The sequence below is a fragment of the Aegilops tauschii genome, chromosome 3 (genome assembly GCF_002575655.3).
Source record: "Aegilops tauschii subsp. strangulata cultivar AL8/78 chromosome 3, Aet v6.0, whole genome shotgun sequence".
In the NCBI taxonomy this organism is placed as follows: Eukaryota; Viridiplantae; Streptophyta; class Magnoliopsida; order Poales; family Poaceae; genus Aegilops; species Aegilops tauschii.
In genome coordinates, this window is record NC_053037.3 from 417,701,580 (window position 1) to 417,773,668 (window position 72,089).

Sequence of the window (72,089 nt, forward strand, 5' to 3'; positions counted from 1 at the left end):
GCAGCATTAATTTCACAAGATTCAGCTTTGGTAAGTGGAGCAATCGGAGTGCTAAGAAAATCATTATTGTTGGTATTGGCAAAGTCACACAATTTAGTATTATCTTGAGCCATCGTGACAAGCAAACAATCCAACATACAAGCAAACAAGAAACAAGCGAAAAAGAGGGCGAACTGAAAAGAGAGGGCGAATAAATGGCAAGGGTGAAGTGGGGGAGAGGGAAATGAGAGGCAAATGGCAAATAATGTAATGCGAGGGATAAGAGTTTGTCATGGGTACTTGGTATGTCTTGACTTGTGTAGACTCGGCAACGACACCAAAAATGGCTTGTTGTTGGGAGTCAAATCTTGACTTGACTTGGCGCACACCTCCCCGGCAACGGTGCCAGAAATCCTTCTTGCTACCTCTTGAGCACTGCGTTGGTTTTCCCTTGAAGAGGAAAGGGTGATGCAGTAAAGTAGCGTAAGTATTTCCCTTAGTTTTTGAGAACCAAGGTATCAATCCAGTAGGAGGTCACGCTCAAGTCCCTTGTACCTACACAAACAAATAAGAACCTCGCAACCAACGCGATAAAGGGGTTGTCAATCCCTTCACGGTCACTTACGAGAGTGAGATCTGATAGAGATGATAAGATAATATTTTTGGTATTTTTTATAATAAAGAGTAAAAGTAAAGAAAGCAAAGTAAATAGTAATGGAAATAACGGGAGATTAATATGATGAAAAATAGACCCGGGGGCCATAGGTTTCACTAGTGGCTTCTCTCAAGAGCATAAGTATTACGGTGGGTGAGCGAATTATTGTCGAGCAATTGATAGAATTGAGCATAGTTATGAGAATATCTAGGTATGATCATGTATATAGGCATAACGTCGGTGACAAGTAGACCGAGTCCTGCCTGCATCTACTACTGTTACTCCACACATCGACCGCTATCCAGCATGCATCTAGAGTATTAAGTTCATAAGAACGGAGTAACGCTTTAAGCAAGATGACATGATGTAGAGGGATAAACTCATGCAATATGATATAAAACCCATCTTTTTATCCTCGATGGCAACAATACAATACGTGTCGTTTCCCCTACTGTCACTGGGATCGAGCACCGCAAGATTGAACCCAAAGCTAAGCACTTCTCCCATTGCAAGAAAGATCAATCTAGTAGGCCAAACCAAACTGATAATTCGAAGAGACTTGCAAAGATAACCAATCATACATAAAAGAATTCAGAGAAGATTCAAATATTGTTCATAGATAATCTGGATCATAAATCCACAATTCATCAGATCTCGACAAACACACCGCAAAAAGAAGAGTTACATCAAATAGATCTCCAAGAGAATCGAGGAGAACTTTGTATTGAGATCCAGAGAGAGAGAAGAAGCCATCTAGCTAATAACTTTGGACCCGAAGGTCTGAGGTAAACTACTCACACATCATCGGAGAGGCTATGGTGTTGGAGACCTTCTCGCCCTGCTGGAAACAGAGCTGCACGGCATAGTAGAGCTTGTCCTGGGTGGGCGGGATGAGCACGGCTCCAGCCCCCGCGTCCTGACACTCGAACGCGCCGTCGAAGTACATGACCCAGCCATCAGGCGCTTCACTTCCTGGCGAGAGGGGTCGGTTCTTGCCTGCTTCTGGTTCCGGTGCATCGGTCCATTCCGCCACGAAGTCGGCGAGGGCGGCGCCCTTGATGACCCTGGTTGTGCTGAACTCCAGCTGAAACGCCTGCAGTTCGATGTTCCAGTCGGCGACTCTTCCCGCAGCGTTGGGGCTCCGGAGCACACTCTCAAGTGGGTAGGCTGAGACGACCTTAATGGGGTGGCCTTGGAAGTAGTGACACAGCTTGCGTGAGGCCACTAGGAGCGTGAGCAGAAGCTTCTGTAGCATGGGATGTCGTGCCCTTGCGTCCCGTGACACTGTGCTGACGAAGTACACCGGGTGCTCGACGAGGGTGGGAGCGTCGATGGAGCCCGTGGCCTCCGGAGGTTGGGACGACTCCTGAGGTCGGGGGACCTCAGGAGCTTGGTCACCCATCGGGGCCACCGCAGTCCCAGGAGCGTCGTCTTGTAGGGCCTGGTCATCTGCTGGCGTCGTTGTGGCTTTAGTGGCGCCGTCTTGGTGTCCACCGTCCCTGCTGGAGGTGCGGCATTACGCGGCGGGCCCTCAGCCTGGCGCCCCTCCCGGACAGCCACCAGTGCCGCGGTGGCGGAGCGAGGCATGGCGGCCAGGTAGAGCACCAGAGGCTCGTGGGGACAAGGCGCTACTATCACCGGCGGGCTGGTCAGGTATCTCTTCAGGTCTTGGAACGCCAGGTCGGCCTCCGGGGTCCACTCGAACGGGCCCTTCTTCTTCATCAGCTTGAAGAACGGCAGGGCACGCTGCCCCAGCTTGGAGATAAAGAGCCCCAGCGAGGTCACGCATCCCGCGAGCTTTTGCATTTCCTTGAGAGTTTGCGGCGGGCTCATGTCTTCTATCGCCTTGACCTTCTCCGGATTCGCCTCGATCCCCCTGTGCAACACGAGGAAACCCAACAACTTGCCGGAGGGGACACCGAACACGCACTTCTCTGGATTGAGCCATAGGTCCACCAGGCGCAGGCTGGCGAAAGTCTCCTCCAGGTCCTGAATGAGTGTCCTTGCCTCCCGAGACTTTACCACGATGTCGTCGATGTAGGCCTCGGCGTTCCTCCTGAGCCATTGGCCCAGGGCGATGTGCATCAGCCGCTGAAAAGTCGCCCAAGCATTTGATACGTCTCCAACGTATCTATAATTTTTTATTGTTCCATGCTATTATATTATCTGTTTTGGATGTTTAATGGGCTTTAATATGCTCTTTTATATTATTTTTGGGACTAACCTATTAACCGGAGGCCCAGTGCCAGTTGCTGTTTTTTTGCCTATTTCAGTGTTTCGCAGAAAAGGAATATCAAACGGAACGAAACCTTCGCGAGGATCTTTTTCGGAACAAACACAATCTAGGAGACTTGGAGTGGACGTCAAGGAAGCAACGAGGCAGCCACGAGGTAGGACGGCGCGCCCAGGAGGGTAGGCGCGCGCCCCACCCTCGTGAGCCCCTCGTAGCTCCACCGACCTACTTCTTTCGCCTATATATACTCTTATACCCTGAAAACATCCAGGGAGCCACGAAACAATTTTTCCACCGCCGCAACCTTTTGTACCCGTGAGATCCCATCTTGGGGCCTTTTTCGCGCTCCGTCGGAGGGGGATTCCATCACAGAGGGCTTCTACATCAACACCATAGCCTCTCCGATGATGTGTGAGTAGTTTACCACAGACCTTCGGGTCCATAGTTATTAGCTAGATGGCTTCTTCTCTCTCTTTGGTTCTCAATACAAAGTTCTCCTCGATGTTCTTGGAGATCTATTCCATGTAATACTTTTTGCGGTGTGTTTGTCGAGATCCGATGAATTGTGGGTTTATGATCAAGATTATCTATGAACAATATTTGATTCTTCTTTGAATTCTTATATGCATGATTTGATATCTTAGCAAGTCTCTTCGAATTATCGGTTTAGTTTGGCCTACTAGATTGATCTTTCTTGCAATGGGAGAAGTGCTTACCTTTGGGTTCAATCTTGCGATGTCCTTTCCAAGTGACAGCAGGGCCAGCAAGGCACGTATTGTATTGTTTCCATCGAGGATAAAAAGATGGGGTTTATATCATAATGCTTGAGTTTATCCCTCTACATCATGTCATCTTGCCTAATGCGTTACTCTGTTATTATGAACTTAATACTCTAGATGCATGCTGGATAGCGGTCGATGTGTGGAGTAATAGTAGTAGATGAAGAATCGTTTCAGTCTACTTGACACGGACGTGATGCCTATGTTCATGATCATGCCTAGATATTCTCATAACTATGCGCTTTTCTATCAATTGCTCGGCAGTAATTTGTTCACCCACCGTAATATATGCTATCATGAGAGAAGCCACTAGTGAAACCTATGGCCCCCGGGTCTATTTTACATCATATAAGTTTCCGATCTATAATTCTAGTTTACTATTTATTTTATTTTGCAATCTTTACTTACCAATCTATACAACAAAAATAACAAAAATATTTATCTTACTATCTTTATCAGATCTCACTTTTGCAAGTGGCCGTGAAGGGATTGACAACCCCTTTATCGCGTTGGTTGCAAGGTTGTTGATTGTTTGTGCAGGTACTAGGCGACTTGCGTTTAATTTCCCACTGGATTGATACCTTGGTTCTCAAAAACTGAGGGAAATACTTACGCTACTTTGCTGCATCAGCCTTTCCTCTTCAAGGGAAAACCAAAGCGTGCTCAAGAGGTAGCAAGAAGGATTTATGGCGCCGTTGCCGGGGAGGTTTACGCCAAGTCAAGTCATGATTTGATCTCCCGCCAACGTGCGGATTTCTGGCGCCGTTGCCGGGGAGATTGATACGTCTCCAACGTATCTACAATTTTTGATTGTTCCATGCTATTATATTATCTGTTTTGGATGTTTAATGGGCTTTATGATGCACTTTTATATTATTTTTGGGACTAACCTACTAACCGGAGGCCCAGTGCAAATTGCTATTTTTTTGGCTATTCCAGTGTTCCCAGAAAAGGAATGAAACCTTCGCGAGGATCGTTTTTGGAACAAACGCAATCCAGGAGACTTGGAGTAGACGTCAAGGAAGCAACAAGGCGGCCACGAGGTAGGGAGGCGCGCCCCCCACCCTCGTGGGCCCCTCGTGGCTCCACCGACCTACTTCCTTCGCCTATATATACTCTTATACCCTGAAACATCCAAGAGCACCACGAAACACTTTTTCCACCGCCGCAACCTTCTGTACTCGTGAGATCCCATCTCGGGGCCTTTTCCGGCGCTCCGTCGGAGGGGGAATCGATCATGGAGGGCTTCTACATCAACACCATAGCCTCTCCGATGACGTGTGAGTAGTTTACCACAGACCTTCGGGTCCATAGTTATTAGCTAGATGGCTTCTTCTCTCTCTTTGGATCTCAATACAAAGTTCTCCTCGATTCTCTTGGAGATCTATTCGATGTAATACTTTTTGCGGTGTGTTTGTCGAGATCCGATGAATTGTGGGTTTATGATCAAGATTATCCATGAACAATATTTGATTCTTCTCTGAATTCTTATATGTATGATTTGATATCTTTGCAAGTCTCTTCGAATTATCAATTTGGTTTGGCCTACTAGATTGATCTTTCTTGCAATGGGAGAAGTGCTTAGCTTTGGGTTCAATCTTGCAGTGTCCTTTCCCAGTGACAGCAGGGGCAGCAAGGCACGTATTGTATTGTTGCCATCGAGGATAAAAAGATGGGGTTTATATCATATTGCTTGAGTTTATCCCTCTACATCATGTCATCTTGCTTAATGTGTTACTCTATTCTTATGAACTTAATACTCTAGATGCATGTTGGATAGCGGTCGATGTGTGGAGTAATAGTAGTAGATGCAGAATCTTTTCGGTCTACTTGTCACGGACGTGATGCCTATATACATGATCATGCCTAGATATTCTCATAACTATGCGCTTTTCTATCAATTGCTCGACAGTAATTTGTTCACCCACCGTAGAATATGCTATCTTGAGAGAAGCCACTAGTGAAACCTATGGCCCCCGGGTCTATTTTCCATCATATTAATCTCCCGCCAACGTGCTATTTCTGTCGTTGTTTATTTTGCAATCTTTACTTTTCAATCTATACAACAAAAATACCAAAAATATTTATCTTATTATCTTTATCAGATCTCACTTTTGCAAGTGGCCGTGAAGGGATTGACAACCCTTTATCGCATCGGTTGCAAGGTTCTTAATTGTTTGTGCAGGTACTAGGGATTTGTGTGTAGTCTCCTACTGGATTGATACCTTGGTTCTAAAAAACTGAGGGAAATACTTACACTACTTTGCTGCATCACCCTTTCCTCTTCAAGGGAAAACCAACGCATGCTCAAGAGGTAGCACAGATCTACGCACAAGTCAAGGCATACCAAGTACCCATCACAAACTCTTATCCCTCGCATTACATTATTTGCCATTTGCCTCTCGTTTTCCTCTCCCCCACTTCACCCTTGCCCCCTTGCCGTTTTATTCGCCCTCCTTCCGTTCGATCTTGTGTTACCATGTGCCTTCTTTTTGCTTGCATCTTCGCTTGCTAAAAGTTTATGGATCCTCATCCCCTTACTAATCTTTTTAAGAGATCCAATTATGATGAACCAATTTCTAGTGATTTGAGTGCACTAGATTATCTTTATGAGGTTTTGCTTGAAATTCTTGAATCTGAAAATTGTGATGAAGAAATTTATGAAGAGATTCACGATAGCTCCTGGAATAAAAAGCATGATTGCAATGATTTTACTATAAATTCTCTTGATGTCAATTGTGCTAATAATATGCAAAACCCTAAGCTTGGTGATGCTAGTTTTGCTATGTCTACTACTTGTTACAATGATCATGATTGGGGTGATTCTTCTTTTGATCTTGGAAATTTATTTAAGCCCCATGATGAATATGAGATTGATAATAGTGTTTGCAATAATATTGAAAGTGGGTTTGGAAGAGTGTCAACTTTAGATCCCACATATTTGGAGAATGTTCAATCTTATGGTATTTTGATAAAAGTGGGTTTGGAGAGGTCATGACTTTAGTTAATGATAATCCCACTATTTTGGAAGAGTGTCAACTTCGCATGCATGTGGATCGTGTTGAGAATATGTTATGTGATAGCTATTTTGTTGAATTTTCCTATGATCCTACATGTAATTATTATGAGAGAGGAAAATATGGTTGTAGAAATTTTTATCTTACTAAATTACCTCTCGTCCTGTTGAGATTGCTATCATCTCTTTCTTCTTCCTTGCATATGCTAATTTTTGCTTGCTATGATAAATTGTTTGTTTATAAAATGCCTATGCATAGGAAGTATCTTAGACTTAGATGTGTTTATCACATGTTCTATGATGCTCTCTTTGTGCTTTAATTCTTGTCTTTGATGTGAGCATCATTAAAATTATCAATGCCTAGCTAAAAAGGCTCTAAAGAAAAGCGCTTGTTGGGAGGAAACCCAATTTTATTTTAATTAGTGTTTGTGCCAAGTAGAACCTTTGGGAAGACTTGGGTGAAGTCTTTGTGATCTTGCTGTAAAAACAGAAACTTTAGCGCTCACGAGATTAGATGCCATTTTTTACTGGAGAGTGATTTTAGGTTGATTCTTTTTGCATATGATTATAGATAAATTCCTCACGTCCACCAATTTATTTCAGAATTTTTGGTATTCCAGAAGTATACGTTTGATACAGATTACTACAGACTGTTCTGTTTTTGACAGATTCTGTTTTTCGTGTGTTGTTTGCTTATTTTGATGAATCTATGGCTAGTATCGGGGGGTATGAACCATAGAGAAGTTGGAATACAGTAGGTTTAACACCAATATAAATAAAGAATGAGTTCATTACAGTACCTTAAAGTGGAGGTTTGTTTTCTTACACTAACAGAGCTCATGAGATTTTTTGTTTAAGTTTTGTGTTGTGAAGTTTTCAAGTTTTTGGGTAAAGATTTGATGGATTTCGGAATAAGGAGTGGCAAGAGCCTAAGCTTGGGGATGCCCAAGGCACCCCAAGGTAAAATTCAAGGACACCCAAAAGCCTAAGCTTGGGGATGCGCCGGAAGGCATCCCCTCTTTCGTCTTCGTCTATCGGTAACTTTACTTGAGGCTATATTTTTATTCACCACATGATATGTGTTTTGCATGGAGCGTCTTGTATGATTTGAGTCTTTTCTTTTTAGTTTACCACAATCATCCTTGCTGTACACACCTTTTGGAGAGACACACATGAATCGGAATTTATTAGAATACTCTATGTGCTTCATTTATATCTTTTGAGCTAGATAATTTTGCTCTAGTGCTTCACTTATATCTTTTAGAGCACGGTGGTGGTTTTATTTTATAGAAATTATTGATCTCTCATGCCTCACTTATATTATTTTGAGAGTCTTTTAGAACAGCATGGTAATTTTCTTTGGCTATAAAATTATTCCTAATATGATAGGCATCCAAGATGGTATAATAAAAACTTCCATATAGAGTGCATTGAATTCTATGAGAAGTTTGATACTTGATGATTGTTTTGAGATATGAAGATGGTAATATTAGAGTCGTGCTAGTTGAGTAATTGTGAATTTTAGAAATACTTGTCTTGGAGTTTGCAAGTCCCATAGCATGCACGTATGGTAACCGTTGTGTAACAAATTTGAAGCATGAGGTGTTTCTTTGATTGTCCTCCTTATGAGTGGCGGTCGGGGACAAGCGATGGTCTTTTCCTACCAATCTATCCCCCTAGGAGCATGCGCGTAGTGCTTGGTTTTTGATGAGTTGTAGATTTTTGCAATAAGTATGTGAGTTCTTTATGACTAATGTTGAGTCCATGGATTATACGCACTCTCACCTTCCATCATTGCTAGCCTCTTCGGTACCGTGCATTGCCCTTTCTCACCTTGAGAGTTGGTGCAAACTTCGCTGGTGCATCCAAACCCCGTGATATGATACGCTCTATCACACATAAACCTCCCTATATCTTCCTCAAAACAGCCACCATACCTACCTATTATGGCATTTCCATAGCCATTCCGAGATATATTGCCATGCAACTTTCCACCGTTCTGTTTATTATGACACGCTTCATCATTGTCATATTGCCTTGCATGATCATTTAGTTGACATCGTATTTCTGGCAAGGCCGCCATGCATAATTTTTCATACATGTCACTCTTGATTCATTATCCCGGTACACTGCCGGAGGCACTCATATAGAGTCATATTTTGTTCTAGTATCGAGTTGTAATCCTTGAGTTGTAAATAAATAGAAGTGTGATGATCATCATTATTAGAGCATTGTCCCGTGTGAGGGAAAAAAGAGAAAGGCCAAATAAAAAAAGAGAAAGGCCAAATAAAAAAAAGGAAGGCCCAAAAAATATGAGAGAAAAAGAGAGAAGGGACAATGCTACTATCCTTTTTCCACACTTGTGCTTCAAAGTAGCACCATGTTCTTCATGATAGAGAGTCTCTTATTTTGTCACTTTCATATACTAGTGGGAATTTTTCATTATAGAACTTGGCTTGTATATTCCAACAATGGGCTTCCTCAAATGCCCTAAGTCTTCGTGAGCAAGCAAGTTGGATGCACACCCACTTAGTTTCTTTTGTTGAGCTTTCATACATTTATAGCTCTAGTGCATCCGTTGCATGGCAATCCCTACTCCTTGCATTGACATCAATTGATGGACATCTCCATAGCCCGTTGATTAGCTGCGTCAATGTGAGACTTTCACCTTTTTTTCCACACAACCCCCATCATTATATTCTATTCCACCCATAGTGTTATGTCCATGACTCGCGCTCATGTATTGCGTGAAAGTTGAAAAAGTTTGAGAATACTAAAGTATGAAACAATTGCTTGGCTTGTCATCGGGGTTGTGCATGATGAGAGCATTTTTGTGTGACGGTAATGAAGCATAGCCAAACTATATGATTTTGTAGGGATAAGCTTTCTTTGGCCATGTTATTTTGAGAAGACATAATTGCTTAGTTAGTATGCTTGAAGTATTATTATTTTTATGTCAATATTAAACTTTTGTCTTGAATCTTTCGGATCTGAACATTCATGCCACAATAAAGAAAATTACATTGAAAATTATGTTAGGTAGCATTCCACATCAAAAATTCTATTTTTATCATTTACCTACTCGAGGACAAGCAGGAATTAAGCTTGGGGATGCTGATACGTCTCCAACGTATCTATAATTTTTGATTGTTACATGCTATTATATTATCAGTTTTGGATGTTTAATGGGCTTTAATATGCTCTTTTGTATTATTATTGGGACTAACCTATTAACCGGAGGCCCAGTGCCAGTTGATGTTTTTTTTTGCCTATTTTGTGTTTCGCGGAAAAGGAATATCAAACGGAATCCAAACGGAACGAAACCTTCGCGAGGATCTTTTTTGGAACAAACGCAATCCAGGAGTGTGGACGTCAAGGAAGCAACAAGGTGGCCACAATGTAGGAGGGCGCGCCCAGGGGCTAGGCGCGCCTGTCGGTGTCAAAACCGGCGGATCTCGGGTAGGGGGTCCCGAACTGTGCGTCTAAGGTCGATGGTAATAGGAGACGGGGGACACGATGTTTACCCAGGTTCGGGCCCTCGTGATGGAGGTAATACCCTACTTCCTGCTTGATTGATCTTGATGAATATGAGGATTACAAGAGTTGATCTACCACGAGATCGTAATGGCTGAACCCTAGAAGTCTAGCCTGTATGATTATGATATTGCCCTACGGACTAAACCCTCCGGTTTATATAGACACCGGAGGGGCCTAGGGTTGTACAGAGTCGGTTTACAGAGGAAGGGGTCTTCATATCCGAACGCCAAGCTTGCCATCCACGCAAAGGCGAGTCCCATCCGGACACGGGAGGAAGTCTTCTATCTTGTATCTTCATGGCCCATCAGTCCAGCCCACGTCATATAGCCCGGACGCCCGAGGACCCCTTAGTCCAAGACTCCCTCAGTAGCCCCTGAACCAGGCTTCAATGACGATGTGTCCGGCGCGTAGATTGTCTTCGGCATCGCAAGGTGGGTTCCTCCTCCGAATACTTTAAAGTAGTCCTCGAACACAGAAAACGTGTCCGGCTCTGCAAAACAAGCTCCACATACAGCCGCAAAGAGTATAATATTTAACAAGTCCCATCTACTGATATCTTTTGTAGTGAGACGCCACGTCTCTTCACGGTTATTATTTCGAACCCTTTTTTTAGCCTCCCGCTCCACGTTTCGAGATGCGGTTTCCATTGGCATGTCTTGTCGAAGCAGAGATCGTGTCCCCTTATCACGGGATTCTCCTCAATACGGGCGTGGGTAATCCCACCATGCCGTCCGCATGACCCTTGGGGAATAAGTGAGTTTTAAGGCGAGTGGGGAGGCGCTTGATATTCGCTGCCTTTATAAGAGGATAAGGATCCACTCTTTCACCCACGCCTTCTTCTTGTCTGCCCATCCGCTCTCGAGCTCCAGCGCCCGAGCTTCCATCCTTTCTCCCCCCAAAAAGCACTCCGACCATGTCCGGATCTGGAGCGCAGGGCAAGTGGATGGCCTCCTCCTTCACGGAGAAGGACATTACGAAGCTCTGGGAGGCGGGGTACTTGGCCCAGGAAATCGCCCACCAGCTTCCGGCCAAGGGGCAGATCGTCCCCACCCCGAAGCCCCATGAGAGGATGGTGTTCATTCCCCACTTTGTCCATGGGTTAGGGTTTCCTCTCCACCCATTCGTCCGCGGACTCATGTTCTACTATGGGCTAGATTTCCATGATCTGGCCCCAAATTCCTTCATCAACATCTCGGCATTCATTGTCGTGTGTGAGGCCTTCCTCCGCATCCCACCCCCTTTGGATCGTGGCTGGAGATCTTCAATGTAAAGCCAAAAGTGGTGGGCGGTCAACACACAGAGTGTGGAGGCGCTTGATGTCTACTACACAACCTTCTTCTTGTAGACGTTGTTGGGCCTCCAAGTGCAGAGGTTTGTAGGACAGTAGCAAATTTCCCTCAAGTGGATGACCTAAGGTTTATCAATTCGTGGGAGGCGTAGGATGAAGATGGTCTCTCTCAAGCAACCCTGCAACCAAATAACAAAGAGTCTCTTGTGTCCCCAACACACCCAATACAATGGTAAATTGTATAGGTGCACTAGTTCGGCGAAGAGATGGTGATACAAGTGCAATATGGATGGTAGATATAGGATTTTGTAATCTGAAAATATAAAAACAGCAAGGTAACTAATGATAAAAGTGAGTGTAAACGGTATTGCAATGCGTTGAAACAAGGCCTAGGGTTCATACTTTCACTAGTGCAAGTTCTCTCAACAATAATAACATAATTGGATCACATAACTATCCCTCAACATGCAACAAAGAGTCACTCCAAAGCCACTAATAGCGGAGAACAAACGAAGAGATTATGGTAGGGTACGAAACCACCTCAAAGTTATTCTTTCGGATCGATCTATTCAAGAGTTCGTACTAGAATAACACCTTAGGACACATATCAACCAAAACCCTAATGTCACCTAGATACTCCAATGTCACCTCAAGTATCCGTGGGCATGATTATACGATATGCATCACACAATCTCAGATTCATCTATTCAACCAACACAAAAGTACTTCAAAGAGTGCCCCAAAATTTCTACCGGAGAGTCAAGACGAAAACGTGTGCCAACCCCTATGCATAGGTTCATGGGCGGAACCCGCAAGTTGATCACCAAAACATACATCAAGTGGATCAATAGAATACCCCATTGTCACCACGGGTATCCCACGCAAGACATACATCAAGTGTTCTCAAATCCTTAAAGACTCAATCCGATAAGATAACTTCAAAGGGAAAACTCAATCCATTACAAGAGAGTATAGGGGGAGAAACATCATAAGATCCAACTATAATAGCAAAGCTTGCGATACATCAAGATCGTGCCAAATCAAGAACACGAGAGAGAGAGAGATCAAACACATAGCTACTGGTACATACCCTCAGCCCCGAGGGTGAACTACTCCCTCCTCGTCATGGAGAGCGCCGGGATGATGAAGATGGCCACAGGTGAGGGATCCCCCCCTCCGGCAGGGTGCCGGAACAGGGTCCCGATTGGTTTTTGGTGGCTACAGAGGCTTGCGGCGGCGAAACTTCTGATCTCTTCTGTTCCCCAAAGTTTTTAGGGTATATGGATATATATATAGGCGAAAGAAGTCGGTCAGGGGAGCCACGAGGGGCCCACGAGGGTGGAGGGCGCGCCCCCCTGCCTCGTGCCTTCCTCGTTGCTTCCCTTACATGCACTCCAAGTCCCATGGATTGCTTCCGTTCCAAAAATAACTCTCCCGAAGGTTTCATTCCGTTTGGACTCCGTTTGATATTACTTTTCTGCGAAACACTGAAACAAGGGAAAAAAAACAGAAACTGGCACTGGGCTCTGGGTTAATAGGTTAGTCCCAAAAATAATATAAAAGTGCATAGTAAAGCCCATTAAACATCCAAGATGGATAATATAATAGCATGAATACTTCATAAATTATAGATACGTTGGAGACGTATCAGCATCCCCAAGCTTAATTCCTGCTCGTCGTCCTCGAGTAGGTAAATGATAAAAGAAAGAATTTATGATGTGTGAATTCTAGAAGGTGCATAAGTTTGATCAATGATAATTTCAATCACCTTTTCTAGCATCATTATATGTCATAGCAGTAGCTCAACTCATAGAACTTTGCATGATCAAGTAACAAACTATTCACATGTTAAAGTAACATAAACTTTCTTGAAAACTAACAAACTATGTTCTCAGTCATCAAACAATTGCAATTCATCTTATTTTCAGGAAGAGTCTATGTCAGAGCTTTGATTTAGCAAATCCCACATACTCAACTATCATATAGTCTTCCATGATTGCTACCACTCAAAGCATATTTTTAGAACAAATAGCATCCATCGAACACAGAGAAAGATAGGGGCTTAATGTTTGGCCTCCCAACTTATTTATCATATAGATAATTGTCAACAATAATAATTCATGATCAAATATATTTGAATGGCCATATATGCTTAGATCTTTCCATCAGATGATGCTTGCCAACTAAAGAGTAGGTTGGAATGAGAAGGAATACTACTGACTCTTGCATAAAAGTAAAAGATAGGCCCTTCGCAGAGGGAAGCAGGGATTTGCAGAGGTGCCAAAGCTCGAAGCAAAAATAGAGATGAAAATAATTTTGAGAGGTATGCTTTCATTGTCAACATAACGACCAAGAGTTCCCAATATCTTCCATACTAGATACATCATAGGCGGTTCCCACGCAGAAAGGTAAAGATTTTACTCCCCCTCCACCAACGATCACACTCCACGGCTTGTCCGAAACAACGGGCGCCGTCCAACTTTCAACAATCCTAGGGGAGTTTTGTTTAAATTATTTGCGAATTTGTTTTGATCTTTTGATCATAGGACTGGGCATCCCAGTTACCAGCCATTTTCTCATGAATGATGAGCGGAGTCCACTCATCATGAGAATAACCCACCTAGCATGGAAGATACTGCTAGCCCCTAGTCGCTACATGAGCGATTCGGGCATACAAAACAGATTATTATTTGAAGGTTTAGAGTTTGGCACATGCAAATTTACTTGGAACGTCACGTAAATACCGCATATAGGTAGATATGGTGGGCACTCATGGAAGAAACTTGGTTCAAGGATTTTGGATGCACAAGCAGTATTCCCGCTTAGTACAGATATTTTGGCTAGCAAAGGATTCTAAATAGCAAGCACCACATGTTAGAGGATCCATAACAATATAACTTCTATACAAATATACCCAAGCATAACTCATTATGTTGTCTTCCTTGTCCAACTTCAACTAATTTGCTCAGGTTTGAAAATAATTAATGGGGCTCACAATCATAGAAGATGTCCAAGATAGTATATTTATAAGTGAAATCTCTCTTCCTTCAATATTCTTTCATGAATTATTCAAGTGACCAATACAATGTTTGCTAACCTTCGATAAATTTACCACCTCTACTTCTTATATGTGAAGTTATTACTCCCCATGGGAAAGGCATATGAAACATATATAATTTCAGATTTATGACACTCAAATCATTCAACCATTTACTCATAGGATATAAGTGAAGCACACGAGTAAATGACAAACTACTCCAAAAAGATATAAGTGAAGATCAATGAGTAGTTAAATAATTATGTAGCTATGTGAAGACTCTCTCTCATTTAAGAATTTCAGATCTTGGTATTTTATTCAAACAGCAAGCAAAAGAAAATAAAACGACATTTCAAGCATAGCAAACATCACGGGAAGAAGCAAAAACTTAGGATCAACCGAAACTAACCGATAGTTGTTGAAGAAGAAAGGTGGGATGCCAACCGGGGCATCCCCAAGCTTAGACGCTTGAGACTTCTTGAAATATTATCTTGGGATGCCTTGGGCATCCCCAAGCTTGAGCTTTTGTGTCTCCTTAATTCCTCTCATATCACGGTTTCCTAAATCTCGAAAGCTTCATCCACACCAAACTCAACAAGAACTCGTGAGATAAGTTAGTATAAACCAATGCAAAAACCTTATCATTTTCTACTGTAACAAATCACTAAAATTATTATTCAACATTGCATACTAAATGCCTATGCATATTTAATACTCCTATCCTCAAATAGAATCATTAAACAAGCAAATATATGCAAACAATGCAAACATAACAGCAATCTGCCAAAACAGTACAGTCTGTAAAGAATGCAAGATTCATCATACTTCCCTAACTCCAAAAATTATGAAATAAAATTCCCACTGTAGTAAATTTATCAGAGCTTATTATGCAAAAGATTTCAACATTTTATCACATTCTGACTTTTCTAGGGAATTTTTGCAACACTGGTAAACTTTCTGTTTTGAAACAGCAACATGTATACTTGCAAAATAAGCATGGTAAAAGCTATCCTTGACATTTTTATTGAAACTAGATATGCAAAAAATTATCCTAAATAACAGCAAGCAAATACTAACGAAATAAAATGACACTCCAAGCAAAACACATATCATGTGGTGAATAAAAATATAGCTCCAAGTAAAGTTACCGATGAACGAAGACGAAAGAGGGGATGCCATCCGGGGCATCCCCAAGCTTAGGCTCTTGGTTGTCCTTGGAGATTACCTTGGGGTGCCTTGGGCTTCCCCAAGCTTAGGCTCTTGCCACTCCTTATTCCATAGTCCATCGAATCTTTACCCAAAACTTGAAAACTTCACAACACAAAACTTAACAGAAAATCTCGTGAGCTCCGTTAGCGAAAGAAAACAAAACACCACTTCAAGCTACTGTAATGAACTCATTCTTTATTAATGTTGGTGTAATATCTACTGTATTCCAACTTCTCTATGGTTCATACCCACCGATACTACTCATAGATTCATCAAAATAAGCAAACAAAACACGAAAAACAGAATCTGTCAAAAACAGAACAGTCTGTAGTAATATGTATCAAACGCAAACTTATGGAACTCCAAAAATTCTAAAATAAATTGGTGGACCTGAGGAATTTGTCTAGTAATCATCTGCAAAAATAATCAACTAAATAACACTCTCCAGTAAAAAGTTTTAGCTAATCTCGTGAGCGCTAAGGTTTCTGTTTTTTACAGCATGATCATAAAGACTTCACCCAAGTCTTCCCAAAGGTTCTACTTGGCACAAACACTAATTAAAACACAAAACCACATCTAAACAGAATCTAGATGGATTATTTATTCCTAAATAGAACCAAAAAGCAAGAAACTAAAATAAAATTGGGTTGCCTCCCAACAAGCGCTAACGTTTAACGCCCCTAGCTAGGCATGATGATTTCAATGATGCTCACATAAAGGATAAGAATTGAAACATAAAGAGAGCATCAAGAAACACATGACAAGCACATTGAAGTCTAACCCACTTCCTGTGCATAGGGATTTTATGAGCAAACAACTTATGGGAACAATAATCAACTAGCATAGGAAGGCAAAACAAGCATAACTTCAAAACTTTAAGCACATAGAGAGGAAACTTGATATTATTGCAATTCCTACAAGCATAAATTCCTCCCTCATAACAATTTTCAGTAGCATCATGAATGAATTCAACAATATAACCAGCACATAAAGCATTCTTTTCATGATCTACATGCATAGAAATTTTACTACTCTCCACATAAGCAAATTTATTCTCATCAACAATAGTGGGAGTAAACTCAACAAAATAACTATCATGTGAAGCATAATCCAATTGAAAATTAAAATCATGATGACAAGTTTCATGGTTATCTTTATTCTTTATAGCATACGTGTCATCACAATAATCATCATAAATAGGAGGCATGCTTTCATCATAATAAATTTGCACATCAAAACTTGGGGGACTAAAAATATCATCTTCATCAAACATAGCATCCCCAAGCTTGTGGCTTTGCATATCATTAGCATCATGGATATTCATAGAATTCATACTAACAACATTGCAATCATTCTCATCATTCAAATATTTAGTGCCAAACATTCTAATGCATTCTTCCTCTAGCAACTGAGCACAATTATCGGAATCCTTATTTTCACGGAAGACATTACAAAGATGAAGCATATTAGGCACCCTCAATTCCATTCTTTTTTGTAGTTTTCTTTAATAGACCAAACTAGTGATAAAACAAGAAACTAAAAGATTCGATTGCAAGATCTAAAGATATACCTTCAAGCACTCACCTCCCCGGCAACGACGCCAGAAACTGCTTGATGTCTACTACACAACCTTCTTCTTGTAGACGTTGTTGGGCCTCCAAGTGCAGAGGTTTGTAGGACAGTAGCAAATTTCCCTCAAGTGGATGACCTAAGGTTTATCAATCCGTGGGAGGTGTAGGATGAAGATGGTCTCTCTCAAGCAACCCTGCAACCAAATAACAAAGAGTCTCTTGTGTCCCCAACACACCCAATGCAGTGGTAATTGTATAGGTTCACTAGTTCGGCGAAGAGATGGTGATACAAGTGCAATATGGATGGTAGATATAGGTTTTTGTAATCTGAAAATATAAAAACAGCAAGGTAACTAATGATAAAAGTGACTGTAAACGATATTGCAATGCGTTGAAACAATGCCTAGGGTTCATACTTTCACTAGTGCAAGTTCTCTCAACAATAATAACATAATTGGATCACATAACTATCCCTCAACATGCAACAGAGAGTCACTCCAAAGCCACTAATAGCGGAGAACAAACGAATAGATTATGTTAGGGTACGAAACCACCTCAAAGTTATTCTTTCGGATCGATCTATTCAAGAGTTCGTAGTAGAATAACACCTTAAGACACATATCAACCAAAACCCTAATGTCACCTAGATACTCCAATGTCACCTCAAGTATCCGTGGGCATGATTATACGATATGCATCATACAATCTCAGATTCATCTATTCAACCAACACAAAAGTACTTCAAAGAGTGCCCCAAAATTTCTACCGGAGAGTCAAGACGAAAACGTGTGCCAACCCCTATGCATAGGTTCATGGGCGGAACCCGCAAGTTGATCACCAAAACATACATCAAGTGGATCAATAGAATACCCCATTGTCACCACGGGTATCCCACGCAAGACATACATCAAGTGTTCTCAAATCCTTAAAGACTCAATCCGATAAGATAACTTCAAAGGGAAAACTCAATCCATTACAAGAGAGTAGAGGGGGAGAAGCATCATAAGATCCAACTATAATAGCAAAGCTCGCGATACATCAAGATCGTGCTGAATCAAGAACACGAGAGAGAGAGAGATCAAACACATAGCTACTGGTACATACCCTCAGCCCCGAGGGTGAGCTACTCCCTCTTCGTCATGGAGAGCGCCGGGATGATGAAGATGGCCACAGGTGAGGGATCCCCCCTCCGGCAGGGTGCCGGAACAGGGTCCTGATTGGTTTTTGGTGGCTACAGAGGCTTGCGGCGGCGAAACTTCTGATCTCTTCTGTTCCCCAAAGTTTTTAGGGTATATGGATATATATATAGGCGAAAGAAGTCGGTCAGGGGAGCCACGAGGGGCCCACGAGGGTGGAGGGCGCGCCCCCCTGCCTCGTGCCTTCCTCGTTGCTTCCCTTACATGCACTCCAAGTCCCATGGATTGCTTCCGTTCCAAAAATAACTCTCCCGAAGGTTTCATTCCGTTTGGACTCCGTTTGATATTACTTTTCTGCGAAACACTGAAACAAGGGAAAAAACAGAAACTTGCACTGGGCTTTGGGTTAATAGGTTAGTCCCAAAAATAATATAAAAGTGCATAGTAAAGCCCATTAAACATCCAAGATGGATAATATAATAGCATGAATACTTCATAAAATATAGATACGTTGGAGACGTATCAGCGCTATGGTGAGCAAGCTGTCCAACGTCCCATGGCCCAAAGGTACCTTCGTGGAGACCGTCAAGGGGTGGTAGCAGTAGTGGTTCTACGTCACAGAGCCCCGTGACACCACCTGGGCCGTGGCCCCTGAATTCAAGTCCGGGGCCCCAATGCGGCTCACCTCCTGGCTAGAGAAGGGACTGGACTGGGCTTCGTCGGACGAGCTGACAGCGTTACAGATGCGCATCAAGAGCACGGTGGACAAGAACATCAAGCTTGTCAATGTGATCCAGGTGATGCTTTTTCACCGGATCCTTCCTTGCCAAAGCCGGACTTGCAATTTGTAGGAGTTCGATCTGGGCAAGCACCAGACCTTGCAACAGTTCTTCAGCGCTACACACGAAGGCATCTGGAAGCTGCTTTTTAAGGCCAATGAGACGTGGCCGAAGACGACCGAGGACCGTGGGTACAACCTGACCCATCCCACCAGTCCGGTAAGTTTTTCGTATTTCAAGGTGCATCCTTCACCTGTACATTCAAGGAAGATGTCTAAGCTTCCCTATCTGTCTTTTCAGGGCTGGACGATGAAGGCGGAGCGGATCCAGTGTCCGGCTCTGCTACCTGAAAACCCAGCAATCCCACTTCTGACGAAGATGCTAGTTCCGGCGCCCTACTAGGCGCCGGAGAAGAAGGTCAAGAAGAAGGCCAAGGAGACCAGAAGTGGCCTGTGCCGTAAAGGCACTTCGGACGTGACGTCCGAAGACGCCGAAACCCACTCCTCCCCCGCCACCGAGGACGACAAGGAGGAGGAGGAGGAAAGCAACTCTCCCCCTGAGGGGGGAAGGAAGAAAAGGACGGCCTCCACGAATCTGGAGGCAGAGGCGTCCAAGAAGGGGAAGATCTCCCTCGCGGACAACTCCGCATTGGAGATTGATAGCAGCTCCGAGTGGCGCCCTAGGGAGAAGCCCCTGGCTGAATCGTAAGTAAACAAAGGCACTTATACACACATATATCCAACTAGTTTACTTCATGGTTTTAATATGTCGAATCATGCGCTGCAGTCCGGCCCACGCCCGCCCCCAGCGGTCCTCATCTTCGGGGAATTCGCTGGATCCAAATGTGATGGATAGCGGGTCGCTTCCTGCAGCCTCCTCTCCCAAGGTCATGGACGACGCCGAGGTGTTGTCCCGAAGGGCCTCCCCAGGCCAGGGAGAGATACAGGAGGCCGTCAGGGCGGTGCCAGAGGGTGATACCTTGGCCGCTGGACACATGGGGGAGCAAATCCCCCCGGAGACTGACGATGGGGGCCATATCCAATTCGGCCCCCAGCCGAATACTATTCCGGAGGCCCATACGGCTCTGGAATCAGGTAAGTATCTTCCTTTGAAAGAAGGAGGTGCACCTATTCTGCCGGTGACCTCTGTCCATCCAGAGGCACCGGATACTCTACTGGAAGCGCTGCAAAGTGCTTCCATTGTTGAGGAACACCGTATCCTTATGGGTACGGTGGTTGAGAGGGTTCAGTCCGTTAAGAGCGGACTGACCGGAGCCTGCACCAGCCTTCTAACAGGCTTTGAGGTATGCGATGTAATTATGCAAAAAGAATGTCATAGTATAGACAGTAGCCCCTGAGACTCTGTCCGATGTTCGAAAATAAAAGCCGGACATAGGATCAAATAATTTTAGCAGGAGACTAACCATGCATGTCTATGTGAATAAGCAGGCGTCGATGCTGGCTGCGACCTCCCACTCTGCCGAAGTTTCCAAACTGAAGCAGAGTTTGGAGCGGGCCGAGGAAGAGCTCGACCGTGTGAAAAAACAACTAGAGGATAAGCAAGGTATGCAATGACCTATTCAGATCTAGAAAGATATGAATTTCTTGTGTTGATCATGTTATCATGATATTTTGTAGGAGCTGCGACCGAGGTGGAGTCCCTCAAGAACACGCTGGGCGAGGCCCAGAAGAGAGCGGCGAAGGAACAAGCCGCCCGAGAAAAACACAAGGCAAGGGTCGGGGAGGTCCAGCAGGAGCTCCAGGATGCCGTAAAGAAATGCGAGTCCTTGGAGCGCAAGTTTGCGGACCAAGAGTCCGATCTTGCTCAGGCCCGCCAAAGCGCACAAGAGGCCCGGGTTGAAGCCCAGGGCACCCTCCAGGAAATCTAGGAGGCCAGGAAAATCGCGGCGGGTAAGGCCTTTATTATGCAGAGCAAATTTGTGAAGAAAAGGTACCTCTTACTGACCCGGATTTGGAGTTCTCCAGGAGCGTTTGCGGATCTGCCGTGCGGTGTTGCTGATGTTGCGGAGTTCTTCCGAGCCGAAGAGGGGAGCTCCACGAAGAAGCTGTTCTGGTCGCAATACCTTGCGCCAGAGCATCTGGTGCCCTTTAGCGATCAGCTGAAACAGCTGACCGAACTGCATAGGGTGGCCGAATTGGCCATGAAGGATTTGATAATCCGTCTATGGCCTGCCGAAGCCATACCCGGCAGCTACTTCGGGCTCATGAAGCGGCTGGTCAATGCCTGCCCTCGGCTTGATGCCATCAAGCGGTCGGTCTGCATCGAAGGTGCGCGGATGGCCTTCGCCCGTGTCAAGGTGCAGTGGGCGAAGATGAACGCCGTCAATCTCATGACCGAGGGACCGCCCGCGGGCAAGCAGCACCGTACGCCCGAGCGGTATTTTGATGATGTCCTGGAGGGATCCCGCATTGTAGAGGGCCAGTGCGCAAAAGACATTATCTTTGAATGAATACATTCATGTTATCCCGTCCTGTATTATGAAACAAAGCCGATATGTAATATAATGCTTGTTGTTTATTTAAAATTTCGCCTGTTGTGCGGCCGTTTTATTAAATCTAAGAGTTGGGCAGTCGTCGGCTTCAGTCCCCACGTAGGTAGTACGGGGGTGTTCGGGTTGAAACCTAAACACTCTTGATCCAAGAGTTTGGTCCTTGAAGGAGGTGTTTTAGCACAGCAAACTAGGCAATCGGACTATGTGGCTTTATCACCCTCACTTCGCCACAGGAGTTTGACAATAGAACTGTAGGCGCAGCCCCTAGTTAGGATAGGTTAATCCGGACTAGGGTGCTGTAGACACCTGATCGGGTGGAGGCCGATCCGTCGCATAATGCAGGAAAAAATCGCAAGAGATTTTAACCTCCGAATAGCTAACCAGCTCTCGCCGCATCATGATAGTCAGTTTTCGGCTTTCTCTACTGAGGTGATTACCCGGATAAACCAGAAACACAATCTTAGTAGTTCTCCCTTTACTACCCTAGCAGATAGGACGGAACGTAAGGTAGCAAGCACAAGAGCCGGGCAACCCAACTACTGACCAAAGACATGATTCGGAGCCAATGCATATAATGCTAAATTCGGGGTGCCGAACTATACTGTAAAAAGTGTTCGCACTTTGTTGCCGTAGTACGGAGCGCAATGAAGCCCCTAGCGAATTAAAGTGTACCAAAGTGTACGGGTGCAATCGATAAGAATATCGAAATAAAATGAAGTAGTAAGCCAGTGCCACATAAGTTGGGCCGCAAACTGTTTCCATTATAATTTGATTAATACATCAAAGCGTATTTGTACAAATAGTGCGATAGGAAATAGGGCTATTTAACATGCCGAGACCAAGGGGGAGCTGCGTGCGGGTCCTGAAAACAGGTAGAGTGATCGTCAAGAAGACCAACTAGAGATTCCCCCACACGTCTATGCTGCTTGCCGCCTTGGTGTATCCGTCCTTCGAAAGGGTCGATGATCAGGCCGTCATGAGGGGCCTGTGGAAAAGAAACATAAAAAGGATAAAAAGAAAACAGAAAGTAAGTGTGCCCGAGGAAGGTCGAGCCGTATTATGGACCACAATCAAGTTGTGCCTCCGTCTTTGCCCATGGTATTTTGCGTAGTTATGTACGCGCAGTACGTATGCCGCCGTTTGGTCGGGACTGAGACAGAGGCCGAATTGCTAGTCGAACTCTTGACGAGCTGGACTGTCAAGATGCGGAGTAGTCCGGACTCGTTTGACAGTGTCCGGGAGCTTGGTCGCTGAATTAAAATTCTGCTTGATAAGGCCGCTCTGTACTTCCGCTGCCAGGGCTGCGGTGTGCTCCTCGGTATGGAGGGAGCGTTCAGTGTTTCCATTGACTGTTATGACACCGCGTGGTCCGGGCATCTTGAGTTTGAGATAAGCATAGTGTGGCACCACATTGAATCAAGCAAATGCAGTTCGTCCGAGCAGTACGTGATAGCCACTGCGGAAGGGGACTATATCGAAGATCAAGTCCTCGCTTCGGAAGTTGTCCGGAGATTCGAAGATGACTTCCAATGTGATTGAACCCGTGCAGTGGGCCTCTACACCTGGTATTACTCCTTTAAAGGTAGTTTTTGTGGGCTTGATCCTTGATGGATCGATGCCCATCTTGCGGACTGTATCCTGATAGAGCAGGTTGAGACTGCTGCCACCATCCATGAGGACTCGCGTGAGGTGGAAACCATCAATGATTGGGTCGAGGACCAGTGCGGCTGAACCGCCATGACGGATACTGGTCAGATGGTCCCTGCGATCGAAAATGATCGGGCAGGACGACCATGGGTTGAATTTTGGGGCGACTGGCTCTATCGCATAGACGTCCCTGAGCACGCGTTTGCTCTCCCTCTTGGGGATATGGGTAACGTATATCATGCTCACCGTTTTAACTTGGGGGGGACTTCTTCTGTCCCCCTGTGCTCGGCGGATGGGGCTCCTCATCGTCGTCGTCACTTTGCGACCCTTTCTCCTTGTTCTCGGTATTTAACTTGCCGGCCTGTTTAAAGACCCAACAGCTTCTGTGGGTATGATTGGCTGGTTTATCAGGGGTGTCGTGGATCTGACATGGACGATCGAGTATGCGGTCCAAGCTGGATGAGCCCGGATTGCTTCTTTTAAATGGCTTCTTCCGCTGGCCGGACTTGGAGCCACTGAATCCGGCGTTGACCGCCGTGTCATCGGTATTATCACCGTTGCTTCGACGCTGTGCCTATTGCGTCTGGGCTTGCCATTGCTATTTCTGGCTTCAGAGGTGCCAGGTTCGCTTGCATTATTATTGCTACGGGCTAGCCAGCTATCTTCGCCCGCAAAAAAGCGGGTCATAAGTGCCGTGAGGGCTGCCATGGACTTCGGCTTTTCTTGGCCGAGGTGTCGGGTGAGCCATTCGTCGCGGATGCTATGCTTAAAGGCCGCTAGGGCTTCGGCATCCGGACAGTCGACGATCTGGTTCTTTTTAGTTAGGAACCTAGTCCAGAATTTCCTGGCCGACTCTCCGGGCTGTTGGACTATGTGACTTAAGTCATCGGCATCCGGAGGTCGGACATATGTACCTTGGAAGTTGTCGCGGAAGGCGTCTTCCAAGTCCTCCCAACTGCCAATTGAGTTTTCTGGCAGGCTGTTTAACCAGTGCCGAGCTGGTCCCTTGAGTTTTAGCGGGAGGTATTTGATGGCATGAAGATCATCGCCGCGGGCCATATGAATATGGAGAAGAAAGTCCTCAATCCATACCGCGGGATCTATTGTTCCATCATATGATTCGATATTCATGGGTTTAAACCCTTCTGGAAATTCGTGCTCCATTACTTCATCAGTGAAGCAGAGGGGTGTGCGGCGCCTCTATATCAGGCCAAGTCGTGACGTAGCTTGGATGGAGTCCGTCTGCGGTTTTCGGCTCGGACGTGGTTATGTCCGGCTAGATATCCGTCTTCGCACGTCAGGGCACGCCCCCGCGATCCTTACATCGATCTGGTCTGACCTGTCCTATTTTCCAAGTCCTACCATAGGTCATATGTATATCCCCAAGCTGTTGTGTCTCTACCTTGACGGAGAGGTGGTATGGGCTGGTGTTCGGCTTGAGTTTGTCGTTTTGTCCTGGCCGCGTGGTGGTCGGTCAGCCGCGTTACGCGTTGATGGTGCGGGCTCCCATGCCTCGTCATCAAATTGAGGTAGCAGTTTACGCTTCGGGTAACTTTTGGTTGGGCGCTCGAGGCCGTATTCCTCGGCTGCCAGGACATTAGTCCACCTGTCGTTGAGTAAGTCTTGATCAGCTTGAAGCTGCCGCTGCTTCTTTTTCAGGCTCCTTGCAGTGGCTATTAGCCGGCGCTTAAAGCGCTCCTGCTCGAGAGGTTCCTCAGGCACGATAAAGTCTTCGTTGCCAAGGCTCACCTCATCCTCGGAGAGTAGAAGATAATTGATGTTCTCCGAGTCTTCGTTTACGGCCTGCTCATCAGGGCTAACTTGCCCATCTCCCGATCATCCTGTTCGGAGGTTGGCTCGACGGGTTCTTCTTGGTCTTCGGCATTGTCCGGAGTATTGTTGTCTCTCGTGCCGGTATTGCTGTCTTTTCCACGACGTGATTTAGAGCGGCGCCGCTGACGTCGGTGCTTTGGTTGTATCTCAGGAGGTTTATCCTCGACTGCATTCTTCTCGTTATCGTCGTTACCCTCTTTGGGTGTATCCACCATGTACACGTCATACGAAGAGGTGGCCGTCCAGCGTCCGGTAAACAGCTGGTTTTGGGCCTGCACTTCTCCGGCATCGTCGTCCATACCGTCGATGTCTTCAGAGCCGTAATCAAGCATGTCAGTTAAGTCCTCGACAGTGGCTATGAAGTGGGTGGTGGGTGGGACGTGAAATTCCCTGCTCTCAGCCCCTAGTCCGGGCTGGGCGTAGTTCAGACGTTGCTCCTCTGTAATGACGAGGGATCGCATCAAGCCAGAGCCTCACTTAAAGGCGAGGTTTGGCCAGGGAGAAAAGAGTCCGTGGAGTATGGCGGGAAGGAGACTTCTTGGCCGAGCTCACACGATGCTGACTCCGAGGGTTCGGAGCCAGTGTCCGGAGAAGAGTCCGGCTTCCAAATGGTTGCTAGCGACACTACTTCCTCTGGTTCTCCCATACTGGGCTTAGTGGCCGTAGATAATCCGGCGGGCTCAGGAATCCCGTCTTCGGACCTGGTAATGCGCTCTGGATCTAAGGCCAGAGTGGAGGTTGGGATCATGTACCCTTGGAAGATCAAGTCTCCTCGGATATCAGCGACATAGTCCAGATTTCCAAAACTAATCTGGTGACCTGGGGCGTAGCTGTCGATCTGCTCTAGATGGCCAAGCGAGTTGGCCCGCAGTGCAAAGCCACCGAACACAAAGATCTGACTGGGGAGAAAGACCTCCCTCAGGACAGTATTGTTGTAGATAATGGATGGAGCCATCGAACCTTCCGACGACGCCACAGCGGAACTCTCAATGAAAGCACCAATGTCGGTGTCAAACCGGCGGATCTCGGGTAGGGGGTCCCGAACTATGCGTCTAAGGTCGATGGTAACAGGAGACGGGGGACACAATGTTTACCCAGGTTCGGGCCCTCGTGATGGAGGTAATACCCTACTTCCTGCTTGATTGATCTTGATGAATATGAGGATTACAAGAGTTGATCTACCACGAGATCGTAATGGCTAAACCCTAGAAGTCTAGCCTGTATGATTATGATATTGCCCTACGGACTAAACTCTCCGGTTTATATAGACACCGGAGGGGCCCAGGGTTGTACAGAGTCGGTTTACAGAGGAAGGGATCTTCATATCCGAACGCCAAGCTTGCCATCCACGCAAAGGAGAGTCCCATCCGGACACGGGAGGAAGTCTTCTATCTTGTATCTTCATGGCCCATCAGTCCGGCCCACGTCATATAGCCCGGACGCCCGAGGACCCCTTAGTCCAGGACTCCCTCAGCGCCCCACCCTCGTGGGCCCCTCGTAGCTCCACCGACCTACTTCTTTCGCCTATATATACTCTTATACCCTAAAAACATCCAGGGGAGCCACGAAACCACTTTTCCACTGCCGCAACCTTCTGTACCCATGAGATCCCATCTTCGGGCCTTTTCCGGCACTCCGCCAGAGGGGGATTCGATCACAGAGGGCTTCTACATCAACACCATAGCCTCTCTGATGATGTGTGAGTAGTTTACCACAGACCTTCGGGTCCATAGTTATTAGCTAGATGGCTTCTTCTCTCTCTTTGGTTCTCAATACAAAGTTCTCCTCGATGTTCTTGGAGATCTATTCGATGTAATACTTTTTGCGGTGTGTTTGTCGAGATCCGATGAATTGTGGGTTTATGATCAAGATTATCTATGAACAATATTTGATTCTTCTTTGAATTCTTATATGCATGATTTGATATCTTTGCAAGTCCCTTCGAATTATCGGTTTAGTTTGGCCTACTAGATTGATATTTCTTGCAATGGGAGAAGTGCTTAGCTTTGGGTTCAATCTTGCGGTGTCCTTTCCCAGTGACAGCAGGGGCAGCAAGGCACGTATTGTATTGTTACCATCGAGGATAAAAAGATGGGGTTTATATCATATTGCTTGAGTTTATCCCTCTACATTATGTCATCTTGCCTGGCGTTACTCTGTTCTTATGAACTTAATACTCTAGATGCATGCTGGATAGCGGTCGATGTATGGAGTAATAGTAGTAGATGCAGAATCATTTCGGTCTACTTGACACAGACGTGATGCCTACGTTCATGATCATGCCTAGATATTCTCATAACTATGGGCTTTTCTATCAATTTCTTAGCAGTAATTTGTTCACCCACCGTAATATATGCTATCATGAGAGAAGCCACTAGTGAAACCTATGGCCCGGGGTCTATTTTACATCATATAAGTTTCCGATCTATAATTCTAGTTTACTATTTATTTTACTTTCCAATCTATACAACAAAAATACCAAAAAATATTTATCTTAATATGTTTATCAGATCTCACTTTTGCAAGTGGCTGTGAAGGGATTGACAACCCCTTTATCGTGTTGGTTGCAAGGTTCTTGATTGTTTGTGCAGGTACTAGGCGACTTGCGTTTAATCTCCTACTGGATTGATACCTTGGTTCTCAAAAACTGATGGAAATACTTACGCTACTTTGTTGCATCACCCTTTCCTCTTCAAGGGAAAACCAACGCATGCTCCAGAGGTAGCAGCGTTGCGCGGTCCGAACGGCATGCAGGTGTAGCAGTATACTCCACACGGGGTCAAGAAGGTCGTCTTCTCCACGTCCTCCACCGCCATCTTGATCTGGTGGTGACCTGAGAAAGCATCAAGGAAAGACAGCAGGTCGCACTCGGCGGTGGAGTCGACGATCTGGTCGATGCGCGAAAGTGGGAACGGATCTTGAGGGCAGGCTTTGTTGAGGTTGGTGAAGTCTACACACATGCGTTCCTTCCCGCCTTTCTTTGGCACGGCGACGGGGTTCGCCAGCCACTCCGGGTACCGGACCTCGCGGATGACGCCCGCCGCTTGTAGCTTGCGCGTTTCCTGGACGATGAAGGACTGCTTCTCCGTGGACTGTCGTCGCGCCTTCTGCTTCATAGGGCGCACATTGCGGCACACCCTGAAGTGATGTTCGATTACCCCCTTGGGACCCCCACCAGTTGCTTGGGCTCCCAGGCGAATACCTCCTTGTTCGCGCGCAGGAATTTCACCAATGCCTCTTCTTGGTCTGGGCCAAGGTCGGCGCCTATGGTGAAGGTGGCTCCCGAGGCCCCGTCTTCCTCGACCGGCACTTGCTTCGTCTTGGCCCGATCTTGAGTGAACAACTGTTTCTTCTTCGCTGGCGCGGCCCCTTTGGCCCCTGGGGTGGCTCCGTCGGCCGGGCGTGCTGCCGCGGCGGCCCTGAAGGCGAGCTTGAGAGTCGTCGGGGCTTCTTTGGTGTCCCTAGCCATACTGAGGACGCCGTTGCTTCCCGGCATCTTCATGAGGTTGTAGGCCGGATGGGTCGCTGCCATGAACTGAGCCAGGGCAGGGTACCCGAGGATGGCGTTGTACGGGAGGCTGATGCGAGCGATGTCGAAGTCGATAAGCTCGTTCTGGTAGTTGTCGCGGGTACCGAAGGTGACTGGGAGGCGTATCTGCCCTAGGGGGCTGGTGGAACCGCTGCCGACTCCGGAGAAAGGCTTGGTGGGATGGAGCCGGCCGTACGGTACATGAAGCAAACCGAAAGCTTCCACAGAGAGCACATTGAGGCCAACTCCCCCATCGATGAGGGTCTTGGTTACTGCTATGTTGCAGATGGTGGGTGTGCAGAGCATCGGGAGCGTGCTCGAGCCAGCAGTGGTTGCGGGGTGGTCCCCCGAGTCAAAGGTGAGGTCGGCCTTGGGCGCCGCCCATCCCGGAGGGGCTCCCTGCTGCACAGAGGCGGCGCCAATCTGGCAGAAGAACTGCTTGACGTGGTGGTCCGAGGGCAGTGCCTGCGAGCCGCCGAGGAGGGCCGCAACGGCGAGGGGTGCCGGGAAGTGTGCGATGAAAAGGCCGCGCAGCTCCTCCCAGGAAGCCACAGAAGATCCTGGCAGGTTGAGCAGCCAGGCGCGTGGCGCGCCAGCGAGGGCCATGGGGAACCAGTTGGCCATGACCTTGTCGTCGCCTCCAGCTTCCAGAACGGCCTCCTCATACGCCAGCAGGAAGGCCGATGGATCCGCCGCGCCGTCATAGCGAGGCGGCATCTCCGGCCTGAACTTGTGCGGCCACTGCACTTGCCGCAAGGCGGGGGTGAGGGCCCTGAGGCCCACGGCGCTATCGCGGGCGTCCGTCGGTCCAGTCGGAGGAGCGGCGCCGACCATGGGGGCCGGTTGGGGAGGCGAAGCTAGCGGGGAGACGAAGCTTCGACGCACCCCTACCTGGCGTGCCAAATTTCGGATTCTGGGTTCCGGCAAACCCTTGAGGTTCGAACTCTGGGGTGCGCATGAAGGATTCTCTCTCTCGTTAGCTCGCTCGCTCAACGATCTCACGTCCTAGCTCGACGAACCCAAGAACACAAGACACAGAGGTTTATACTGGTTCGGGCCACCGTTGTGGTGTAATACCATACTCCAGTGTGGTGGTGGTGGATTGCCTCGTAGGCTGGGGATGAACAAATACAAGTGATGAACAGCCTCCTGAGGAGAGGTGTTCTTGTGCTCGGTGAGCTGGAGTGCATGAGGGTGGTCTGAATGATCCGTCTCCTTTCTCTGGTCGTGGCTAGTCCTATTTATAGAGGCCCTGGTCCTCTTCCCAAATGTAGGCGGGAAGGGATCCCACAACGGCCAATTTTGAAGGGAGACAAATAGTACAAGTTATCCTGACAAAAGGTGGTCTTCGCCTGCCAAAGGCTCTGGTGGTGACGCTGCTATGGGCTCCGTGGTGACCTCCGTCCTGCCGTCCTGCTGGTCTTGCTCTTGTTGCACCGATATGAAAACCTTTGCCTGATGCCTCGGGACTCCTCGCGTGTTCCTGTCTCTTTAGCACCAAAGAGGAAACTGGCGCACTGCGCCCGCTGGCGCCTGCCTGGCCTTGGTCGTCATGGCTCACGTCACGCGGACCTCGCGAGGTGCCCCTTGCATAGATATCTCCGCTCCTCGGGAGCCAGCCTAGGGAGGCCGCCCCCAGGGAGGTCTTGGTGTTGCCCGCCTCGCGAGGCTTGGCCCCTCGCAAGGGTCTTGAGTCGTTGTTGTCGAAGTCGGGCCGTGCCGGGCCGTTGGTGGAGCCACATCGTGGGCCGCAGGCAGGCAAGTCTGGGTACCCCCGTTCTCAGGATGCCGACAGGAGGCTTGTGTTGGGAGAATACTTAGTGATACCATCACTCAAGTGCTCCCATGATACCAGTTTGAAAATTTTAATTTTAGATGAGGCAAAAAATTGAAAAATTGTGAATGTTCGCCACATATATGTCTTCAACCCCGAAAAAATTCAGATCAAAATCCGAAATACACAAAGACAAACAAAAAAGAGGAATCCACCATGAATAGTGTCAATAAAGACAAAAATGATGAATAGTGTAAAAAAAGATAGTATTCATATCTGAATTTTCTTTTTTCTTTCTTGTTGTATATTTCGTATTTTGATATGAATATTTTAGGGGTTGTAGACACATATGTGATGAATATTCACACAAAAAATTGACACATCTAAAATTGATTTTTTTAAACTGCTATTATGGGAGCACTTAAAATGATGGTATCACTAGATATTCTCCCGGCTTCTATTAGGCGCGTTGTGCACTGCAGATCGAGCCAACGCGCACACTCTTTAACCCACATGCCTTTTTGGACCGGCCCATCAACGTGGCGGGATGCGCCCTATTTTTTCCATTTCATTTTTTTTGTTTTCCTTATTCTTAGTAATAATACGGAATTCAGAAAAGTTCAGAATTTCAAAATTTTGAGAATATGTTCAATAAATATTGAAACGTTTGTCGATTCAAAAAATGTTCTTTATATGAAAAAATGGTTCATGTATTAAAAAAATATTCATGAGTTTGCAAAAAAAAGTTCTTGAAATAATAAAATATTCCTGAAAATATACAAAAAAATCAGAAAAATATTGCGAATTACAAAAATGTGCATTAACTTAGAATGTATTTTCAAAACAATATTCATGAATTTGAAAATTTGTTAATATACACCGCTCACTACGGCAAACACTCAACCTCCCGCAAGGGGAGTCAGGTTTTGGTTGGCAAAACTGTCCCGAAAATCGAACCGAAAAACCAAAACCATACCAAAAAATACCAAACCGAACCAAAATTTAGTTTCTTTAGGTTTTGGTTTCCGCTTCAGTTTGGAAATTTGAAAACCATTTGCATTTTTTTGGTTAGAAGAAAACCATACGGTTAACCGAATTAATGAGAATTAAGGTTTTTTGGGGTCAAAAGCATAATGGGCTGCTATAGTGCAGTATTTTCTAGCCCGTTTAGTGCTTCGATTTATGTGATTAGCCTGACTGCTTATCCAACGTCCCTTCAATATCCTTTTCTAATTGTTTTTTTCCTCATTATGATATATATCATGTATTTACATGTGCAAAAGTTATGTCTTGGCTCAAAAGTTCGCATCAACTTTGGTTTATTTGGTTATTCCCGAAACCTAACCGAAAGTAAATGTTATTACCGAACCCTAACTGTATCTATGTATAAAACCGTATAAACCAAAGTATAAAAACCATATAAACCATAAACGATATAAACCGGACTGAATCAAACCGGGAAAACCGAATGCACCCGGAGCACGCCAACTTGGCCAGCACATATATTGCGCAGAAAAATCCCAAAAAGGAGTGTACATGCGAGGAAGAACGGGAGCACCTATTCTTGCTCACTACACACTCGGAGCAGGCATGCGCACCCCTATTCCCTCAGGCGATGTGTGTGGCGCCCATTTTTTTTCACTAACTCCTTTTATTTTTCTATTTTTTGTTCTTTAAATAAATCCTGATTTCAAAACAGTTTCAAAATTTAAATATTGTGACCTTCCGGAAAAAAGTACTCAAGAAATCATAAAATGTCCACGAATTAAAATATATATTTATGATTTAAATAAAGTTCACATATTCCAAAAATGTTCAACATTTTGAAAACAGTTCATGAAGTTGGACAAGTGTTCACAAACTCAAAAAAGCTAACTAATTATTAAAATTAAAAAATGTCGTGGATAACTAGAAAGGTTCATCGATCCAAAGAATCATCGTTGATTCAAAAAAATTCATACATTTAAAAATATTCGTAACTAAAAGAAAATGTTCACAGGATCAAAGGCAACGTTCACAAATTTCAATAAATGTTTGTGAATTTATAAGAAAAAATCTCGAATTCAAAAAAATATTCAGGAATGGTGAAAACTATTTGCAAATTCGGAAAATGTTTATGATTTCTAAAGTCACAATTTTTTTAAACAAATTGTCGATTAAAAAAGTTTGAACATTCAAAATTTGTTTACAATATTTAAAACAAATGTCCATGAATTTAAGAATCATTCACAGTTCAATGGAAAAATGTTCGTGAAAATCAACAAATATTCACGATTTAAAAAATCTACAACGTTTCGAAAAACGTTCTCGAATTTGAAAAGATGTTCAGAAAATTGAAAAGAAAAGAAAAAGTAACATCAGAAAAGAAAAGAAAGAACCAAAATGAAGAAAAGATATGAAATCCGAAAATGAAAAGGCAGAAAAAACGGAAACGAAAAAGAAAAAAAATAAGGTCTGAAAGTTTCTGGAATCATCACGGAACTGCGAAAAAGCTAGTTGGCCTGGCCCAAAAATGTATGTCGGAGGGGACTGGGGGTGCGCGCATGGTCGTTGTCAAACGACCCGCGCGCCAAATAGGATTGGCCAAGAAGAACTCACGGGGTCCAACTAATCTAAGCTTGCCGCTAGCCACCTCACCTTGCCCGCTGATGACAAATGGAAACATAACCGTTTTAAATAATTAACTGTAGCTGAATATTCACTATAGCATGCTAGTTATTGTGCTGTATATATATATTTGAATTATTTGAACACATCTAGGAAAACACAATTTTGTTCAAAAAACGTGAACCTAATTTGAAATTCAAATATAGTTTTTGAAAAAGACGAAGAAAATTTAGAATTTTGAAAAACAAGAAAAATAATTGTATGCGTGAAGTTTTTCTATATTATGAACATTTAAAAAAATCTTGTATTCTAAACATATTTTCAAATGCCGAACGTTTTTCAAAAAGCTGAACAAAAATATTAAATTTTGAACATTTATTCATTTTCAATCAAAAATTTCCATCTCTCAAAAAATGTTCGGAAATTCCAAATTTCTTTACATTCTTCAGTAACATTTGGAATTTTGAAATTTGTTCACCTTTTTTAATTCTGAACTTTTTTTGATGATTTGAACTTTTTCTTAAAATTGTGAATATGAAGAAAAAGAAACAAAAAAAAGAGAAAAGAAGAAGAAAAAGAAAAAGGTTCAGGAACCTTCTTGAAGGTTCCCTAAAAGGGGAATGAGAAAACTTCGCGTAAAACTGAAAATGGGTCGGCCCGATTCGATCTATGTGTGTGTGTTTCCCTATTAATTTGACGCAGTTAGTGTCATATAAGAAATTCTCGGAATAGTATCAGCTGATCCATGGGCTATGCATTTTCTTTGTAGTGCATCTTTGAACATGGGCTACGCATCGTATGAACCGAGCTTGCAACCAACTATTAAAATTGTCTCAAAAAAGAAACTATTAAAAAATCTTTCTAAAATATTTGGAATTCCCTTCGTTCACTGTTATATCATTCTTTTAGATATTTCACTGTGGGTTACATATGAACTGAAATGGGTGAATAAACACACTAAAATGAGTCCATGTACATCCAAATCATAAAAAGTTAGAACATATTTTAATTTGGAATAGAGGGAATATTTAGTACTACAACAAATAGAAATGACATTTTGTGTTTCACAACCGGTGTGTAAAACATATGGGCACTATAATACGCACCACGACGGAAATGGGCTGGTCCATTATGGTTCGCCCGTTTATTTCCTCCTTTCCCTTTTTCCTTTCATTTTGGTTTTACTTTTCTAATTGCATTTTTATTTTTCCCATTTGTTATACATAATTGCTTTTAATAAACTAATATATTATTAAAATATATGAACTTTTTTCTTAATACATGCCTTTTCTAACATATTAATACTTTTCGTAAACATGAACTATATTCAAATACATGAATATTTTGGAGCTGCGTGAATAATTTTTAAACATAAGGCAAGTATTGTATATATAATAATGTTTTTCCAGATGTTCACAGTTTTTAAGTTTTAACCGATTTAGGGCATGTTCGGGAACCCTCCCGGTTCTCAAATCCGCAACTCCAGGTGTGCAGTGTAGCCGAACGATTCAATTCCTGGTTATGGGCGTGGGAAGCTGGCTAAAACGTAGTGTAATATCTAAGGAGTTGTGGAGTTGAGAAATCCCATCTCTTCCAAAACCGGGAAGTGGGAGTTAGGGTATATTACCGGTCCCTGACACCGCGAAGTGAGCCCCTCTCGTACCGATTCGCTCATTCTTTCTCCTCCACACCCCGCACACGCTATTATTTTTTTCCTAAAACAGTTACAGTGTGACCGGGCCTATGGGCCATCCCATCATTCCCACACTGTTTGGACTATCAGGCTGCTACAATGTCTATCTGAATGGGCCACGGAAGGGCAATATGTTGGGCTTCAGGCTCGCTCCCTCGTGCGAGCAAGAAGCTGTGTAGCCGAACAGATCGCTATATCCCGACTCTCTTCTAAGATGCTGGCGATCGAAAGCTGGCGGTGGAGTTCAGGATTTTGCGGCCACGGAGGAGTACCGGACACGCCCTTAATATATTTATCTTGCTAAAACTATTAATGAAAATGTAGAAAAACTTATGGAGCTCATGGGATGGGCCATGTACCAACCTTGCGGATCTTATAGGGGCAATAGTCGCACAAGCTGCAAAATAGGAGATATAAAAATGCGTAGAATAAGAGTTTTCAGTGCATACACAATGGATCTGACAAAACATATCATGTACGACATTACATCATATTTTAATCTTTTGGAACAAAAGCTTCAATACAAAAGGGTATAATTGAACCTGTGTAAATATTTATTTGGTTGTCAATATTTATGGATATTCATACGAAACTCTATTAAGTTTTCTTTACCCTCTATGATCAATACAATCAACATGAATCCTTATACCAATTACAAATAGTCGTTGTTTTTAGCACGTAAAACAAAAAAAACAATTTGTTTGTATCTTTATGCTGCAGCAAAAGAAAATGCAATCTTAAGCCTTAGGGCACACATGCTATGTTTTGGTCATTGCCATGATTTTTGTCCGCCATTAATTAACTTGTTGTAACTTGTTGGGAGGTTTCCAGAAAGAAACATCATTGTTTACACCATTTAATTAGCTTATGTTTTCTCTAGATCGGCTCATTTTTTAACACAATACAATTTAGATGCTTATATACACGCACAAACAATCATCGTCCCTATAAACACACACACACGCATGCCCTTACCCCTATAAGCACCTCCTGAGATACTAAGCCGACATAATATCTTGAGATTGACGAGGCCATCACATGTAAGTAGAGTTGATATTAATGAACTACAGAAGGCAGCAACAATAATTATAATGTAAACTTTCCAAATTTACGACAATATAATGTCAATTCTAACCTTTGGAAGGGTATTAATGCTTCATTACCTCATAGGAAGTAAGAGTTGTACCAACCATTACAATCACGAACAATTAATGATTAGTATTAATTTTGGACCATCTAAAATTTATCTTTGAAACAAAATATGAGGCACACGTTCGACATGAGGATAATAGAACGATGTGTTTCTCGTGGTGAATTTGAATTAGACCAACTCAACAAAATTGTCAATATTCTTTTAACTTTAAAAACTTTGCTATTATTGCGAGTTAGAGCACTCTAGCATATCCTCCAAAAATGTCTAACTCTTGATTTTCATCTCAGGAGGAACTGTCATAGCTAGACCCAACTAGTGAGGCTAGATCATAGACTTTCAACTGAAAAGAAAGTCAGATCAACTCCATGCAATGTCTTTTCAGCAAAGGAATACTACGTGAGCTGTGAGGTTCAATCAATAAAGGTCTGATTCTAGAGTTTCCACACCTATAACTCGACACTTTGCACTCAAAGAGCACCACATAGCATATGCCGTCCTGTGTTACCACCACATGTCAATCCATCAGTGCACAACGACACATGTGCACAATCCAAGGCACAATTTGATAGTGTGTAGATGCAAAACATTTCTACCATATTCCATGCCACCGATGTAGAAATGCATTGATTAGGTAATTCCTAAGCATTTTTGCACCTAGTAATTATCCTCTTTGCCATGTCATCTTTTTCTTTAAGATTGGTTAAAAAAATCTTTTTCTTTAAGAAACATAGTACAAATGTTGACGCTCATAACACACACTCACCACTTGAATGTGCACACGCACATCATACCTTTATGAGCACCTCGAGAGACTGGCCCGGTAGATTTTGAGACTGACGAAGTTGTCACGGACAAGCGGCTGGTGCACTCTGTGATGTATCGTACACCGGTTGTTGCGCAAAATTACAGCCGCGCAGTGCATGGGTTGGAATCTAAGACACTACACGTACCATGCATGTGTACGCTACATTGCGCTGCGTCGTAGTACAAACGTAGGTTTAACTTGATTAACGGCTCTGGCAAACCACCTCCATCTATATAGACCATGTTTTCACCAGTTCACGGCCACAAGTTATCGTTGGAGTCACTGCACCCTTGGGCGCTCGAAATGAGTATACTGAAACCCTGGAAGTCTGAGACCCTGCACTGGCATATTTTGTCACACATTCTTTGTCAAATTTACCTAAAGTTAGTTCAACAGAATGAAAGCCACAAATTGGCAAGGCTAAAGAAATCTTGCCATACTCTTTGAGTGTATGTGTTATGGGACCCTAATGTGGCAAAAAGCATATTGCTTAAGGTGAGGCTTGAACCAACAACCATGTAAGTTGATCAAACTTGGCTTATCTTAGATGTGGCAAGGTGACAGCCCCTTAATTGTTCAACTCAAGTTGTTTTCATTTGTTCTCTCAAGTGATTGATCAGGTGCAAGAGGGAGGGTTGCTGCCAATCTCTAGGTCATCATGCTATCACTTGGTGTTGAAGCAAGATGAGGACCGCCGATGGCCAAGTGCGCCAGCCTGTGAGCTGCTGCAAGCAAGTGGCTAGTTCTTACACAAAATAAATTAAAGAAACCAATAAGCTTTGATTGCTATGTACAAACCTTTATTTCTCTTCAAGATTAAATTAATCTTTTTGTTAGGGTAAAACTATCAAACTAGCTACGATAACCAAGTGACAAAATGACATCGCAAACACAAACTAAATGGATACCTTGGATGCATAGGTTCCTTGTGGTGGAACCGGTCTCTTTGGCTTTAAGCCTTAGATTTTTCTCGCAAAAAAAGCTTAGATTTCACACGAGTGCTTGCATATTTTTATTATTTATTCCGGACTTTTCTGACGTTATTATTTCAGTGGTATGATGTACTCATCGATTAGGATGTAGCAAGCTCTTCTTCTGCAGACAACACTTACGTACCCGGTGATGCAACAACCGAACCACCGTTGTACCGCACGCCCCACCGATACAGGCATCAACCAGTACGTAGTGAGTACTGATTAAAGCAGACACGTTCTACCTACGTACACATAGGGTTCAGGGAGCGTGAATCGACCGCCGGCGAGACTGAGCCTGCATGAAGCTGCGAGGAGAGAAGGAAACGTAGTAGTAAAGCCAACTCCATCCGTGTGACCTTAAGTGAACATCTGTTTTATTCGGATTCTGTCCATTTACATCTGCCAGATGCACGTTTTACGGTCACACTTGACCAAATCTGGCCGGTATGCCGAACCAGTCAGACGCATTTCGTCCTGACGCCAGAAATTTGAAAGAAAAATAAAAATCTAAAAATTAGGGCCAGCGGCCATAGTCATGCTAGCAACCATAGTTTATGTCGGCCAGAGTGCCAGTGTCCGGCATACCAAGCCAGCCTACAAACAATCGCCCCTAGTTCACGCCGACACATTTGCCAGCGGCCGACACGGTTGCCAGCACACACAAAAGGGCCATAGTTCTTGCATTGCGGCCCTAGTTCATGCCAGCACACAAGCCAACGTACAAAATGATGTCTCTCCCCATAGCTCAATCATCTAGCTTGAGCATCGCCTTTTGCTTCTTCTCGAATCATGACCTTCTTCTCGGGGACACCTTGCTCAAGTCCACCGTCATGATCTCCACCTCCTTCGCCATGAAAGCGAGGGCCACCTCTTTTGCTTTGGTCTTGGCATTAGTCGCCTCAGTTTCAAGCTTATTCGTCTGGACGCTCTCCTCGATCTCGAGCTTCTTCTTTTGTATCTCGATATAGGCCTTCATTTGCTCCTTCTTCTCTAGGTGTTTCCTCTCATTCCTTGCTCCCTTTCGAGTCATCATGCATTGCAAAGTTTCTTGCAAGGCGAATGACGCCGCATCACGCTTCTCGTTCATCTTGGAGTTGGTCTTGTCCCTCGGCCGCTTCTCCCCTTCTTCATGCTCAACCAGGGTCGCCGACTCTCCATTCTTCTTTTGGGCGGCATATTGCTCCTTGAACTTGGGGCGATTGCAAATGATCGTTTAACAATGGATGAGAGTGAGTAGCTTGTTTCCACGTTGGGCCTTGAAGGCTTCCAAAGTTTGGAATGCCTACAAACCCTTTTTGTCAATGCCTGCAAATAAAAGTGATGGCCACAATATAATAGTGAAGGGCACAATGCAATAAACATGAAAAGGCATATGAACAAAGAGAAGAAAATATATATGCTCACGCCTATGCCGGACGACCTTGGATGCTCTTGGGGGGGGGGGGGGGGGGGGAGGGGGGCATAAAACTTGTTGTGTTTTTGTTGGATGACCCCCCACCTCTTTTGGATTGAACGGACGCCGCGGTTGCTCGAAAACTTGTAGGGCGGGAACTTTCTACATTCATGGAAGTATGCATGAACTCTCGCACAAAAAGCGCTCATTTTTGCTCGGCGCCGGTCTTGAGATCTTATTCTATTTCCTTCCAACCTTCGTAAAGAAAAAAAAGATGTGAACAAGCAAACGTGTCAATAGGCTCAGGAGCGTGAACCGAGTGCCAGCGAGACTGAGGTATTCCTGAAGCTGCGAGGAGTGAAGGAAACGTAGTAGTTAACGCTAGAGCCAAGAGAGGGGGGCTCACGGGAGCACCGGTAAGGTAAGGTACGTACCTACGTCCGCAATCACATGATGGCCGGGCTGGGACGGGACCGCGCGGGCGACCGACAGGCGTGACGAGCGCTTTAAACCACCTCTCGTTTTCATGCGATCCATGCGACTATGCCCGGCCGACCGACCGAGCAAACTCCTTGAATCCATTTAGTACTAGCTGAATTCATCCATACGCTACCTCGACCACTTTCGAACGTTACGGATATCGCAAGAATTTACTATCGTACGTACGTGCTGCACCGGTGTCCACTCTAGTACGTACGTACGTCTGTACCACTGGATTGAAACATCAGCCCAATGTGTAGGTATGCATATGTACATCTTCTTTATGGGGGTTGACAGTACGCTGTACGCAGCGTACGCTGGATGCTGTCTGGTGCATTGCGAGAGCGTCTACAACACGTTTTCGATCTCAGTCGTCTCTTCCGCCGACCGACGGTGTGGAGTGTGGACCGGGGGCAGGTGTATTCCACTGGGGTCACTAATCAATCACCATGTACCGTTGCTAATAAGTGCTAGTGCTGCCAAGTTTTAGATGATGCCCATGTGATATTTTCCTTCGTATTCACACACATCTCATCTGAGCAAATTCCTCGCCAGACCGCTGCGGCAGGGTCACCGGTCAACGCCTATTGAAGGCACGGCCACACCCCTACATATCGTTGCTTAGACTGTAGCTGTTGACCATGGAACCGTGCAAGGTGCGAGCCGCCCTTCACCACCCTCCTCGCTGTCAAACGCTACCGATGCAAAACTAAGGGTATTTCTGATCGATCCCTTGTAACCGGTTAGAGAAGTAAAAATTTGATTTTATTCCTCTAACCGGCATCTAGCTGATCCCCAACCTGCTGTAAGGGTATAAATTTTTACTCCGGCCTCAACTGTCTTCTTAAATATACTCCACCGCTTGGGCTGAGTAAAAATTGCGCCTCTTCTCCACCGCCTTCCCCTTCATTCCCACGCCGCATCTGCGCCAGCGCCGCCCCTCCCACCCCCCGTCTGCACCCGCCCGCCGCCGCGAACACTCCGTAGGCTCCGCCACTGTTCTCTACCACCTGGATTTGTGCCTACTCATCCCGTCCCCGACAAAGAACCGGTGGATCTGAGGATGTCGCCGCCGTTGGATTTGGCATTTCCGGCTGTCGGCAACTGCGCCTTGCGATGGATTGGCCGGGAAGCGGACCGCACAAGCCCGGCAACGCTTCCGCGCCGCATGCAGGTACCAGCTCCGTCTCTATCCACTCAAATATCTCCCGTCGGTGGTTCGCCGGACACGCCTGCCTGGGGCCCAGCGGCTCGCCGGCTCACCGTTGCCGATCGTACAGTGCGACGACTGCCCGCGGCAGGTGGTGCACCGAGTTTCTACCACGTCGCAACATCCCAGATGGGTGTTCTTCAAGGGCACAAATAATGGGGTATGTGCTTGTTTTGATTCAGTTGTTTACCGAATTCGGCGCAATTTCGTTAGCTCATCTTTGTGCGTAGGATGGATGCAGGTTTTGGTATAGGGAAGAAGAATACATGGATCTATTAATAGCACAAAGAATTGATAGATGTCCGTGCACTCGTTGCTAGAATAGAAGCTAGAGATGAGATTAGATGCGAAGCAGCATCTACTTCTTTAGAATCGAAGAAAAAAGAAGTGTTCAAGCTTGAGAAGCCCCGGATCAACAAATGAAGACATAGAGAAGATATTAATCCAACTAGTAGGAGCAGTTAGGGAAAAGGGATATCTTTTAAAATGTCTAATTGTGGTTCTTGTTTTCTTTGGTCTTGCTCTCGTAGCGAAGAATTGATGAATTATCATGTACTACAAATGTCGTTGAATGAAATAAAGAAGCAAAGAAATGTGTTTCGCTAGCCGAAAATGAAAAGCAAATGAATTTTTTTAGTCCGATATATATATGAGCCACCCAAAGGCTGCGGATACTGTTGGGGAACGTAGCATGCAAGTACAAACTACGCTCACGCAAGATTTATCTAGGAGATGCATAGCAACAAGAGGGGGAGAGTGTGTCCACGTACCCTCGTAGACCGAAAGCGGAAGCGTTTGACAACGTGCTTGATGTAGTCGAACTTCTTCTCGTTCCGACCGATCAAGCACCGAACGTACGGCACCTCCGAGTTCTGCACACGTTCAGCTCGATGACGTCCCTCGAACTCTTGATCCAGCAAAGTGTCGAGGGAGAGTTCCGTCAGCACTACGGTGTGGTGACGGTGATGGTGAAGTGATCCGCGCAGGGCTTCGCCTAAGCACTATGTGAATATGACCGGAGGCGTAAACTGTGGAGGGAGGCGCCGCACACGGCTAACAATTGTTGGTGTGTGTTCTAGGCGCCCCCTCCCCATGTATATATAGGTGGGAGAGGGAGGGGAGCAGCCTTGGGGCGCCCCAAGTAGGAGGAATCCTACTTGGGGGCCTCCTCCAATTCAGCCTCCCCCTTTCCTTATCTCCGGAGGGGGGAAGGAAAGAGGGGAGAGGGGAAAGGAAGGGGGAATCCTATTCCCTCTATTTCCTTTCCTCCTCCCCTTTTCCTTTCTCCACTTAGATCGGCCCATATGGGGGCGCACCAGCCCACAAGGGGCTGATATGTCCCGCCCTAGGCCCAATAAGGCCCATATCTTTGCCGGGGGGGGGGGGGGGGTGCCCGGAACCCCTTCCGATGACCCGATACGTACCCGGTACCCCCGGAACACTTCCTGTGTCCGAATATTATCGTACTATATATGAATCTTTACCTCTCGGCCATTTCGAGACTCCTCGTCATGTCCATGATCTCATCCGGGACTCCGAACAACATCCGGTCACCAAATCACATAACTCATATAATACAAAATCGTCATCGAACGTTAAGCGTGCGGACCCTACGGGTTCGAGAAGTATGTAGACATGACCGAGACACATCTCCGGTCAATAACCAACAGCGAAACCTGGATGCTCATATTGGTTCCTACATATTCTACGAAGATCTTTATCGGTCAAACCGTAATGACAAAATACGTTATTCCCTTTGTCATCGATATGTTACTTGCCCGAGATTCGATCGTCGGTATCTTCATACCTAGTTCAATCTCATTACCGGCAAGTCTCTTTACTCGTTGCGTAATACATCATCCCGCAACTAACTCATTAGCCACATTGCTTGCAAGGCTTATCATGATGTGCATTACCGAGCGGGACCAGAGATACCACTCCGATACTCAGAGTGACAAATCCTAATCTCGATATATGCCAACCCAACAAACACCTTCGGAGGTACCTGTAGAGCATATTTATAATCACCCAGTTACGTTGTGACGTTTGATAGAACACAAGGTATTCCCCGGTATTCGGGAGTTGCATAACCTCATAGTCAAAGGAATATGTATAAGTCATGAAGAAAGCAATAGCAATAAAACTTAACGATCATTATGCTAAGCTAACGGATGGGTCTTGTCCATCACATCATTCTCCTAATGATGTGATCCCGTTCGTCAAATGACAACACATGTCTATGGTTAGGAAACTTAACCATCTTTGATTCACGAGCTAGTCTAGTAGAGGCATACTAGGGACACTGTGTTTTTGTCTATGTATTCACACATGTATCAAGTTTCCGGTTAATACAATTCTAGCATGAATAATAAACATTTATCATGATATAAGGAAATATAAATAACAACTTTATTATTGCCTCTAGGGCATATTTCCTTCAGTCTCCCACTTGTAGTAGAGTCAATAATCTAGTTCACATTGTCATGTGATTTAATACCAATAGTTCACATCTTTATGTGATTAGTTCACATCGCCATGTGACTAACACCCAAAGGGTTTAGTAGAGTCAATAATCTAGTTCACAACGCTATGTGATTAACACCCAAAGAGTACTAAGGTGTGATCATGTTTTGCTTGTGAGAGAAGTTTAGTCAACGGGTCTGTCACATTCAGAGCCGTATGTATTTTGCAAATTTTCTATGTCTACAATGCTCTACATTGAGCTACTCTAGCTAATTGCTCCCACTTTCAATATGTATCCAGATTGAGACTCAGAGTCATCTGGATCGGTGTAAAAGCTTGCATCGACTTAACTCTTTACGACGAACTCTTTATTACCTCCATAACCGAGAAATATTTCCTTAGTCCTCTTAGGTAACTAAGGATAACTTTGACTGCTGTCCAGTGATCCACTCCTGGATCACTATCGTACCCCCTTGCCAAACTCATGGCAATGTACACAATAGGTCTGGTACACAACATAGCATACTTTATAGAACCTATGGCTGAGGCATAGGGAATGACTTTCATTCTCTCTCTATCTTCTGCCATGGTCAGGTTTTGAGTCTTACTCAACTTCATACCTTACAACTCAGGCAAGAACTCCTTCTTTGACTGATCCATTTTGAACTCCTTCAAAATCTTATCAAGGTATGTACTCATCAAAAGTCTTATCAAGCGTCTTGATCTATCTTTATAGATCTTGATGCCCAATATGTAAGTAGCTTCGCCGAGGTCTTTCTTTGAAAAACTCCTTTCAAACACTCCTTTATGCTTTCCAGAAAATTCTACATCATTTCCGATCAACAATATGTCATTCACATATACTTATCAGAAAGGCTGTAGTGCTCCCACTCACTTTCTTGTAAATACAGGCTTCACCGCAAGTCTGTATAAAACCATATGCTTTGATCAACTCATCAAAGCGTATATTCCAACTTCGAGATGCTTGCACCAGTCCATAGATGGATCGCTGGAGCTTTGCACACTTTGTTAGCACCTTTAGGATTGAGAAAACCTTCTGGTTCCATCATATACAACTATTCTTTAATAAATCCATTAAGGAATGGAGTTTTGACATCCATTTGCCAGATTTCATAAAATGCGGCAATTGCTAACATGATTCAGACAGACTTTAAGCATCGATACGGGTGAGAAAATCTCATCGTAGTCAACACCTTGAACTTGTCGAAAACCTTTTGCGACAATTTGAGCTTTGTAGATAGTAACACTACTATCAACGCCCGTCTTCCTCTTGAAGATCCATTTATTCTCAATGGCTCGCCGATCATCGGGCAAGTCAATCAAAGTCCATACTTTGTTCTCATACATGGATCCTATCTCAGATTTCATGGCCTCAAGCCATTTATCAGAATCTGGCCTCATCATCGCTTCCTCATAATTCGTAGGTTCGTCATGGTCTAGTAACATGATTTCTAGAAAAGGATTACCGTACCATTCTGGTGCGGAATGCTACTTCTTGAGCACTGCGTTGGTTTTCCCTTGAAGAGGAAAGGGTGATGCAGTAAAGTAGCGTAAGTATTTCCCTCAGTTTTTGAGAACCAAGGTATCAATCCAGTAGGAGGCCACGCCCAAGTCCCTCGCACCTACACAAACAAATAAAAACCTCGTAACCAACGCAATAAAGGGGTTGTCAATCCCTTCACGGTCACTTACGAAAGTGAGATCTGATAGATATGATAAGATAATATTTTTGGTATTTTTATAATAAAGATGCAAAGTAAAATAAAAGGCAATAAAAATAGCTAAGTGTTGGAAGATTAATATGATGGAAAATAGACCCGGGGGCGATAGGTTTCACTAGTGGCTTCTCTCGAGAGCATAAGTATTACGGTGGGTGAACAAATTACTGTTGAGCAATTGATAGAATTGAGCATAGTTATGAGAATATCTAGGTATGATCATGTATATAGGCATCACGTCCGTGACAAGTAGACCGACTCCTGCCTGCATCTACTACTATTACTCCACACATCGACCGCTATCCAGCATGCATCTAGAGTATTAAGTTCATAAGAACGGAGTAATGCTTTAAGTATGATGACATGATGTAGAGGGATAAACTCATGCAATATGAAATAAACCCCATCTTGTTATCCTCGATGGCAACAATACAATACGTGCCTTGCTGCCCCTGCTGTCACTGGGAAAGGACACCGCAAGATTGAACCCAAAGCTAAGCACTTCTCCCATTGCAAGAAAGATCAATCTAGTAGGCCAAACCAAACTGATAATTCGAAGAGACTTGCAAAGATAACCAATCATACATAAAAGAATTCAGAGAAGATTCAAATATTGTTCATACATAAACTTGATCATAAACCCACAATTCATCGGTCTCAACAAACACACCGCAAAAGAAGATTACATCAAATAGATCTCCACGAGAATCATGGAGAACTTTGTATTGAGATCCAAAGAGAGAGAAGAAGCCATCTAGCTAATAACTATGGACCCGAAGGTCTGAGGTAAACTACTCACACATCATCGGAGAGGCTATGGTGTTGATGCAGAAGCCCTCCGTGATCGATGCCCCCTCCGGCGGAGCTCCGGAAAAGGCCCCAAGATGGGATCTCACGGGTACAGAAGGTTGCGGCGGTGGAATTAGGTTTTTGGCTCCGTATCTGGTAGTTTGGGGGTACGTAGGTATATATAGGAGGAAGAAGTACGTCGGTGGAGCAATGTGGGGCCCACGAGGGTGGAGGGCGCGCCCCTTACCTTGTGGCCTCCTGGTAGCTTTCTTGACGTAGGGTCCAAGTCCTCTGGATCACGTTCGTTCCGAAAATCACGTTCCCGCAGGTTTCATTCCGTTTGGACTCCGTTTGATATTCTTTTTCTGCGAAACACTGAAATAGGCAAAAAACAGCAATTTGGGCTGGGCCTCTAGTTAATAGGTTAGTCCCAAAAATAATATAAAAGTGTATAACAAAGCCCATTAACCATCCAAAACAGAATATAATATAGCATGAAGCAATCAAAAATTATAGATACGTTGGAGACGTATCAAGCATCCCCAAGCTTAATTCCTGCTCGTCCTCGAGTAGGTAAATGATAAAAACAGAATTTTTGATGCGGAATGCTACTTGGCATAATTTTTTTAATGTAACCCTCTTAATTGTGGTATGAATATTCAGATCCGAAAGATTCAAGATAAAAGTTTAATATTGGCATAAAAGTAATAATACTTCAAGCATACTAACTAAGCAATTATGTCTTCTCAAAATAACATGGCCAAAGAAAGTTCATCCCTACAAAATCATATAGTTTAGTCATGCTCCATTTTCGTCACACAAGACTGCTCTCATCAAGCACAACCCCGATGACAAGCCAAGCAATTGTTTCATACTTTAGTAATCTCAAACTTTTTCAACCTTCACGCAATACATGAGCGTGAGCCATGGATATAGCACTATGGGTGGAATAGAATATAATGATGGGGGTTATGTGGAGAAGACAAAAAGGAGAAAGTCTCACATCAACGCGGCTAATCAACGGGCTATGGAGATTCCCATCGATTGATGTTAATGCAAGAAGTAGGGATTGCCATGCAACGGATGCACTAGAGCTATAAATGCATGAAAGCTCAACAAAAGAAACTAAGTGGGTGTGCATCCAACTTGCTTGCCCACGAAGACCTAGGGCATTTGAGGAAGCCCATTGTTGGAACATACAAGCCAAGTTCTATAATGAAAAATTCCCAGTAGTATATGAAAGTGACAAAACAAGAGACTCTCTATCATGAAGATCATGGTGCTACTTTGAAGCACAAGTGTGGAAAAAAAGGATAGTAGCATTGTCCCTTTTTATTTTCTCCTTTTTTTGGGCCTCCTTTTTTTATTTGGCCTTTCTCTTTTTTTATTGGGACAATGCTCTATGAATGATGATCATCACACTTCTATTTATTTACAACTCAATGATTACAACTCGATACGAGGACAAAGTATGACTCTATATGAATGCCTCCGGCGGTATACTGGGATAGGCAATGAATCAAGAGTGACATGTATGGAAAATTATGAACGGTGGCTTTGCCACAAATACGATGTCAACTACATGATCATGCAAAGCAATATGACAATGATGAACGTGTCATGATAAACGGAACGGTGGAAAGTTGCATGGCAATATATCTCGGAATGGCTATGGAAATGCCATAATAGGTAGGTATGGTGGCTGTTTTGAGGAAGATATAAGGAGGTTTATGTGTGATAGAGCGTATCATATCATGGGGTTTGGATGCACTGGCGAAGTTTACACCAACTCTCAATGTGAGAAAGGGCAATGCACGGTACCGAAGAGGCTAGCAATGATGGAAGGGTAAGAGTGTGTATAATCCATGGACTCAACATTAGTCATAAAGAACTCACATACTTATTGCAAAAATCTACAAGTCATCAAAAACCAAGCACTACGCGCATGCTCCTAGGGGGATAGATTGGTAGGAAAAGACCATCGCTCGTCCCCGACCGGCACTCATAAGGAAGACAATCAAAGAACACCTCATGTTTCAAATTTGTTACATAACGTTTACCATACGTGCATGCTACGGGACTTGCAAACTTCAACACAAGTATTTATCAATTCCACAACTACTCAACTAGAACAACTTTAATATCACTACCTCCATATCTCAAAACAATCATCAAGCATCAAACTTCTCTTAGTATTCAACACACTCATAAGAAAGTTTTTTACTAATCTTGAATACCTAACATATTAGGATTAATTTCCCAATTTAAGCAAATTACCATGCTGTTTAAGACTCTCAAAATAATATAAGTGAAGCATGAGAGAATAATAGTTTCTATAAAACAAATCCACCGGCGTGCTCTAAAAAATATAAGTGAAGAACTAGAGCAAAAACTATATAGCTCAAAAGATATAAGTGAAGCACATAGAGTATTCTAATAAATTCCGAATCATGTGTATCTCTCTCAAAAGGTGTGTAAAGCAAAGATGATTGAGGTAAACTAAAAAGCAAAGACTCAAATTATACAAGACGCTCCAAGCAAAACACATATCATGTGGTGAATAAAAATATAGCTCCAAGTAAAGTTACCGATGGAAGTAGACGAAAGAGGGGATGCCTTCCGAGGCATCCCCAAGCTTTGGCTTTTTGGTGTCCTTAGATTATATTGGGGTGCCATGGGCATCCCCAAGCTTAGGCTCTTGCCACGCCTTGTTCCATAATCCATCAAATCTTTTACCCAAAACTTGAAAACTTCACAACACGAAACTTAGCAGAAAATCTCGTGAGCTCCGTTAGCGAAAGAAAACAAAACACCACTTCAAGGTACTGTAATGAACTCATTATTTATTTATATGGGTGTTAAACCTACTGTATTCCAACTTCTCTATGGTTTATAAGCTATTTTATTAGCCATAGATTCATCAAAATAAGCAAACAACACACGAAAAACAGAATCTGTCAAAAACAGAACAGTCTGTAGTAATATGTAACTAACGCAGACTTCTGGAACTCAAAAACATCTACCAAAATAGGACGACCTAGACAAATTTTTTATTGATCAGCAGCAATTGGAATCAATATTTTATCACGTTCTGGTGATTTTTAACAATTGTTTTCATGAACAGAAAGTTTCTGGAATTTTCAGCAAGATCAAATAACTATCATCCAAGAAGATCCTATAGGTTTAACTTGGCACAAACACTAATTGAAACATAAAAACAAACCTAACCAGAGGATAGATCAAATATTTATTCCTAAACAGAAGCAAAAGCAACAAAACTAAAAATAAAATTCGGTTGCCTCCCAACAAGCGCTATCGTTTAACGCACCTAGCTAGGCATTGATAATCTTAATGATGCTCACATCAAAGACAAGAATTAAAGCACAAAGAGAGCATCTTAAAACACGTGACAAACACATCTAAGTCTAACATACTTCCTATGCATAGGCATCTTATAGGAAAACAAATTATCATAGCAAGCAAAAACTAGCATATGCAAGGAAGTGGAAAGAAACAATAGCAATCTCAACATGACGAGAGGTAATTTAGTAAGATAAAAATTTCTACAACCATATTTTCCTCTCTCATAATAATTACATGTAGGATCATAGGAAAATTCAACAAAATAGCTATCACATGACATATTCTCAACACGATCCACATGCATACGAAGTTGACACTCTTCCAAAATAGTGGGATTATCATTAACTAAAGTCATGACCTCTCCAAACCCACTTTTATCAAAAATTTCATAAGATTGATCAAAATCCAAATATGTGGGATCTAAAGTTGACACTCTTCCAAACCCACTTTCAATATTATTGCAAACACTATTATCAATCTCATATTCATCATGGGGCTTAAATAAATTTTCAAGATCATAAGAAGAATCACCCCAATCATGATCATTGCAACAAATAGAGGACATAGCAAAACTAGCATCCCAAAGCTTAGGGTTTTGCATATTATTAACATCAAGAAAATTTATAGTAAAATTATTGCAATCCTGCTTTTCATCGAAGGAACTACCAAGTATGGGTGCAATAGCAACGATCTCATGTTTAACGTATGGAACTATAGCAAATTCATCTTCATAAATATTGGCATCATGGCCACAAGGATAGCAAGCATCATGTTCATCAAGGGATATTTCAATCAAATCATCGGAATCATAATTATCTATAGATTCGTGCATATCATTATTTTCTTTAGAAGCAACGGTCACTCTTTCAATAAATTCTTTGACATAGACATTATGAGCATAGTTTTCATAGCAATATTCAAGTATGTCAAGATTTTCAGATTCGTAAAGAGTAGTATCATACTTTTAAAGCAAAGAAGCAACTTCAAAAGAACCCTTGAAAGCAATAAATTCTTCAATTTGGTCAATATCATAGTAGCTATAAACACCCTTTGCATAAGAAGATAAGATTTCATTTTCATTAAACTCACATAGGTAGGGGAGGTGTTTTTTAGGGTTCTTAGAGCAACAAGTAATATCACAAATTTCACAAAGATTCCAAGCATAACACAGCAATTTGTTTATTTGATTCCATAAGAGTTTCCCTTTTTCAGACAAACGGTCACGCACAAAATGAGCATCCTCATCTAAAGATTTCCCATCAACTAGGCTAGTTGGGGTTTCAGCACGAGCGCATAAGGATCGAAGATGATCCAAGTAGAACACTTTATGTGGATCCATATCAAGAGATTTTTGGCAAGCAAAGATGCAAGCAAATAGAAGGCACATGGAAACACAAACAAAAAGGCATACGGGAAGAAGGCAAATAAAACGGCAAGGTGAAGTGGGGAAGAGGAAAACGAGAGGCAAATGGCAAATAATGTAATGCGGGAGATAAGAGTTTGTGATGGGTACTTGGTATGTTGATTTTTGCGTAGACTCCCCGGCAACGGCGCCAGAAATCCTTCTTGCTACCTCTTGAGCACTGCGTTGGTTTTCCCTTGAAGAGGAAAGGGTGATGCAGTAAAGTAGCGTAAGTATTTCCCTCAGTTTTTGAGAACCAAGGTATCAATCCAGTAGGAGGCCACGCCCAAGTCCCTCGCACCTACACAAACAAATAAAAACCTCGCAACCAACGGAATAAAGGGGTTGTCAATCCCTTCACGGTCACTTACGAAAGTGAGATCTGATAGATATGATAAGATAATATTTTTGGTATTTTTATAATAAAGATGCAAAGTAAAATAAAAGGCAATAAAAATAGCTAAGTGTTGGAAGATTAATATGATGGAAAATAGACCCGGGGGCGATAGGTTTCACTAGTGGCTTCTCTCGAGAGCATAAGTATTACGGTGGGTGAACAAATTACTGTTGAGCAATTGATAGAATTGAGCATAGTTATGAGAATATCTAGGTATGATCATGTATATAGGCATCACGTCCGTGACAAGTAGACCGACTCCTGCCTGCATCTACTACTATTACTCCACACATCGACCGCTATCCAGCATGCATCTAGAGTATTAAGTTCATAAGAACGGAGTAATGCTTTAAGTATGATGACATGATGTAGAGGGATAAACTCATGCAATATGAAATAAACCCCATCTTGTTATCCTCGATGGCAACAATACAATACGTGCCTTGCTGCCCCTGCTGTCACTGGGAAAGGACACCGCAAGATCGAACCCAAAGCTAAGCACTTCTCCCATTGCAAGAAAGATCAATCTAGTAGGCCAAACCAAACTGATAATTCAAAGAGACTTGCAAAGATAACCAATCATACATAAAAGAATTCAGAGAAGATTCAAATATTGTTCATAGATAAACTTGATCATAAACCCACAATTCATTGGTCTCAACGAACACACCGCAAAAGAAGATTACATCGAATAGATCTCCACGAGAATCGTGGAGAACTTTGTATTGAGATCCAAAGAGAGAGAAGAAGCCATATAGCTAATAATTATGGACCCGAAGGTCTGAGGTAAACTACTCACACATCATCGGAGAGGCTATGGTGTTGATGTAGAAGCCCTCCGTGATCAATGCCCCCTCCGGCAGGACGCCGGAAAAGGCCCCAAGATGGGATCTCATGGGTACAGAAGGTTGCGGCGGTGGAATTAGGTTTTCGTGGATGCTTCTGTTGGTTTGGGGGTACGTAGGTATATATAGGAGGAAGAAGTACATTGGTGGAGCAACATTGGCCCCACGAGGGTGGAGGGCGCGCCCAGGGGGGTAGGCGCGCCCCCCTGCCTCGTGCTCTCCTGGTTGATTTCTTGACTTAGACTACAAGTCCTCTGGATCACGTTTGTTCCGAAAATCACGTTTCCGAAGTTTCATTCCGTTTGGACTCCGTTTAATAGGCAAAAAACAACAATTTGGGCTGGGCCTCCGGTTAATAGGTTAGTCCCAAAAATAATATAAAAGTGTATAACAAAGCCCATTAATCATCCAAAACAGAATATAATATAGCATGAAGCAATAAAAAATTATAGATACATTGGAGACGTATCACGGAATGTGCTCTGGTTGACCTACGAGGTTCGGTAGCAACTTGATCCGAAGTTTCATGATCATTATCATTAGCTTCCTCACTAGTTGGTGCAGGCATCATGGGAACAGTTTTCTGTGATGAGCTACTTTCCAATTCAAGAGAAAGTACGATTACCTCATCAAGTTCTACTTTCCTTCCACTCACATCTTTTGAGAGAAACTCCTTCTCTAGAAATGATCCATTCTTAGCAACAAAGATCTTTCCTTCAGATCTGTGATGGATCTCGCGGCCCAAAGCCAAACCACCGCCAAAAACCATGTTGATGGAGATCGTAAAAACTGCAATCTCACCGGAAGTCGCTAAGACACCTGCCCCACGGTGGGCGCCAACTGTCGTGGGAGCATGTCTGACAGTAAGAATAGGGGGTACGTAGGAGGAGGCATGATCCTAGCTACGGCGAGGTTGTGCACGCGAGATTTACGAGTTCAGGCCCTTCTCAGAGGAAGTAATAGCCCTACGTCTCGGTGCCCGGAGGCTTGGTCGACTGGATTATGCGTGAGAGTTACAGGGGGTGCTAACCCCTGTGCCAGAGGAGGGGGGTGGCTTATATAGAGTGCGCCAGACCCCTCCAGCCCTCAGTTACACAGGGTTCAATGTACGTTAAGACAAGGCATTACTGGTAACGCTAGCTGTAAAGGGCTATAAATGACCTTTAAGACTACGGAGTGAACGCCTGACCGTTGCCTTCCTGGGGCGGCTTTAGGTCTTCTGTTTTCCGAGTGATTCTTCGTATGGTCGAGTGACTCTATCTTGGTCGAATGGAATTGGGGTATCCGAGTGGGATAGCTGGTCGAGTGGATTGCACTCCGAGGTGATTTTAGTCGGTATCTTCTGTTGTACTTTGAATGTATTTGACTCTAGGGCAGTGTCCTTGGGTAGGGCGTCTAGGTCAGGCCTATGACCCTACCCTAGGTACATGTCATTGTCATTAGCCCCCGAATGGATTGAGGTCCGAGTGAAGAAAGAGTTGAAGTTGGTTCCGACTCGATTCTATGCTTCGGAGGCACTTTTACTGGAATCTGAGAGTCATGCTGAAGCTTCAACCTCGTTTCAGTCGCCTTGATCAATTCAGAGGCCGTCGAGTGGAGTTATGTTGATAGTCTTCGTGTGTTATGGTGCCAAATCTTCGGCGCGATTGGTTACTCTGCGGTTCCCGGATCTCACAGGATTCGAAATTTTGGAGAAGCGCGCGGGACGGAGAGTGCCGCAGTAATCGGAGTGGGTGGATGATAACCCACAAGTATAGGGGATCGCAACAGTTTTTGAGGGTAGAGTATTCAACCCAAATTTATTGATTCGACACAAGGGGAGCCAAAGAATATTCTCAAGTTTTAGCAGTTGAGTTGTCAATTCAACCACACCTGGATAACTTAGTATCTGCAGCAAAGTATTTAGTAGCAAAGTAGTATGATGGTAGTGGTAACGGTAACAAAAGTAATATTTTTGGGTTTTGTAGTGATTGTAACAATAGCAACGGAAAAGTAAATAAGCGGAAACCAATATGTGAAAAGCTCGTAGGCATTGGATCGGTGATGGAGAATTATGCTGGATGTGGTTCATCATGTAACAGTCATAACATAGGGTGACACAGAACTAGCTCCAATTCATCAATGTAATGTAGGCATTTATTCCGAATATAGTCATACGTGCTTATGGAAAAGAACTTGCATGACATCTTTTGTCCTACCCTCCCGTGGCAGCGGGGTCCTAGCAGAAACTAAGGGATATTAAGGCCTCCTTTTAATAGAGTACCGGACCAAAGCATTAACACATAGTGAATACATGAACTCCTCAAACTACGGTCATCACCGGGAGTGGTCCCGATTATTGTCACTTCGGGGTTGCCGGATCATAACACATAGTAGGTGACTATAGAGTTGCAAGATAGGATCAAGAACTCACATATATTCATGAAAACATAATAGGTTAGATCTGAAATCATGGCACTCGGGCCCTAGTGACAAGCATTAAGCATAGCAAAGTCATAGTAACATCAATCTCAGAACATAGTGGATACTAGGGATCAAACCCTAACAAAACTAACTCGATTACATGATAAATCTCATCCAACCCATGACCGTCCAGCAAGCCTACGATGGAATTACTCATGCACGGCGGTGAGCATCATGAAATTGGTGATGGAGGATGGTTGATGATGACGACGGCGATGGATTCACCTCTCCGGAGCCCCGAATGGACTTCAGATCAGCCCTCCCGAGAGGTTTTAGGGCTTGGCGGTGGCTCCGTATCGTAAAATGCGATGAATCCTTCTCTCTGATTTTTTTCTCCCCGAACACGAATATATGGAGTTGGAGTTGAGGTCGGTGGAGCACCAGGGGGCCCACGAGGCAGGGGGTGCGCCCAGGGGGGGCAGGCGCGCCCCCACCCTCATGGACAGGTGGAGGCCCCACTGACGTGGATTCTTCTTCCAGTATTTTTAATATTTTCCAAAAATACGTTCCGTGGAGTTTCAGGTCATTCCGAGAACTTTTGTTTCTGCACATAAATAACACCATGGAAAGTCTGCTGAAAACAGCGTCAGTCCGGGTTAGTTCCATTTAAATCATGCAAGTTAGAGTCCAAAACAAGGGCATAAGTGTTTGGAAAAATAGATACGACGGAGACGTATCAACTCCCCCAAGCTTAAACTTTTGCTTGTCCTCAAGCAATTCAGTTGATAAACTGAAAGTGATAAAGAAAAACTTTTACAAACTCTGTTTGCTCTTGTTGTTGTAAATATGTAAAGCCAGCATTCAAGTTTTCAGCAAAGATTATGACTAACCACATTCACAATAACTCTTAGGTCTCATGTTTACTCATGTCAATGGCATAATCAACTAGCAAGCAATAATAATAAATCTCGGATGACAACACTTTCTCAAAACAATCATGATATAATATAACAAGATGGTATCTCGCTAGCCCTTTCTGAGTCCGCAAAACATAAATGCAGAGCACCTTTAAAGATCAAGGACTGACTAGACATTGTAATTCATGGTAAAATAAATCCAGTCATAGTCATACCCAATATAAATTAATAGTAATGGATGCAAATGACAACAGTGCTCTCCAGCTGGTGCTTTTAATAAGAGGGTGATGACTCAACATAAAAGTAAATAGATAGGCCCTTCGCAGAGGGAAGCAGGGATTTGTAGAGGTGCCAGAGCTCGATTTGAAGCAGAGATAAATATTATTTTGAGCGGCACACTTTCATTGTCAACATAACAACCAAGAGATGGCGATATCTTCCATGCTACACACATTATAGGCGGTTCCCAAACAGAATGGTAAAGTTTATACTCCCCTCCACCAACAAGCATCAATCCATGGCTTGCTCGAAACAACGAGTGCCTCCAACTAACAACAGTCCCAGGGGGAGTTTTGTTTTCAATTATTTTGATTTAGTTTGCATAAAGCATGGGACTGGGCATCCCGGTGACCAGCCATTTTCTCATGAGTGAGGAGCGGAGTCCATTCCTCTTGAGAATAACCCGCCTAACATGGAAGATAAGGACAGCCCTAGTTGATACATGAGCTATTCGAGCATACAAAACAGAATTTCATTTGAAGGTTTAGAGTTTGGCACATACAAATTTACTTGGAACGGCAGGTAGATATCGCATATAGGAAGGTATGGTGGACTCATATGGAATAACTTTGGGGTTTAAGGGATTCGATGCACAAGCAGTATTCCCGCTTAGTACAAGTGAAGGCTAGCAAAAGACTGGGAAGCGACCAACTAGAGAGCAACAACAGTCATGAACATGCATTAAAATTAATAGACATTGAGTACAAGCATGAGTAGGATATAATCCACCATGACCATAAATATCGTGAAGGCTATGTTGATTTGTTTCAACTACGTGCGTGAACATGTGCCAAGTCGAGTCACTTAAATCATTCAAAGGAGGATACCACCCCGCTATACCACATCACAACCATTTTAATAGCATGTTGGCATGCAAGGTAAACCATTATAACTCATAGCTAATCAAGCATGGCATAAGCAACTATAATCTCTAATTGTCATTGCAAACATGTTTATTCATAATAGGCTGAATCAGGAACGATGAACTAATCATATTTACAAAAACAAGAGAGGTCGAGTTCATACCAGCTTTTCTCATCTCAGTCAGTCCATCATATATCGTAATAATTGCCTTTCACTTGCACGACCGAACGATGTGAATAATAATAAGAGTGCACGTGCATTGGACTAAGCTGGAATCTGCGAGCATTCAATAAACAGGAGAAGACAAGGCAATATGGGCTCTTGGTTAAATCAACAATAATGCATATAAGAGCCACTTCAACAATTTAATCATGGTCTTCTCCTATCGACCCCCAAAGAAAAGAAAAGAAATAAAACTATTTTCACGGGAAAGCTCCCAACAAGCAAAAGAAGAACATGAAATCTTTTTGGATTTTCTTTTCAATTATTACTACTACAACAAGTAAGTAAACTAGCTAAAAGCTACAACTATTTTTTTGGTTTTTCTTAAAGTTTATTAAACACACAAGAAGAGAGCAAGAAAAAGAAAATAAACTAGCATGGATATTACAGTGAAAGAGTATGAGCACCGACATCTAGCAATGAGTGTGTGAACATGAATGTAATGTCGGTGAGAAATACGTACTCCCCCAAGCTTAGGCTTTTGGCCTAAGTTGGCCTATTGCCACGGATGGCCAGGCGGATATCCGTAGTTGTAGCCGGGGTCGTACTGAGATGAAGAAGACTCTGATTGCCACTGGTTGGCAATCATCTCCAGATCCCACTGGTAATTAGACTGTCGTGGAGGTTCAAATTGTGGTTCCGGCTCCGTGGCTGATGTAGGGTTCCGGTAGGCGTGAATGGCCGCCAGCGGAATGAGATACGGACCTGCAGATAAATCAAACAAGGAAGGAGCAGGCAAGGTAATAGTCTCAGGGTGATGTTTATCAAAGAACAATTTGTATTTAAGCGCCCCTTCCCTATTCTTAACAATAAAGTCATGCGCTACCATACTCTTATAATCTAAATAAACAGTGGGCAGCAATTTTTCTTCTTTTTCATAGTGCCTAATGGGTATGTTAAAATGTGTAGCTAGGCCTGAAGCATAGATACCTCCAAAGATGGGACCCTTTGTACGGTTCAGACTTAACCGTTTGGCAATAATACCGCCCATACTAACAGTATTATCACAGAATAAACCATGGAACAAAATAATAATATCAGGAACACTAAGGTTTCCACAGTTTCCGCGACCAATTAAACAACGACTAGCAAATATTGCAAAGTAGCGTAAAACAGGAAAATGTATGCTAGTGATTCTTGCATCAGAAACCTTCCTAGTTTCCCCTACAGTAATAGTATCAATAAATCCGTCCACATCCTTACGATGTGGTTCCTCTAAACTACCCTCGAAAGGTATTTTGCAAACCTTGCAAAATTCATCTAGTGACATCTTCTTAACCACATCATATAAATGAAACTCTACCGAAGGAGGTGATTCCTTAGGATAATAGTAGAAGTTTTGCACAAAAGTATTGGTGAGTAAGAGATACTGTTCGCGTTGGTCGCAGAGGAAGTCGGTGAGGCCTGCATTCTCAGCCAATTCATAAAAATCATCATAAATCCCGGCTGCTCTCAAGAAATCATTGGAAGGCCATTCACACGGCCGGACCTCCGCGGTGCGAGGCAGATTATATTTGGGCCTCTCTGCTTCCCCACTTTGCTTTTCCTTCGAGCTTCGGCTCGATGAGCCCCTCAAAAATCTCTTCATTATTTCCTGAAAAATTCTGAAATTTTTAGTAACTTCAAATAAAAGTGAAGCAAGCTCAAGAAAATTGATAGCAACTACTCCTACAAGTGCCTAGAGACTATATCATGCATTAGAACTACTTGGAACCATATAAATTTGACATGCAAGCTCAAGAACATGGTCACCTAGGCAGCACAAATTTGCAATGAATAGAGCATTGGATCAATGGAGGAGTCACATACCAAGGAACAATCCCCTAAAGCAGTTTTGTGATAGGTGCTTTGAGCAAGGAGATCGAAAATCGCAGCAAAATGAGCTAGAACTCGTGCTTGAGCTGGATGGTGGTTTTTTTGGGAGGAAGAAGAAGTGTGTGGGTGCAGGAATAAGTGGAGGGGAGCCACCGTGGGCCCACGAGGCAGGGGGTGCGCCCTGTAGGGGTGGGCGCGCCTTGGACCCTCGTGGCCAGGTGCTTGCTCCCCCTGCTGTGTCCTCAGTGCCAGATATTCTCAAATATTCCAGAAAAAATCATATTTCAATTTCGGGGCATTTGGAGAACTTTTATTTTCGGGGTATTTTTATATTGCACGGATAAATCAGAAAACAGACAGATAAATACTATTTTTACTTTATTTCAATTAAATAACAGAAAGTAGAGAGAGGCTACAGAAGGTTGTGCTTTCTAACTTCATCCATCTCATGCTCATCAAAAGGAATCCACTAACAAGGTTGATCAGGTCTTGTTAACAAACTCATTCTGAATCGCATAAAACCGGAGAAATTTCAAATAACACTATGTTACCTCAACGGGGATATGCACATCCCCAATAATAAGAATATCATATCTCTTTTTGACAGTAGGAAGAGGAAATTCAAAACCTCCAAAAATAATCGATGGAATTTTTCCAATAGAGTTGATACTATGAACTTGAGGTTGTTTCCTCGGAAAGTGTACCGTATGCTCATTACCATTAACATGAAAAGTGACATTGCCTTTGTTGCAATCAATAACAGCCCCTGCAGTATTCAAAAAAGGTCTTCCAAGAATAATAGACATACTATCGTCCCCGGGAATATCAAGAATAACAAAGTCCGTTAAAATAGTAACGTTTGCAACCACAACAGGCACATCCTCACAAATACCGACAGGTATAGCAGTTGATTTATCAGCCATTTGCAAAGATATTTCAGTAGGTGTCAACTTATTCAAATCGAGTCTACGATATAAAGAGAGAGGCATAACACTAACACCGGCTCCAAGATCACACAAAGCAGTTTTAACATAATTTCTTTTAATGGAGCATGGTATAGTGGGTACTCCTAGATCTCCTAGTTTCTTAGGTATTCCACCCTTAAAAGTATAATTAGCAAGCATGGTGGAAATCTCAGCTTCCGGTATCTTTCTTTTATTAGTAACAATTTCTTTCATATACTTGGCATAGGGATTCATTTTGAGCATATCAGCTAATCGCATACGCAAGAAGATAGGTCTAATCATTTCAGCAAAGCGCTCAAAATCCTCATCATCCTTTTTCTTGGATGGTTTGGGAGGAAAAGGCATGGGTTTCTGAACCCATGGTTCTCTTTCTTTACCATGTTTCCTAGCAACAAAGTCTCTCTTATCATAACGTTGATTCTTTGATTGTGGGTTATCAAGATCAACAGCAGGTTCAATTTCTATAGCATTATCATTGCTAGGTTGACATCATCATGAACATCATCATTGAGATTTTCACTAGTTTCATGTTCATTACCAGATTGTGTTTCAGCATCAGAAATAGAAATATCATTTGGATTCTCAGGTGGTTCAGCAATAGGTTCACTAGAGGCATGCAAAGTCCTATCATTTTTCTTTTTCTTCTATTTAGAAGGACTAGGTGCATCAATATTATTTCTCTGAGGATCCTGCTCAATTCTCTTAGGATGGCCTTCAGGATACAAAGGTTCCTAAGTCATTTTACCAGTTCTAGTAGCCACTCTAACAGCATAATCATTATTCTTACTATTCAATTCATTGAGCAAATCATTCTGAGCCTTAAGTACTTGTTCTACTTGAGTAATAACCATAGAAGCATGTTTACTAATAAGTTTAAGTTCGCCTTTAACTCTAGACATATAATCACCCAAGTGTTCAATCATATAAGAATTTTGTTTTAATTGTCTACCAAAATAAGCATTGAAGTCTTCTTGCTTAACCATAAAGTTATCAAACTCATCCAGCATTGGCTAGCAATTTTAGTAGAAGGGATTTCAGCTTTATCATATCTATAGAGAGAATTTACCTTTACTACCTGTGTCGGGTTATCAAGACCATGTGTTTCTTCAATAGGTAATGAATTAAGATCATATGTTTCTTCAACGGGCGGTAAACTGAGACCATGTATTTCTTCAATAGGAGGTAAATTCTTAACATCTTCAGCTTTAATACCCTTTTCTTTCATAGATTTCTTTGCCTCTTGCATATCTTCAGGACTGAGAAATAGAACACCTCGCTTCTTCGAAGTTGGTTTAGTAATAGGCTCAGGAGTTGGCTCAGGAAGTGTCCAATTATTTTCATTTGTCAGTATATTATTTAATAGGATCTCAGCTTCATCCGGTGTTCTTTCCCTGAAAACAGAACCAACACAACTATCCAGGTAATCTCTGGAAGCATCGGTTAGTCCATTATAAAAGATATCAAGTATTTCATTTTTCTTAAGAGGATGATCAAGCAAAGCATTAAGTAATTAGAGAAGCCTCCCCCAAGCTTGTGGGAGACTCTCTTCTTCAATTTGCACAAAATTATATATTTCCCTTAAGGCAGCTTGTTTCTTATGAGCAGGGAAATATTTAGCAGAGAAGTAATAAATCATATCCTGGGGACTACGCACACAACCAGGATCAAGAGAGTTAAACCATATCTTAGCATCACCCTTTAATGAGAACGGAAATATTTTAAGGATATAAAGGTAGCGGGTTCTCTCATCATTAGTGAACATGGTGGCTATATCATTTAATTTAGTAAGATGTGCCACAACAGTTTCAGATTCATAGCCATAGAAAGGACCAGATTCAACCAAAGTAATTATATCAGGATCAATAGAGAATTCATAATCCTTATCAGTAACACAGATAGGTGAAGTAGCAAAAGCAGGGTCAGGTTTCATTCTAGCATTAAGAGATTGCTGCTTCCATTTAGCTAATAACCTCTTTAGATCACTTCTATCATTACAAGCAAGAATAGCTCTAGCAGATTCTTCATCGAAACATAACCCTTAGGCACATCAGACAGTTCATATTTATTAGGGGGAGAGTCTTCATCATCACTATCATCAAAATTATCAGTTTCAATAATTTCATTCTCTCTAGCCCTAGCAAGTTGTTCATCAAGAAATTCACCAAGTGGCACAGTAGTATCAAGCATAGAAGTAGTTTCATCATAAGTATCATGCATAGCAGAAGTGGCATCATCAATAACATGCGACATATCAGAATGAATAGCAGAAGCAGGTTTAGGTGTCGCAAGCTTACTCAAAACAGAAGGTGAATCAAGTGCAGAGCTAGATGGCAGTTCCTTACCTCCCCTCGTAGTTGTGGGATAGATTTTTGTTTTCTCGTCTTTCAAGTTCTTCATAGTGTCCAGCAGATATAAATCCCGAGTGACTCAAAGAATAGAGCTATGATCCCCGGCAACGGCGCCAGAAAATGGTCTTGATAACCCACAAGTATAGGGGATCGCAACAGTTTTCGAGGGTAGAGTATTCAACCCAAATTTATTGATTCGGCACAAGGGGAGCCAAAGAATATTCTTAAGTATTAGCAGTTGAGTTGTCAATTCAACCACACCTGGATAACTTAGTATCTGCAGCAAAGTATTTAGTAGCAAAGTAGTATGATAGTAGTGGTAACGGTAACAAAAGTAATATTTTTGGGTTTTGTAGTGATTGTAACAATAGCAACGGAAAAGTAAATAAGCAGAAAACAATATGTGAAAAGCTCGTAGGCATTGGATCGGTGATGGAGAATTATGCCGGATGTGGTTCATCATGTAACAGTCATAACATAGGGTGACATAGAACTAGCTCCAATTCATCAATGTAAGGTAGGCATGTATTCCGAATATAGTCATACGTGCTTATGGAAAAGAACTTGCATGACATCTTTTGTCCTACCCTCCCGTGGCAGCGGGATCCTAGCGGAAACTAAGGGATATTAAGGCCTCCTTTTAATAGAGTACCGGACCAAAGCATTAACACATAGTGATTACATGAACTCCTCAAACTACGGTCATCACCAGGAGTGGTCCCGATTATTGTCACTTCAGGGTTGCCGAATCATAACACATAGTAGGTGACTATAGACTTGCAAGATAGGATCAAGAACTCACATATATTCATGAAAACATAATAGGTTCAGATCTGAAATCATGGCACTCGGGCCCTAGTGACAAGCATTAAGCATAGCAAAGTCATAGCAACATCAATCTCAGAACATAGTGGATACTAGGGATCAAACCCTAACAAAACTAACTCGATTACATGATAAATCTCATCCAACCCATCACCGTCCAGCAAGCCTACGATGGAATTACTCACGCATGGCGGTGAGCATCATGAAATTGGTGATGGAGGATGGTTGATGATGACGACGGCAACGGATTCCCCTCTCCGAAGCCCCGAACGGACTCCAGATCAGCCCTCCCGAGAGGTTTTAGGGCTTGGCGGCGGCTCCGTATCGTAAAACGTGATGAATCCTTCTCTCTGATTTTTTTCTCCCTGAACACGAATATATGGAGTTGGAGTTGAGGTTGGTGGAGCGTCAGGGGGACCACGAGGCAGGGGGCGCGCCCCCACCCTCGTGGACAGGTGGAGGCCCCCCTGACGTGGATTCTTCTTCCAGTATTTTTAATATTTTCCAAAAATACGTTCCGTGGAGTTTCAGGTCATTCCGAGAACTTTTGTTTCTACACATAAATAACACCATGGAAAGTCTGCTGAAAACAGCGTCAGTCCGGGTTAGTTCCATTCAAATCATGCAAGTTAGAGTCCAAAACAAGGGCAAAAGTGTTTGGAAAAGTAGATACGACGGAGACGTATCAGTGGACGGGGGCGCCTCGATCTCCATGCCACCTTTTTTCGCCACGTATCAGGCGAGCGACTGTTGCGGGATATGACAGGATTGCTCGGGCCCACGGGTCAGCCACTCGGAAACAAGCCCATAAAAGGCGTCGAGGCCGATGCGATGTACAATACGCCTCATTCAATCCCTTCTTCCTTCGCTTCTCCACCGTGCCTTCCTCTGTTCATGACGCCTCCGCTCGGCCCGCACGCATTCCACCGCCATGGTGAAGGACAAGATGGCGGCTTTGGAGCGCGCAAAGAAGGCGATGGCGGCGGCGAAAGGCAAGAAGACGGCTCGGGGGACGTCATCGCGGTCCGGTCTGCCGCCTAGCTGGCTCCAGGGAGATTGGATCCGCTCCACCGTCGAGCAGGAAGATCTGGAGAAGCTCGACTGGGTGTAGTCCCCGAGACCGCGGTCGACTGCCAGCAGTCGGCGGTGGTCTGAGAACAAGTGTTGTCGTTTTTTTACTCCTTCCACTCGTACTGGGCAGACCATGTCGAGTGGGAAATCGAACGAGTGGGGGCACGCCAAGTGCACCCACTGGGTGTATTCCCCGATACTACTGTTGAATGTTTGATTAGACAGTAGTCTTAGAGCTCTTTTCCGATAATCATCTGATCTTTGCTTCTTATCACTCGGAAGTGACTGACCCTTGTTTCTGTTGACTGACTTGTCTTGTTGTTTGCTGCAGAAATCATGTGACCTTGGAACCAAGTTTGCTGATCTGGAGAAGAAGCAGATCCAACTCAATCTCGACTTGGAGCTAGCCAAGGAGAATCTGCAGAAGGCTAAGGACGAAGCGGCTGCCATGGGAGGTAATAACTTGTCGACTATCCGCCTTGTAGTCTTTTCTTTTCATCTTTTGAACCGAGTGACTCCACTCGAACAGATGTGTGTAGTGAAAACCGACAACTCCAAGCTCATCTGAAGAATGTTATTTCTTTAGACAAAATGAAGCAGGCTCTGGAGCAAAAGGATCTCAACCTTGCAGCAGCACAGAAGACGGCGCGAGAGAAAACTGAACTTGCTGATAAGAAGCTAGCTTCAGCCGGCAAGTTGGAAGAAGAGAATGTCAAGTTGAAGACTCCTGTTGATGAAGAAAATAAAGAAGTTGTGCAGCTGAAGAAGGACAAGGTGGCCTTGACCGACAAAGTCGAAGTTCTCACTCGGAAGAGGGACAAACTAGAGACTTATCTAGGAGGCCTTGCCAAAAAGATGTTCCTTATGCTTGAAGGTATTTACTCTTGTCCGACTGACTTGCAAAAAACCTTTTCATCATGCAACTGCCGATTCATTGTTTTTCTGTGCGTGTAGAATTCTGTCAAAACTTCGGGGAAGAGGTTGGGCGGATTGAGACGAGCCTGGATCCCATCAACTCCCCTGTTAAGGATGAGGCTTCCATGAACGTGTTGCGACTGGAATCTTGCCTCGCCAGTGTCTTGGACTATCTTGCCCGACTGAAAGTGGCGGTGTCGCGGATCGACATGGAGCTCTGGCCAGGTGTGACGTTCCAGAATGATCTCGAGTCTCTGATGACTCGACTTAATGAAAACCCTGGCTGATACGTCTCCAACATATCTATAATTTTTGATTGTTCCATGCTATTATATTATCCATCTAGGATGTTTTATATGCATTTATATGCTATTTTATATGATTTTTGGGACTAACCTATTAACCTAGAGCCCAGTGCCAGTTTCTGTTTTTTCCTTGTTTTTGAGTATCGCAGAAAAAGAAATCCAAACGGAGTCCAATTGACCTAAAACTTGACGGAGCTTTGGACCATAAGAAGGCCATGGAGTAAAAGAGTTTGGCCAGAAGAGTCCCGGGCTGCCCACGAGGGTGGGGGGGTGCGCCCACCCCCTGGGCACGCCTCCCTACCTCGTGGACAGCCCGGAGACCCCCCTGACTTGTTCTCGACGCCAAAACCTCTTATATATACAGAAACCTCCAGAAAATAACCTAGATCGGGAGTTCCGCCGCCGCAAGCCTCTGTAGCCACCGAAAACCAATCTAGACCCGTTCCGGCACCCTGCCGGAGGGGGGGATCCCTCACCGGTGGCCATCTTCATCATCCTGGCACTCTCCATGACGAGGAGGGAGTAGTTCACCCTCGGGGCTGAGGGTATGTACTAGTAGCTATGTGTTTGATCTCTCTCTCTCTCTCTCTCGTGTTCTTGAGGTGATACGATCTTGATGTATCACGAGCTTTGCTATTATAGTTGGATCTTATGATGTTTCTCCCCCTCTACTCTCTTGTAATGGATTGAGTTTTCCCTTTGAAGTTATCTTATTGGATTGAGTCTTTAAGGATTTGAGAACACTTGATGTATGTCTTGCATGTGCTTATCTGTGGTGACAATGGGATGTCATGTGATCTACTTGATGTATGTTTTGGTGATCAACTTGCGGGTTCCGTGACCTCGTGAACTTATGCATAGGGGTTGGCACATGTTTTTGTCTTGACTCTCCGGTAGAGACTTTGGGGCACTCTTTGAAGTACTTTGTGTTGGTTTGAATAGATGAATCTGAGATTGTGTGATGCATATCGTATAATCATACCCATGGATACTTGAGGTGACATTGGAGTATCTAGGTGACATTAGGGTTTTGGTTGATTTGTGTCTTAAGGTGTTATTCTAGTACGAACTCTATGATAGATCAAACGGAAAGAATAGCTTCATGTTAATTTACTACGGACTCTTGAATATATCGACCAGAAAGAATAACTTTGAGGTGGTTTCGTACCCTACAATAATCTCTTCGTTTGTTCTCCACTATTAGTGACTTTGGAGTGACTCTTTGTTGCATGTTGAGGGATAGTTATGTGATCCAATTATGTTATTATTGTTGGAAGAACTTGCACTAGTGAAAGTATGAACCCTAGGCCTTGTTTCCTAGCATTGCAATACCGTTTACGCTCACTTTTATCATTAGTTACCTTGCTGTTTTTATATTTTCAGATTACAAAAACCTATATCTACCATCCATATTGCACTTGTATCACCATCTCTTCGCCGAACTAGTGCACCTATACAATTTACCATTGTATTGGGTGTGTTGGGGACACAAGAGACTCTTTGTTATTTGGTTGCAGGGTTGTTTGAGAGAGACCATCTTCAACCTACGCCTCCCACGGATTGATAAACCTTAGGTCATCCACTTGAGGGAAATTTGCTACTGTCCTACAAACCTCTGCACTTGGAGGCCCAACAACGTCTACAAGAAGAAGGTTGCGTAGTAGTCATCAAGCTCTTTTCTGGCGCTGTTGTCGGGGAGGTGAGTGCTTGAAGGTATATCTTTCGATCTTGTAATCGAATCTTTTTGTTTCTTGTTTAATCACTAGTTTAGTCTATAGAAGAAAGCTAAAAATGGAATTGAGGGTACCTCCTATGCTTCATCTTTTTAATATCTTTCATGAAAAATAAGGATCCCGGTAATTGTGTCAAAATCTTAGAAGAAGAATGCATTAGAATGTTTGGCACTAAATATTTGAATGATGAGCATGATTGCAATGTTGTTAGTATGAACTCTTTGAATATCCATAGTACTAATGATGATTGCACTAGTCATGATGAAAATATCTCTTATAAGCATGTCAATTTTTGTGGAATACATAGAGCTTGCAAGGACACACCAAATAGGGAAGATAGATTTTGCAAGAGGCATAAGTATTTGGAAACTAAATGGTTGCAAGAAAGGCTAGATGATTGTGTTGAAAGATTCAATATTTATCGCCATCCTTGTGAACTTTGCAATGAACATGGTCATTTAAAGCTTCAATGCTATTTGTTTCATGATCAAATCGTGTCCAAAAATTGTGATAACTTGATTACCCTTGAGCATCATAAAGAGCTTAGTCTTCTTTTGGGGTATGAAGAAATGAAACGTATAACTGAGGGTATTCCAAAATTTAATCTTGATAGATTTCTTGAGTTTGATCTAGAAGAAATTTTTATGTATTGTGTGGTGAATTGCACTGAAAATCCTTATATTGCCAATTACATAAAGAAAAGAAAACAAATAGAAGATGAAGAGAATACTAATGAAAGGGAAGAGATTTCCCAATATCCTCCTATTATTTCTTATGATGAATCCGGTAACGAGGAGGAGCCTTCTATTCAACCAATCTCATTAATAAGGATCTCAAAAAAGAGGATTAAACCCACACATAATGTGAAGAAGAAAAAGAAAAGACGGAGAAGCAAAGGTGAAAAGGCATCCCTCCCAAATTATGTTGCTCCTATTACTCATTGTGATGATGATAATTGCTATACTATTAATGATGAGAGTGATTATGCTTATGATATGAAAGCCCAAGCTTGGGGATGCTATGTTTGATGAGAATGACATGTTTGAGAATATATTTTGCTGCAATTAATGTTTGTCCCAAGCTTGGGGATGCTATGTTTAATGAAGATGATATTTTTAGCCTCCCAAGTTTTGATATGCAAATTTGTTATGATGATAGCATGCCTCCTACTTATGATGATTATATTGATGAAAGTGGGTTTGGAAGAGTGTCAAGTTTAGGAAGTAATGATCCCACTATTTTGGAGGATGTTGAATCTTATTGTGATAATTATGAAAGTGGATTTGGAGAGGTCATGACTTTATTTAGTAATGATTCCACTATCTTGGACGAGGTTTCAATTGATTATGATGAGAACAAAGTTGCTACTTATGATAATTATTGTGATGACACTTATGCTATAAAAAGTAGTGATGATTATATTTACAAAACTTGTCATGATTATGATTACCCTTTTTCTGAACATTACTCTTTTAATGTGGAAACAATTTATAGTATTCGAGTTTCTTATGATACTCCCACTATTCCGAATGAGAAGAGTTTTGCTTATGTGGAGAGTAGTAAATTTTCTATGCTTGTAGATCATGAAAAGAATGCTTTAGGTGCTGGTTATATTGTTGAATTCATTCATGATGCTACTGAAAATTATTATGAGGGAGGAATATATGCTTGTAGGAATTGCAATAATATCAAGTTTCCTCTCTATGTGCTTCAAGTTTTGAAGTTATGCTTGTTTTGCCTTCCTATGCTAGTTGATTATTGCTCCATAAGTTGTTTGCTCACAAAATCCCTATGCATAGGAAGTGGGTTAGACTTAAATGTGCTAGTCATATTCTTCATGATGCTCCCTTTATGTTTCAATTCTTATCTTTTATGTGAGCATCATTGAAATCATCATGCCTAGCTAGGGGCGTTAAACGTTAGCGCTTGTTGGGAGGCAACCCAATTTTATTTTTGTTATTTGTTTTTGCTCCTGTTTAGTAATAAATAATTCATCTAGCCTCTGGTTAGATGTGGTTTTATGTTTTAATTAGTGTTTGTGCCAAGTAGAACCTTTGGGAAGACTTGGGTGAAGTCTTTATGATCATGCTGTAAAAAACAGAAACTTTAGCGCTCACGAGATTAGCTGCCATTTTTACTGGAGAGTGCTTTTAGGTTGATTATTTTTGCAGATGATTAATAGACAAATTCCTCAGGTCCACCAATTTATTTAAGAATTTTTGGAGTTCCAGAAGTATACGTTTGATACAGATTACTACAGACTGTTCTGTTTTTGACAGATTCTGTTTTCATTGTGTTGTTTGCTTATTTTGATGAATCTATGTGTAGTATCAGAGGGTATGAACCATAGAGAAGTTGGAATACAGTAGATATTACACAAATATGAATTTATAATGAGTTCACAACAGTACCTAGGTGGTGATTTATTTTCTTATACTAACGGAGCTTACGAGTTTTTTGTTGAGTTTTGTGTTGTGAAGTTTTCAAGTTTTGGGTAAAGACTCGATGAACTATGGAATAAGGAGTGGCAAGAGACTAAGCTTGGGGATGCCCAAGGCACCCAAGGTAATATTCAAGGACAACCAAGAGCCTAAGCTTGGGGATGCCCCGGAAGGCATCCCCTCTTTTGTCTTCGTTCATCGGTAACTTTACTTGGAGCTATATTTTTATTCGCCACATGATATGTGTTTTGCTTGGAGCGTCATTTTATTTTCTTTTGTTTTTGTTTTGCTTGCTGTTTGAATAAAATACCAAGATCTGAACTTCTTAAATGTTAGAGAGTCTTCACATAGTTACATAATTATTCAACTACTCATTGATCTTCACTTATATCTTTTAGAGTAGTTTGTTATTTGCTCTAGTGCTTCACTTATATCCTTTTAGAGCACGGCGGTGGTTTTATTTTGAAGAAATAGATGAACTCTCATGCTCCACTTATATTATTTTGAGAGTCTTTTAGAACATCATGGTAATTTGTTTTGGTTATAAAATTAGTCCTAATATGATGGGCATCCAAGATGGGTATAATAAAAACTTCCATATAAAGTGCATTGAATACTATGAGAAGTTTGATTCCTTATGATTGTTTTGAGATATGAAGATGGTGATATTAGTGTCATGCTAATTGAGTAGTTGTGAATTTGAGAGATACTTGTGTTAAAGTTTGTGATTCCCGTAGCATGCACGTATGGTGGACCGTTATGTGATGAAGTCGGAGCATGATTTATTTTTTGATTGTCTTCCTTATGAGTGGCGGTCAGTACAGACTTTGCTGCGATCTAGCACCATTGGAGAGGCTTTTCACATACCATTCTCTCCTTAGGCAAGAGCAGAAGTTGAAGAGATTCAGGCTTTAACTGTGGGGTTTAATCCTGACAGTGACACAAATGACAAATGGTGCTGTGTCTGGAATGCTAGAGAGCTGGGAACTTTCAAATCAAGTGACTACTATAAGTTCTGCTTTAAAGGTGTTATTGTAGATGCAGTTTTTCCTTGGATCTGGGAATCCAAATGCACAAACAAATGGAAAGTTTTTGCTTGGCTACTGTTTGCTGACCGTCTGAATACTCGAAACATGTTGAGGAGGAGACAGTATAAACTGGAAGGTGATGTGTACACTTGTCTGCTTTGTGACACGCCCCCGGAGGAAACAGTGACCCACCTATTCTTCAAATGCCCATTTGCAACTGAATGTTGGTCTGCGATTGGAATGCACTGGCATGATTCCCAATGCAGGCTGGATCTCATCCATGAGGGAAGAAGATCCTGGGGTGGTCCATTATTCATGGAAATCTTCATCATAGCAGCTTGTGGGGTGTGGAAAGAGAGAAATAATAAACATTTTAGGAATGTGATGTATCAATGGAATCCTGGAGAGGCAGGTTCAAAAATGATATGTCCATGATGGTACACTGCACCAGAAACTCTCTCCACCCCTTCATCAGAGGATTGGTGGGCGCTCTCTGATCTCTACCACCCCTAGTTTGCTTCTTTATAGTAGGTTTTGACACCTCTTTGCTCTAACTAGTCTGTATTGTACTACTCACCTATATACCTTGTAACTATGGGGCCACACCTCCCCTGATCCTGGTGTTACATTAATTTAAAAGTCAGTAGGAGCCTCTCCTACTGTCAGAGCTTTCAAAAAAAAAGTGGCGGTCGGGGACGAGCGATGGTCTTTTCCTACCAATCTATCCCCCTAGGAGCATGCGCGTAGTACTTCGTTTCGATAACTAATAGATTTTTGCAATAAGTATGTGAGTTCTTTATGACTAATGTTGAGTCCATGGATTATACGCACTCTCATCCTTCCACCATTACTAGCCTCTCTAATACCGCACACCTTTCACCAGTATCATACACCCACCATATACCTTCCTCAAAACAGCCACCATACCTACCTATTATGGCATTTCCATAGCCATTCCGAGATATATTGCCATGCAACTTACCACCGTTTATTATGACACATTTCATCATTGTCATATTGCTTTGCATGATCATGTAGTTGACATCGTATTTGTGGCAAAGCCACCTTTCATAATTCTTTCATACATGTCACTCTTGATTCATTGCATATCCCGGCACACAGCCGGAGGCATTCACATAGATTCATATTTTGTTCTAAGTATTGAGTTGTAATTTTTGAGTTGTAAGTAAATAAAAGTGTGATGATCATCATTATTAGAGCATTGTCCCATGTGAGGAAAGGATGATGGAGACTATGATTCCCCCACAAGTCGGGATGAGACTCCGGACTAAAAATTAAAAAAAGAGAAATAAAAGAGGCCATCAAAAAGAGAAGAAGGCCCAAACAAACCAAAAATGAGAGAAAAAGAGAGAGGGGACAATGTTACTATCCTTTTACCACACTTGTGCTTCAAAGTAGCACCATGATCTTCATGATAAAGAGTCTCCTATGTTGTCACTTTCATATACTAGTGGGAATTTTACATTACAGAACTTGGCTTGTATATTCCAATGATGGGCTTCCTCAAAATGCCCTAGGTCTTTGTGAGCAAGCGAGTTGGATGCACACCCACTTAGTTTCTTTTGTTGAGCTTTCATACACTATTAGCTCTAGTGCATCCGTTGCATGGCAATCCCTACTCACTCATAGTGATATCTATTGATGGGCATCTCCATAGCCCGTTGATATGCCTAGTTGATGTGAGACTATCTTCTCCTTTTTGTCTTCTCCACAACCACCATTCTATTCCATATATAGTGCTATATCCATGGCTCATGCTCATGTATTGCGTGAAGATTGAAAAAGTTTGAGAACATCAAAAGTATGAAACAATTGCTTGGCTTGTCATCGGGGTTGTGCATGATTAAATACTTTGTGTGCTGAAGATAGAGCATAGCCAGACCATATGATTTTGTAGGGATAACTTTCTTTGGCCATGTTATTTTGAGAAGACATGATTGCTCTGTTAGTATGCTTGAAGTATTATTATTTTTATGTCAATATTAAACTTTTGTCTTGAATCTTTTGGATCTGAACATTCATGCCACAATGAAGAAAATTACATTGATAAATATGTTAGGTAGCATTCCACATCAAAAATTCTGTTTTTATCATTTACCTACTCGAGGAC